Source organism: Panulirus ornatus, chromosome 30 (assembly GCF_036320965.1).
Source record: "Panulirus ornatus isolate Po-2019 chromosome 30, ASM3632096v1, whole genome shotgun sequence".
NCBI lineage: Eukaryota > Metazoa > Arthropoda > Malacostraca > Decapoda > Palinuridae > Panulirus > Panulirus ornatus.
Window position 1 is genome coordinate 13,383,009 of NC_092253.1, and position 63,059 is coordinate 13,446,067.

The 63,059-nt window shown below is 40.7% G+C and overlaps 1 protein-coding gene across 1 annotated transcript; it reads right to left on the reverse strand.

Moving 5' to 3' along the window:
• Window positions 1-4,031: 4,031 nt before the first annotated feature.
• On the reverse strand, window positions 4,032-58,905 carry LOC139758281 (uncharacterized). The gene is given in 8 exon segments (XM_071679491.1): window positions 4,032-4,112; window positions 4,247-4,376; window positions 15,692-15,791; window positions 32,966-33,044; window positions 33,046-33,147; window positions 47,849-48,066; window positions 56,256-56,556; window positions 58,864-58,905. Coding segments are annotated over 8 exon segments (1,053 nt in total).
• Window positions 58,906-63,059: the final 4,154 nt, after the last annotated feature.

The following is a 63,059-nucleotide window of genomic DNA, read 5'->3' on the forward strand; positions in this document are numbered from 1 at the left end:
TAGCCCACGCCTCGCAACCATACAACATTGTTGGAACCACTATTCCTTCAAACATACCCATTTTTGCTTTCCGAGATAATGTTCTCGACTTCCACACATTCTTCAAGGCTCCCAGAATTTTCGCCCCCTCCCCCACCCTATGATCCACTTCCGCTTCCATGGTTCCATCCGCTGCCAGATCCACTCCCAGATATCTAAAACACTTCACTTCCTCCAGTTTTTCTCCATTCAAACTCACCTCCCAAATGACTTGACCCTCAACCCTACTGTACCTAATAACCTTGCTCTTATTCACATTTACTCTTAACTTTCTTCTTCCACACACTTTACCAAACTCAGTCACCAGCTTCTGCAGTTTCTCACATGAATCAGCCACCAGCGCTGTATCATCAGCGAACAACAACTGACTCACTTCCCAAGCTCTCTCATCCCCAACAGACTTCATACTTGCCCCTCTTTCCAAAACTCTTGCATTTACCTCCCTAACAACCCCATCCATAAACAAATTAAACAACCATGGAGACATCACACACCCCTGCCGCAAACCTACATTCACTGAGAACCAATCACTTTCCTCTCTTCCTACACGTACACATGCCTTACATCCTCGATAAAAACTTTTCACTGCTTCTAACAACTTTCCTCCCACACCATATATTCTTAATACCTTCCACAGAGCATCTCTATCAACTATATCATATGCCTTCTCCAGATCCATAAATGGTACATACAAATCCATTTGCTTTTCTAAGTATTTCTCATATACATTCTTCAAAGCAAACACCTGATCCACACATCCTCTACCACTTCTGAAACCACACTGCTCTTCCCCAATCTGATGCTCTGTATATATATATATATATATATATATATATATATATATATATATATATATATATATATATATATATATATATATATATATATATTATTTTCCTTTGTCGCTGTCTCCCGCGTTAGCGAGGTAGCGCAAGGAAACAGACGAAAGAATGGCCTAACCCGCCCACATACACATGTATATACATACACGTCCACACACGCAAATATACATACCTATACATCTCAATGTACACATATATATATACACACACAGACATATACATATATACACATGTACATAATTCATACTGTCTGCCTTTATTTGTTCCCATCGCCACCTCGCAACACATGGAATAACATCCCCCTCCCCCCTCATGTGTGCGAGGTAGCGCTAGGAAAAGACACCAAAGGCCCCATTCGTTCACACTCAGTCTCTAGCTGTCATGTAATAATGCACCGAAACCACAGCACCCTTTCCACATCCAGGACCCACACAGCTTTCTATGGTTTACCCCAGACGCTTCACATGCCCTGGTTCAATCCATTGACAGCACGTCGACCCCGGTATACCACATCGTTCCAATTCACTCTATTCCTTGCACGCCTTTCACCCTCCTGCATGTTCAGGCCCCGATCACTCCAAATCTTTTTCACTCCATCTTTCCACCTCCAATTTGGTCTCCCACTTCTCCTCGTTCCCTCCACGTCTGACACATATATCCTCCTAGTCAATCTTTCCTCACTCATTCTCTCCATGTGACCAAACCATTTCAAAACACCCTCTTCTGCTCTCTCAACCACACTCTTTTTATTTCCACACATCTCTCTTACCCTTACATTACTTACTCGATCAAACCACCTTACACCATATATTGTCCTCAAACATCTCATTTCCAGCACATCCACCCTCCTGCGCACAACTCTATCCATAGCCCACGCCTCGCAACCATACAACATTGCTGGAACAACTATTCCTTCAAATATACCTATTTTTGCTTTCCGAGATAATGTTCTCGACTTCCAAACATTCTCCAAGGCTCCCAGAATTTTCGCCCCCTCCCCCACCCTATGATTCACTTCTGCTTCCATGGTTCCATCTGCTGCCAGCTACACTCCCAGATATCTAAAACACTTTACTTCCTCCAGTTTTTCTCCATTCAAACTTACCTCCCAGTTGACCTGACCCTCAACCCTTCTGTACCTAATAATCTTGCTCTTATTCACATTCACTCTTAACTTTCTTCTTTCACACACTTTACCACACTCAGTCACCAGCTTCTGCAGTTTCTTACATGAATCAGCCACCAGCGCTGTATCATCAGCGAACAACAACTGACTCACTTCCCAAGCTCTCTCATCCACAACAGACTGCATACTTGCCACTCTTTCCAAAACTCTTGCATTCACCTCCCTAACAACCCATCCATAAACAAATTAAACAACCATGGAGACATCACACACCCCTGCCGCAAACCCACATTCACTGAGAACCAATCACTTTCCTCTCTTCCTACACGTACACATGCCTTACATCCTCGATAAAAACTTTTCACTGCTTCTAACAACTTGCCTCCCACACCATATATTCTTAAAACCTTCCACAAAGCATCTCTATCAACTCTTATCATATGCCTTCTCCAGATCCATAAATGCTACATACAAATCCATTTGTTTTTCTAAGTATTTCTCACATACATTCTTCAAAGCAAACACCTGATCCACACATCCTCTACCACTTCTGAAACCACACTGCTCTTCCCCAATCTGATGCTCTGTACACGCCTTCACCCTCTCAATCAATACCCTCCCATATAATTTACCTGGAATACTCAACAAACCTATACCTCTGTAATTTGAGCACTCACTCACATCCCCTTTGCCTTTGTACAATCGCACTATGCAAGCATTCCGCCAATCCTCAGGCACCTCACCATGAGTCATACATACATTAAATAACCTTACCAACCAGTCAACAACACAGTTACCTCCTTTTTTAATAAATTCCACTGCAATACCATCCAAACCTGCTGCCTTGCCGGCTTTCATCTTCCGTAAAGCTTTTACTACCTCTTCTCTATTTATCAAATCCTTTTCCCTAACCCTCTCACTTTGCACACCACCTCGACCAAAACACCCTATATCTGCCACTCTATCATCAAACACATTCAACAAACCTTCAAAATACTCACTCCATCTCCTTCTCACATCACCACTACTTGTTATATATATATATATATATATATATATATATATATATATATATATATATATATATATATATATATATATATATATATTTATTTTATTTTTTTTTTACCGCTGTCTCCCGCGTTTGCGAGGTAGCGCAAGGAAACAGACGAAAGAAATGGCCCAACCCACCCCCATACACATGTATATACATACGTCCACACACGCAAATATACATACCTACACAGTTTTCCATGGTTTACCCCAGACGCTTTACATGCCCTGATTCAATCCACTGACAGCACGTCAACCCCGGTATACCACATCGATCCAATTCACTCTATTCCTTGCCTTCCTTTCACCCTCCTGCATGTTCAGGCCCCGATCACACAAAATCTTTTTCACTCCATCTTTCCACCTCCAATTTGGTCTCCCACTTCTCCTCGTTCCCTCCACCTCCGACACATATACCCTCTTGGTCAATCTTTCCTCACTCATTCTCTACATGTGCCCAAACCATTTCAAAACACCCTCTTCTGCTCTCTAAACCACGCTCTTTTTATTTCCACACATCTCTCTTACCCTTACGTTCCTTACTCGATCAAACCACCTCACACCACACATTGTCCTCAAACATCTCATTTCCAGCACATCCATCCTCCTGCGCACAACTCTATCCATAGCCCACGCCTCGCAACCATACAACATATATATATATATATATATATATATATATATATATATATATATATATATATATATATATATATATATATATTTGTGTGTCTGTGTATGTGTGTGTGTGTGTGTATGTGTTTTTTTCGTTTACAGTAGGCATCAAATAACTCCACAATAACTACATTTAAAACTGCATCGCAATAATGTACTGAGATGGATACGTAACGCAACATTGTAATGCTAGCATATGAACTTTGTCAAATATATATCCCGTATTTTCGTTTAGCTCTCATATATTGAGAAGTTACTGTGTTCATCAATACGTTCTCTCTGGGTTTAGAGAATTATCATGCAGAGAAAAACTTTATTTCCAGACAGAGCAGAAGTACACCAGCAAAATGTCCACACACGAGGATCATGAACATTCCCTGGAATTGAAAAGGGTTTGTTACGTTCGTTGCAAATATTATTAAGTATTGCATGATTGATATTGCATCTGTCTACTGGGTGTGCGTACACTTTCATAATAGCAATGGCTTAGGCATCAAGCTGCTTTTTTTACCCAAAGATTTGCTGCAGACAGGGAAGTCATGACAGTCATTTTCTTCGGTGGATGACGACAGTACGTTGAGTTTGGTATAACTCCCTGCAACCAATACCGGAGAAGCCCGGCCTCCACTACTGCCATGCTCCTGTGTAGGGATTCGCTAATCAGCTTTATCTTAGATTTTACTATATGATCCTATAGACCTATCACATATCATTAAATAAAAATGTTTAAGGTGAATCAAATCAAAATTCCAGAAAGTAGTTCTGTGTCTTTCCAATGCTAGATGTTCTTATTAAGCCTGGCTGCTTCCATATGGACCTTACAAAATGGTCATGTTTGATGGTGAAGCAATAAGTGTGATTTCCAAATTATGTCTAAATGATCAGGACAGTGACGTTTTAAATCTACCTATTCTTCAGAACATTCCAGATAGATTCAGTGCTGAGGAGCCGATGTAGAATTTCCTAGAAGTTTCCAGTGATATATATATATAGTAGTGCAAATCTAAGTGCTTTAAGCCGACTAGTTTAGTTTAGATCTAGCTGCCTAAGTGGATACATGTACATTTTTCTGAGATGGGATCTAGGGTCCAGCAGACTCATTTCGCTACGTCTGCGGCCAATCTATCAAAACATGAGCGAAAAAGTGCTCTGGCAGCATCAGATAAGATGTGCGATGCCTACAAGGAATATTTCCGCATGCCTAACGGGGATCAAAACAACTACTGGGCACCTCATCTCACCTGCGAGAACAAAAAAAAAAAAAAAAAAAAGTGTTGTTCGTTTGGATGATGGAATTTTATGTCAGAGCATTTTTTAGATTTTTAGAAATTAGAAATTTTCCATCTTTTTTATTTTCAATATAACTGAAAAGACTCATCATATATGAAAATGATGAGAGAATCTCTTACACATTAGTCATGGGTGAAACATATCTATAAACAAATATATAAAGATTTTTTTGATAGTTCCAATTTTATATTCTTTCTCTATAGGATGGTACAAAGAGGACATGAAAGTCACGAATCTCGTGCCACACAGCCCTGAGCTCCCCATACCCACTCCTCCGGGAAGAGAGCAGCAGTCACCAGGACAGACCAGCAAGTCAGAGGGTGAGGCAAAAGACCTTAACGTCTTAATCTGAGATCTTGGTCTCACAAAGTTCAATGCCGAGCTTTTGAAGTTTAGACTCAAGCAGTGGAACTTGTTGGATGAAAAATGTACAAAATACAGATCAGCGGAAGCTTCACCTAGGTTTTTCCATCTTCTTCACCCGTCAAGATGGGCTCTGCCTCTGCCACAATGTAACCAGTCTGTTCGAGGCAATCAGAATCGTCTGTAACTCGAACGAGTGGCACCTCTTTATGACAGCTCATCCAGGAGCCTCAAAGCCATGCTGCTCCATAACGGAAACAAGTACACGTCTCTTCCCCTGGCTCATTCGGTTCACCTCAGTGAAGAATACAACAGTGTCAAGCCCATGCCAGACGCCTTGAAGTACGATGAGTACAGCTGAGAAGTCATCGGAGACTTCAAAATGGTATCATTCCTGGTGGGTCTCCACGGCGGTTTTACCAAGTTTCCCTTCTAGCTTTGCCTTTCGGACAGCAGGGACACCGAGGCGCACTACCATAGACAGGACTGGCCACAGCGGACCGTATTCTCTGTGGGGAAGAACAACGTCAAGTGGAAGGTGTTGATGCCACCACTGCCAATAAAATCTGTCTGCAGTCTTTAAGTACCTTCAAGACTTCTTCCCTAAGCTGTCGTAGGCAAAGGTGAAAGCCGGTGTCTTCGTCGGACCACAGATAAAGAAAATCCTGAAATGCAAGACATTCCCTAAGAAGCTCACTAGGAAGGAGAAAGCAACTTGTCACAGCTTTGTCGCAGTGGTTCCGGGATTCTAGTGCAATCACAAGCCCGATAATTATGTGGAGCTGGTTGAGACTATGGTGAAGAACTACGGCAAAATGAGCTGCAGGATGTCCCTCCTTGATGCCTCGCCTTGATAAATTCAAAAACATGGAAGCGTATTCAGATGAGCATGGCGAACGCTTCCACCAGGATATACTGGAATTTGAGCGCCGCTACCAAGGAACATATAACGGGAACATGATGGGATTCAGAATCTGACTCGTGAAAGTGATTTATAGTACAATCGTAAATTTTGAAGAACTACTCTTTTCTAAATCTTTGGTAGTCATATATATATATATATATATATATATATATATATATATATATATATATATATATATATATATATATATATATATATATATATTCTTTCTTTTTTCTTTCGTACTATTCGCCATTTCCCGGATTAGCGAGGTAGCGTTAAGAACAGAGGACTGGGCCTTTGAGGAAATATGCTCACCTGGCCCCCTTCTCTGTTCCTTCTTTTGGAAAATTAAAAATGAAATGAGAGGGGAGGATTTCCAGTGCCCCGCTCCGTCCCCTTCTAGTCGCCTTCTACGACACGCAGGGAATACGTGGGAAGTATTCTTTCTCCCCTATCCCCAGGGATAATATATATTATTTATATTTATTCATTTTGCTTTGTCGCTGTCTCCCGCGTTTGCGAAGTAGCGCAAGGAAACAGACGAAAGAAATGGCCCAACCCACCCCCATACACAATGTATACACACACACACGTCCACACACGCAAATATACATACCTATACATCTCAATGTACACATATATATACTTACACAGACACATACATATATACCCATGCACACAATTCACACTGTCTGCCCCCATTCACTCCAATCGCCACCTCGCCACACATGGAATACCATCCCCCTCCCCCTCATGTGTGCGAGGTAGCACTAGGAAAAGACAACAAAGGCCCCATTCGTTCACACTCAGTCTCTAGCTGCCACGCAATAATGGCCGAAACCACAGCTCCCTTTCCACATCCAGGCCCCACACAACTTTCCATGGTTTACCCCAGACGCTTCACATGCCTTGATTCAATCCACTGACAGCACGTCAACCCCGGTATACCACATCGATCCACTTCACTCTATTCCTTGCCCTCCTTTCACCCTCTTGCATGTTCCGGCCCCGATCATACAATATCTTTTTCACTCCATCTTTCCACCTCCAATTTGGTCTCCCACTTCTCCTCGTTCCCTCCACCTCCGACACATATATCCTCTTGGTCAATCTTTCCTCACTCATTCTCTCATGTGCCCAAACCATTTCAAAACACCCTCTTCTGCTCTCTCAACCACGCTCTTTTTATTTCCACACATCTCTTTTACCCTTACATTACTTACTCGATCAAGCCACCTCACACCACACATTGTCCTCAAACATCTCATTTCCAACACATCCACCCTCCTGAGCACAACTCTATCCATAGCCCACGCCTCGCAAACATACAACATTGTTGGGACCACTATTCCTTCAAACATACCCATTTTTGCTTTCCGAGATAATGTTCTCGACTTCCACACATTCTTCAAGGCTCCCAGGATTTTAGCCCCCTCCCCCACCCTATAATCCACTTCCGCTTCCATGGTTCCATCCGCTGCCAGATCCACTCCCAGATATCTAAAACACTTTACTTCCTCCAGTTTTTCTCCATTCAAACTTACCTCCCAATTGACTTGACCCTCAACCCTACTGTACCTAATTACCTTGCTCTTATTCACATTTACTCTCAGCTTTCTTCTTTCACACACTTAACCAAACTCAGTCAGCAACTTCTGCAGTTTCTCACATGAATCAGCCACCAGCGCTGTATCATCAGCGAACAACAATTGACTCACTTCCCAAGCTCTCTCATCCCCAACAGACTTCATACTTGCCCCTCTTTCCAAAACTCTTGCATTCACCTCCCTAACAACCCCATCCATAAACAAATTAAACAACCATGGAGACATCACACACCCCTGCCGCAAACCTACATTCACTGAGAACCAATCACTTTCCTCTCTTCCTACACGTACACATGCCTTACATCCTCGATAAAAACTTTTCACTGCTTCTAACAACTTGCCTCCCACACCATATATTTTTAATACCTTCCACAGAGCATCTCTATCAACTCTGTCATATGCCTGCTCCAGATCCATAAATGCTACATACAAATCCATTTGCTTTTCTAAGAATTTCTCACATACATTCCTCAAAGCAAACACCTGATCCACACATCCTCTACCACTTCTGAAACCACACTGCTCTTCCCCAATCTGATGCTCTGTACATGCCTTCACCCTCTCAATCAATACCCTCCCATATAATTTACCAGGAATACTCAACATACTTATACCTCTGTAATTTGAGCACTCACTCTTATCCCCTTTGCCTTTGTACAATGGCACTATGCACGCATTCCGCCAATCCTCAGGCACCTCACCATGAGTCATACATACATTAAATAACCTTACCAACCAGTCAACAATACAGTCACCCCCTTTTTAAATAAATTCCACTGCAATACCATCCAAACCTGCTGCCTTGACGGCTTTCATCTTCCGCAAAGCTTTTACTACCTCTTCTCTGTTTACCAAATCATTTTCCCTAACCCTCTCACTTTGCACACCACCTCGACCAAAACACCCTATATCTGCCACTGTATCATCAAACACATTCAACAAACCTTCAAAATACTCACTCTATCTCCCTCTCACATCACCACTACTTGTTATCACCTCCCCATTAGCGCCCTTCACTGAAGTTCCCATTTGCTCCCTTGTCTTACGCACTTTATTTGCCTTCTTCCAGAACATCTTTTTATTCTCCCTAAAATTTAATGATACTCTCTCACCCCAACTCTCATTTGCCCTCTTTTTCACCTCTTGCACCTTTCTCTTGACCTCCTGTCTCTTTCTTTTATACATCTCCCATTCAATTGCATTTTTTCCCTGCAAAAATCGTCCAAATGCCTCTCTCTTCTCTTTCACTAATAATCTTACTTCTTCATCCCACCACTCACTACCCTTTCTAATCAACCCACCTCCCACGCTTCTCATGCCAAAAGCATCTTTTGCGCAAGCCATCACTGATTCCCTAAATACATCCCATTCCTCCCCCACTCCCCTTACTTCCATTGTTCTCACCTTTTTCCATTCTGTACTCAGTCTCTCCTGGTACTTCCTCACACAAGTCTCCTTCCCAAGCTCACTTACTCTCACCACCCTCTTCACCCCAACATTCTCTCTTCTTTTCTGAAAACCCATACCAATCTTCACCTTAGCCTCCACAAGATAATGATCAGACATCCCTCCAGTTGCACCTCTCAGCACATTAACATCCAAAAGTCTCTCTCGCGCGCCTGTCAATTAACACGTAATCCAATAACGCTCTCTGGCCATCTCTCCTACATACATACGTATACGTATGTATAGCTCGCTTTTTAAACTAGGTATTCCCAATCACCAGTCCTTTTTCAGCACATAAATCTACAAGCTCTTCACTATTTCCATTTACAACACTGAACACCCCATGTATACCAATTATTCCCTCAACTGCCACATTACTCACCTTTGCATTCAAATCACCCATCACTATAACCCGGTCTTGTGCATCAAAACCACTAACACACTCATTCAGCTGCTCCCAAAACACTTGCCTCTCATGATCTTTCTTCTCATGCCCAGGTGCATATGCACCAATAATCACACATCTCTCTCCATCAACTTTCAGTTTACCCATATTAATCGAGAATTCACTTTCTTACATTCTATCACATACTCCCACAACTCCTTCCCTTGCTCTTGTCCTCTCACTAACCCCTGACTTTACTCCCAAGACATTCCCAAACCACTCTTCCCCTTTACACTTGAGCTTCGTTTCACTCAGAGCCAAAACATCCAGGTTCCTTTCCTCAAGCATACTACCTATCTCTCCTTTTTTCACATCTTGGTTACATCCACACACATTTAGACACCCCAAATATATATATATATATATATATATATATATATATATATATATATATATATATATATATATATATATATATATATATATATATATATTTTTTTTTTTCATACTATTCGCCATTTCCCGCGTTAGCGAGGTAGCGTTAAGAACAGAGGACTGGGCCTTAGAGGGAATATCCTCACCTGGCCCCCTTCTCTGTTCCTTCTTTTTGGAAAAAAAAAAAAAAAAAAAACGAGAGGGGAGGATTTCCAGCCTACCGCTCCCTTCCCTTTTAGTCGCCTACTACGACACGCAGGGAATACGTGGGAAGTATTCTTTCTCCCCTATCCCCAGGGATAATATATATATTTTTTTTTTTTTTCACACTATTCGCCACCTCCCGCGACAGCGAGGCAGCGCCAAGAACATATATATATATATATATATATATATATATATATATATATATATATATATATATATATATATATATATATATATATATATATATATATATATATTTTTTTTTTTTTTCTTTTTTTTTTGCTTTGTCGCTGGGGAGGCGAAGGCAAAGATTTGTAGAGGTTTTCAGAAAAGACAGAGAATGTTAGGGTGAAGAGAGTGGTGAGAGTAAGTGAGCCTGGGAAGGAGACTTGTGTGAGGAAGTACCAGGAGAGACTGAGTACAGAATGGAAAAAAGGCGGGAACAAAGGACATAAGGGGAGTGGAGGAGGAATGGGATATATTTAGGGAAGCAGTGATGGCTTGCGCAAAAGATGCTTGTGGCATGAGAAGCGTGGGAGGTGGGCAGATTAGAAAGGGTAGTGAGTGGTGGGATGAATAAGTAAGATTATTAGTGAAAGAGAAGAGAGAGGCATTGGACAATTTTTTCAGGGAAATAATGCAAATGAGTGGGAGATGTATAAAAGAAAGAGGCAGGAGGTCAAGAAAAAGGTGCAAGAGGTGAAAAAGAGGGCAAATGAGAGTTGGGGTGAGAGAATATCATTAAATTTTAGGGAGAATAAAAAGATGTTCTGGTAGGAGGTAAATAACGTGTGTAAGACAAGGGAATAAATGGGAACTTCAGCGAAGGGGGCTAATGGGGAGGTGGTAACAGGTAGTGGTGATGTGAGAAGGAGATGGCGTGAATATTTTGAAGGGTTGTTGAATTTGTTTGATGATTGAGTGACAGATATAGTGTGTTTTGGTCGAGGTGGTGTGCAAAGTTAGAGGGTTAGGGAAAATGATTTGGTAAACAGAGAAGAGGTAGTAAAAGCTTTGCGGAAGATGAAAGCCGGCAAGGCAGCGGGTTCCTATGGTATTGCAGTGGAATTCATTAAAAAAGGGGATATCTGTATTGTTCACTAGTTGGTAAGGTTATTTAATGTATGCATGACTCATGGTGAGGCGCCTGAGGATTGTCGGAATGCTTGCATAGTGCCATTATACAAAGACAAAGGGGATACAAGTGTGTGCTCCGATTACAGAGGTATAAGTTTGTTGAGTATTCCTGGGAAATTGAATGGGAGGGTATTGATTGAGAGGGTGAAGGCATGTATAGAGCATCAGATTGGGGAAGAGCAGTGTGGTTTCAGAAGTGGTAGAGGATGTGTGGATCAGGTGTTTGCTTTGAAGAATGTATGTGAGAAATAATTAGAAAAAGCAAATGGATTTGTATGTAGAATTTATGGATCTGGAGAAGGCATATGATAGAGTTGATAGAGGTGCTCTGTGGAAGGTATTAAGAATATATGGTGTGGGAGGCAAGTTGTTAGAAGCAGTGAAAAGTTTTTATCGAGGATGTAAGACATGTTCACGTGTTGGAAGAGAGGAAAGTGATTGGTTCTCAGTGAATGTAGGTTTGCGGCAGGGGTGTGTGGTCTCCATGGTTGTTTATTTTGTTTATGGATGGGGTTGTTAGGGAGGTGAATGCAAGAGTTTTGGAAATAGGGGCAAGTATGCAGTCTGTTGTGGATGAGAGAGCTTGGGAAGTGAGTCAGTTGTTGTTCGTTGATAATACAACGCTGGTGGCTGATTTTTGTGAGAAACTGCACAAGCTGGTGATTGAGTTTGGTAAAGTGCGTGAAAGAAGAAAGCTGAGAGTAAATGTGAATAAGAGCAAGGTTATTAGGTACAGTAGGGTTGAGGGACAGGTCAATTGGGAGGTAAGTTTGAATGGAGAAAAACTGGAGGAAGTGAAGTGTTTTAGATATCTGGGAGTTGATTAGGCAGCGGATGGAACCATGGAAGCGGAAGTGAATCATATATATAACCGAATGTTATTCCAATTTCAGAGACGTCGGTAAACTCTGGGAACATACACATAATCGCCGAGTTAGCAGTACCCGGATACAAACTGTCTACAAAAGATCGCTTATACCGGGAAGGTGGTGGAGTCTTGATCTGCGTTGATTACAATTTAAGTGTCATTAAGATAAGCAATTAAGACTCTATATATTGACATGACCGACACGTTCCAAAGTAAACTACGTCTCAACGTTATTTACATACCTCTTAAGCCAAAAGAAGACGACGATAAGATGTTATATAATGAAATCAAAACTATAATAAACAGCGAAGAGGTTATAATAGGAGGAGACTTAACAGTCCAAATATAAACTGGAACGCTTTAACAGGTCACCGAGAGAGAACGGGATTAACAGAACTGACAAGACGCTTTTCTAGAGCAGATGATGAAATAAAAACTAGAGGTGAAAAGATTCTTGATATTGTCCTCACCAGTGACACAAACTTAATCAACTCTTGCGAAGGAGGCGAGAGTTTGTCAAACAGCGATCACAGTTTGATTAAACTAGAGATAAATTTAGGTTATGAAATAAATGATAAAAACTCTTGATCCCAGATTACAGGAGAACAAACTTTATAAACATCAAACAAGGAATTCGCAGTGCCAATAGAACAAACTTCTTGGCGTTTACACAGAATGTGGAATAATTCTAGAAACACACAACTCAAGATTGAAAATAAACATATTCCACAAATTATAAAGAGAAATTGCAATATTTCGAAACCATCATGGATGAATAGGAGAATAAGAAGACTAATTCGCCAAAAGAAGAAAACATGAAAAATTCAAATCAATGGGAACCGATGAAAATCGCCAGGAATTAATCAAAATCCAAAGAGAGTGTAAAATGGCCATGAGACAGAATAAACGCGACGAAGAAAAAAGAATCTCCTTGAAAGTTAAGAATGATCACAAGGAGTTCTTCAAATATATATGACAAAGGAAGAAGTAAATGAAGAAATTGGACCATTACGAAACGAATATGACACACTACGATGACACTAATATGACACTACTGACGACAAGGAAATGGCCAGCATACTAAAGAAGAAGCATCTCGAATACCGCAACCAACGAAAATGTTTCAAGGATCTGATGAAGATGAGTTGAAGGTTAGAGAAATAGAGAGCACTGAAGTACTCAAATGCTTGGACCAATTGAATTTTAATAATTCCAACGGGCCAGATAGCTCCAAGATTTTTTAAGTTCAGGAGAGAGCTGCTTTACCTCATAACAAAAATATTCAACAAATCTCTATCGGATAGTCATGTGTCCACTAAATGGAAACTGGCAAATGTTAATCCTATATATATAAAGTAAGGAGACAAAAAATGTGCCTTGAACTACCGCACAATTAGCCTTAAGTCAGTGTGAGGCAAAATGTTGGAAAAAATAATACGAGATAAAATTGTCACGTTTCTGAAACACAAAATTATATCGGACAACCAACACGGTTTCCGCTATAAAAAAGAAAATTTTGCCTGACATATTCCCTGGATTCTATATGTTATTCATAAGAATTGGGACGAAAAATTACCGTCTGATGTAGTATATTCAGATTTCCATAACGATTTCGATAAAGTACCTCACAAGAGACTTTCACATAAACTCAAAGCACACGGAATCTGTGAAGAGTTCTATGCATGGATCAGAGACTAGTTTGCCTGAAGAAAGCAGCACTTAGCATTAAACGGCGAAGCCTCAGACTGCTTAGACGTAACGAGTGGTGTGCCACAGGGGTCGATCCTAGGTCCAATTTTTTTATAATACAAATTAATGACCTATAACTCGGTCTCATATCTAAGATCTCCAAATTTGCTGACAATACTAAACTAGGAGGAATTGTAAACAGCCGGGACTGTGAAATGATTAAAAGAGTAGTAGCCAGACAGATGGCAAATGACGTATAATGAAGACGAGTGTAAAGTTATGCACTTTGGGGACAAGAATATACGTTATGACTACAAGCTATTCGTAAACTCTCTAACTAAAGTATATGAAGAAAATGACCTTGGAACTATCATTAGCAACAATTGGGAATACACTATCAGTGTCAAGCAGCAAGTAAAAAAGGTAACCAAATATCAGATTTCATACCCAGAAACATAGATTATAAGATCAGAAACAATTCTCACTTTATTATTCTCGAGTAAGACTACACCTTAAGTATGCAGTTCCGTTTTGGCCCGCAGACTATAAAAAATAAAAGACGAGGAAAAGTCATCGGAGACTTCAAAATGGTGCCATTCCTGATGGGTTTCTAAGGTTATTTTACCAATTTTCAGTCTTATCTTTGCCTATGGGACAGCAGAGACACCGCAGCTCACTAGCAAAGACGGGACTGGCCACAGCAGACCGATTTCTCTGTGGGGATGAACAACGTCAAGTGGGAGCTACTCCTAGACCCCCAGAAGGTTTTGGTGCCACCAATGCACGTAAGATTAAGCTTCATGAAGCTATTGTCACAATTACAGATAAGTACCTCAAGACTTCTTTCCTAAGCTGTCTGAGGCGAAGGTCAAAGCCTGTGTCTTCGTCGGACCACAGATAAAGAAGATCCTGGAGTGCAAGAAAGTAGCTTGGTACAGCTTTGTCGCAGTGGTTCGGGACTTCCTAGTAACCATAAAGCCGAAAACTATGCGGAGCTGATTGAGGCTATGGTGGAAAATTATTGAAAAATGGCATGCAGAATGTCCCTCAAAGTCCATATCCTTGACGCTCATCTTGATAAACTCAAGAACATTGGAACGTATTCGGAGGAACATGGGGAGCGTATCCACTGGACTTCAAACGTCGCTACTGAGAAACATAAAACGAGAACATGATGGGAGATTATATATGGGATCTGATTAACAGTACAATCGTAAATCTAGAAAAAGTGATACTCCCTTCTAAATCTTTTGTGATCACTTTTCTTTAACTTTAGTGTAAATACATGTTACTTTTGATTCATATGCAGTTGTTTTTCTGATTTTAAAAGAATAGAAATGTGCAAATCCACCTGTTATCCAACTGGATATAAGCAAATGTCAAAATATCACTCTCCTGGTCATGATAGCAAAGTTTGAAGGGAATAATGGCCGTTTTCTCTACTGTTTACGCCTTAACAATTAGGAAATAAACACTTGCTACTCAGGAACAAAAACTATGTTCCATAGCAGTATCATTAGTAATAGCAGTAGTAGTATTTATCATTCCTTTCAGAATTGTACCATATAATATCAATCATGAGCAAATGTTAATGAAAGCATAACTGAGTAATCTATAGATACCTTTTGTTTAGAGTATGTAGAAGTGGACTATTCTTTTGGACGATCAAGGTGAACTGGTAGGGTAGGAATGCATCTATGGACATGTAGAAATCACAGCGACCTATGATTGGAAAATTCTTTGACACTTGATAAGCTAACACAATGGTACATTTAGTTTTTCAGTCCTGATGCCTTTTTTCATCAGCATATTATGTATATATAAAGAAGAAAGCTGAGAGTAAGTGTGAAAGAGAGCAATGTTATTAGGTTCAGTAGGGTTGAGGGACAAGTCAATTGGGAGGCAGGTTAAAATGGAGAACTGGAGAATTAATTGCCTTAGATCTCTGTCGGTGGATTTAGCAGCGGATGGAACCATGAGAGTGGAAGTGCGTCACAGGGTGGGAAGGGTGCGAAAGTTCTGGGAGCGTTGAAGAATGTGTGGAAGGCGAGAACAATATCTCGGAGAGCAAAAATGGGTACGTTTGAAGGAATAGCGGTTGTGACAATGTTATATGGTTCCAAGGCTAGGGCTATAGATAGGGTTATGCGGAGGAAGGTGGATATGTTGGAAAAGAAATTTTTGAGAAAAATATGTGGTATGAGGTGGTTTGATCTAGTAGGTTATGAAAGGGTAGAGAATCGCAGAGTAAAAAAAAAAAAAGGGTGGTTGAGAGGGCAGAAGAGGGTGTATTCAAATGGTTTGGTCACATGGAGAGAATGGGTGAGGAAAGATTTACGCAGAGGATATATGTGTCAGAGGTGAAGGGAACGAGAAGTGGGAGAGCAAATTGGAGGTGGAAGGATATAGTGAAAAAGATTTTGAACAAACGGGCTTGAACATAGAGGAGAGTGAAAGGCTTGCAAGGAATAGAATGAATTGGAACAATGTGGTATACCAAGGTCGACGTGCTGCCAATGGATTGAACCAAGGCATGTGAAGCGTCTGGGGTAAACCATGGAAAGTTCTGTGGGGCCTGGATGTGGAAAGGGAGCTGCGGTTTCGGTGCATTCCACATTACAGCTAGAGAGTGTGTGAACAAATGTGGCATTTGTTATCTTTCCTAGTGCTACCTCGCACGCGCGCAGGGGGGAGGGGGGTGCTATTTCATGTGTCGCGGGATGTCGACGGAAATGGATGAAGGCAGCAAGTATGAATATGTGCATGTGCATAAATGTATATGTCTGTGTATGTAAATGTATGTATACGTTGAAATGTATAAGTATGTATGTGTGCGTATGTGGACGTGTTCTATATACATGTGTATGTGGGTGGATTGGGCCATTCGATCGTCTGTTCCCTTGCGCTACCTAGGTAACACGGGAGACAGCTGCAAAGCATAATAGATAAATAAATAAACAAATAAATAATATATATATATATATATATATATATATATATATATATATATATATATATATATATATATATATTGCTTTGTCGCTGTCTCCCGCGTTTGCGAGGTAGCGCAAGGAAACAGACGAAAAAAATGGCCCAACCCACCCCCATACACATGTATATACATACGTCCACACACGCAAATATACATACCTACACAGCTTTCCATGGCTTACCCCAGACGCTTCACATGTCCTGATTCAATCCACTGACAGCACGTCAACCCCGGTATACCACATCGATCCAATCACTCTATTCCTTGCCCTCCTTTCACCCTCCTGCATGTTCAGGCCCCGATCACACAAAATCTTTTTCACTCCATCTTTCCACCTCCAATTTGGTCTCCCACTTCTCCTCGTTCCCTCCACCTCTGACACATATATCCTCTTGGTCAATCTTTCCTCACTCATTCTCTCCATGTGCCCAAACCATTTCAAAACACCCTCTTCTGCTCTCTCAACCAAGCTCTTTTTATTTCCACACATCTCTCTTACCCTTACGTTACTTACTCGATCAAACCACCTCACACCACACATTGTCCTCAAACATCTCATTTCCAGCACATCCATCCTCCTGCGCACAACTCTATCCATAGCCTACGCCTCGGAACCATACAACATTGTTGGAACCACTATTCCTTCAAACATACCCATTTTTGCTTTCCGAGATAATGTTCTCGACTTCCACACATTCTTCAAGGCTCCCAGAATTTTCGCCCCCTCCCCCACCCTATGATCCACTTCCGCTTCCATGGTTCCATCCGCTGCCAGATCCACTCCCAGATATCTAAAACACTTTACTTCCTCCAGTTTTTCTCCATTCAAACTTACCTCCCAATTGACTTGACCCTCAACCCTACTGTACCTAATAACCTTGCTCTTATTCACATTTACTCTTAACTTTCTTCTTTCACACACTTTACCAAACTCAGTCACCAGCTTCTGCAGTTTCTCACATGAATCAGCCACCAGCGCTGTATCATCAGCGAACAACAACTGACTCACTTCCCAAGCTCTCTCATCCACAACAGACTCCATACTTGCCCCTCTTTCCAAAACTCTTGCATTCACCTCCCTAACAACCCCATCCATAAACAAATTAAACAACCATGGAGACATAACACACCCCTGCCGCAAACCTACATTCACTGAGAACCAATCACTTTCCTCTCTTCCTACACGTACACATGCCTTACATCCTCGATAAAAACTTTTCACTGCTTCTAACAACTTGCCTCCCACACCATAAATTCTTAATACTTTCCACAGAGCATCTCTATCAACTCTATCATATGCCTTCTCTAGATCCATATGTGCTACATACAAATCCATTTGCTTTTCTAAGTATTTCTCACATACATTCTTCAAAGCAAACACCTGATCCACACATCCTCTACCACTTCTGAAACCACACTGCTCTTCCCCAATCTGATGCTCTGTACATGCCTTCACCCTCTCAATCAATACCCTTCTATATAATTTACCAGGAATACTCAACAGACTTATACCTCTGTACTTTGAGCACTCACTCTTATCCCCTTTGCCTTTGTACAATGGCACTATGCACGCATTCCGCCAATCCTCAGGCACCTCACCATGAGTCATACATACATTAAATAACCTTACCAACCAGTCAATAATACAGTCACCCCCTTTTTTAATAAATTCCACTGCAATACCATCCAAACCTGCTGCCTTGCCGGCTTTCATCTTCCGCAAAGCTTTTACTACCTCTTCTCTGTTTACCAAATCATTTTCCCTAACCCTCTCACTTTGCACACCACCTCGACCAAAACACCCTATATCTGCCACTCTATCATCAAACACATTCAACAAACCTTCAAAATACTCACTCCATCTCCTTCTCACATCACCACTACTTGTTATCACCTCCCCATTTGCGCCCTTCACTGAAGTTCCCATTTGCTCCCTTGTCTTACGCACTCTATTTACCTCCTTCCAGAACATCTTTTCATTCTCCCTAAAATTTAATGATATATATATATATATATATATATATATATATATATATATATATATATATATATATATATATATATATATATATATATCAATGCAATATCAAAATCTTATTCTTACATTCTTCTTTTGCCATGAATGCTTTCGCCTTTGGTCGTCTCAGGGGATCTCATGATAGTAGTCATGTATATATATATATATATATATATATATATATATATATATATATATATATATATATATATATATATATATATATATATATATATATATATATATATGTGGAGGCACTTGACATGGGAGACGTGAATGGAAACTCTACTAAAGGACGTGGACGAGGTGCTGGGTGGAGAGCGCGCTGGAGGACGGGTTCGGCAAATGAGGAAGAAGACCGATTTCGACGATGAAGGCCTGCACTGTGGCTGAGAGATTGACTTGAGGAGGCAGAAGTGATATTGTGACAGTGATTGTGTCAGCGTCGCGTCGCCTCGCCGCAGTGTATCGAGACAGACTTCCCCAGAACTTTTAAAGGGGAAGTTAATGTTTATAGTTGTGTTAATGGAGTGATAGTTTTCATGCATGGTGTTTTTGACAAGAAAATAGTGAAGTTGGAGAAAAATGTAGCTTAGACATTGAAGCTTACTGACACAGTGGTGAAATTGATGAGAACTGCTATTGACGTTTGTGTGAATAAATTGTACATTTCCTTTTCCATAGCCAGAGGTTGAACCATTATGTGACATTCATTCATTTTTTTTTTCATTCATTTCAAGCTAAAAGTTTGTTTCTAAATTGTTCTTACATTTTTCATATGTATATATATGTATGTGTGTGTGTGTGTGTGTATGTGCATATGTGTGTGTGTGTGTGTGTGTGTGTATATGTATATATATATGTATATTATCCCTGGGGATAGGGGTGAAAGAATACTTCCCACGTATTCCTCGCGTGTCGTAGAAAGCGACTAGAGGGGACGGGAGCGGGGGGCCGGAAATCCTCCCCTCCTTGTATTAACTTTCTAAAATGGGAAACAGAAGAAGGAGTCACGCGGGGAGTGATCATCCTCCTCGAAGGCTCAGAGTGGGGTGCCTAAATGTGTGTGGATGTAACCAAGATGTGAAAAAAGGAGAGATAGGTAGTATGTTTGAGGAAAGGAACCTGGATGTTTTGGCTCTGAGTGAAACGAAGCTCAAGGGTAAAGGGGAAGAGTGGTTTGGAAATGTCTGGGGAGTGAAGTCAGGGGTTAGTGAGAGGACAAGAGCAAGGGAAGGAGTAGCAATACTCCTGAAACAGGAGTTGTGGGAGTATGTGATAGAATGTAAGAAAGTAAATTCTCGATTAATATGGGTAAAATTGAAAGTTGATGGAGAGAGGTGGGTGATTATTGGTGCATATGCACCTGGGCATGAGAAGAAAGATCATGAGAGGCAAGTGTTTTGGGAGCAGCTAAATGAGTGTGTTAGCGGTTTTGATGCACGAGACCGGGTTATAGTGATGGGTGATTTGAATGCAAAGGTGAGTAATGTGGCAGTTGAGGGAATAATTGGTATGCATGGGGTGTTCAGTGTTGTAAATGGAAATGGTGAAGAGCTTGTAGATTTATGTGCTGAAAAAGGACTGATGATTGGGAATACCTGGTTTAAAAAGCGAGATATACATAAGTATACTTATGTAAGTAGGAGAGATGGCCAGAGAGCGTTATTGGATTACGTGTTAATTGACAGGCGTGCGAAAGAGAGACTTTTGGATGTTAATGTGCTGAGAGGTGCAACTGGAGGGATGTCTGATCATTATCTTGTGGAGGCTAAGGTGAAGATTAGTATGGGTTTTCAGAAAAGAGGAGTGAATGTTGGGGTGAAGAAGGTGGTGAGAGTAAGTGAGCTTGGGAAGGAGACCTGTGTGGGGAAGTACCAGGAGAGACTGTGTACAGAATGGAAAAAGGTGAGAACAATGGAAGTAAGGGGAGTCGGGGAGGAATGGGATGTATTTAGGGAATCAGTGATGGATTGCGCAAAAGATGCTTGTGGCATGAGAAGAGTGGGAGGTGGGCTGTTTAGAAAGGGTAGTGTGTGGTGGGATGAAGAAGTAAGAGTATTAGTGAAAGAGAAGAGAGAGGCATTTGGACGATTTTTGCAGGGAAAAAATGCAATTGAGTGGGAGAAGTATAAAAGAAAGAGACAGGAGGTCAAGAGAAAGGTGCAAGAGGTGAAAAAAAGGGCAAATGAGAGTTGGGGTGAGAGACTATCAGTAAATTTTAGGGAGAATAAAAAGATGTTCTGGAAGGAGGTAAATAGGGTGCGTAAGACAAGGGAGCAAATGGGAACTTCAGTGAAGGGCGTAAATGGGGAGGTGATAACAAGTAGCGGTGATGTGAGAAGGAGATGGAATGAGTATTTTGAAGGTTTGTTGAATGTGTCTGATGACAGAGTGGCAGATATAGGGTGTTTTGGTCGAGGTGGTGTGCAAAGTGAGAGGGTTAGGGAAAATGATTTGGTAAACAGAGAAGAGGTAGTAAAAGCTTTGCGGAAGATGAAAGCCGGCAAGGCAGCAGGTTTGGATGGTATTGCAGTGGAATTTATTAAGAAAGGGGGTGACTGTATTGTTGACTGGTTGGTAAGGTTATTTAATGTATGTATGACTCATGGTGAGGTGCCTGAGGATTGGCGGAATGCGTGCATAGTGCCATTGTACAAAGGCAAAGGGGATAAGAGTGAGTGCTCAAATTACAGAGGTATAAGTTTGTTGAGTATTCCTGGTAAATTATATGGGAGGGTATTGATTGAGAGGGTGAAGGCATGTACAGAGCATCAGATTGGGGAAGAGCAGTGCGGTTTCAGAAGTGGTAGAGGATGTGTGGATCAGGTGTTTGCTTTGAAGAATGTATGTGAGAAATACTTAGAAAAGCAAAGGGATTTGTATGTAGCATTTATGGATCTGGAGAAGGCATATGATAGAGTTGATAGAGATGCTCTGTGGAAGGTATTAAGAATATATGGTGTGGGAGACAAGTTGTTAGAAGCAGTGAAAAGTTTTTATCGAGGATGTAAGGCATGTGTACGTGTAGGAAGAGAGGAAAGTGATTGGTTCTCAGTGAATGTAGGTTTGCGGCAGGGGTGTGTGATGTCTCCATGGTTGTTTAATTTGTTTATGGATGGGGTTGTAAAGGAGGTAAATGCAAGAGTCCTGGAAAGAGGGGCAAGTATGAAGTCTGTTGGGGATGAGAGAGCTTGGGAAGTGAGTCAATTGTTGTTCGCTGATGATACAGCGCTGGTGGCTGATTCATGTGAGAAACTGCAGAAGCTGGTGACTGAGTTTGGTAAAGTGTGTGGAAGAAGAAAGTTGAGAGTAAATGTGAATAAGAGCAAGGTTATTAGGTACAGTAGGGGTGAGGGTCAAGTCAATTGGGAGGTGAGTTTGAATGGAGAAAAACTGGAGGAAGTGAAGTGTTTTAGATATCTGGGAGTGGATCTGTCAGCGGATGGAACCATGGAAGCGGAAGTGGATCATAGGGTGGGGGAGGGGGCGAAAATTTTGGGAGCCTTGAAAAATGTGTGGAAGTCGAGAACATTATCTCGGAAAGCAAAAATGGGTATGTTTGAGGGAATAGTGGTACCAACAATGCTGTATGGTTGCGAGGCGTGGGCTATGGATAGAGATGTGCGCAGGAGGATGGATGTGCTGGAAATGAGATGTTTGAGGACAATGTGTGGTGTGAGGTGGTTTGAGCGAGTAAGTAACGTAAGGGTAAGAGAGATGTGTGGAAATAAAAAGAGCGTGGTTGAGAGAGCAGAAGAGGGTGTTTTGAAATGGTTTGGGCACATGGAGAGAATGAGTGAGGAGAGATTGACCAAGAGGATATATGTGTCGGAGGTGGAGGGAACGAGGAGAAGAGGGAGACCAAATTGGAGGTGGAAAGATGGAGTGAAAAAGATTTTGTGTGATCGGGGCCTGAACATGCAGGAGGGTGAAAGGAGGGCAAGAAATAGAGTGAATTGGAGTCATGTGGTATACAGGGGTTGACGTGCTGTCAGTGGATTGAAGCAAGGCATGTGAAGCGTCTGGGGTAAACCATGGAAAGCTGTGTAGGTATGTATATTTGCGTGTGTGGACGTGTGTATGTACATGTGTATGGGGGGGGGGGCCATTTCTTTCGTCTGTTTCCTTGCGCTACCTCGCAAACGCGGGAGACAGCGACAAAGTATAAAAAAAAAAAAAAAAAAAAATATATATATATATATATATATATTACGTACATGTTATTAGTTCCACTAGAAATTATGATTCATATTTAGGGCAATGCGCAACTAAAAGTATTTGTGGAGTCAACGGCAACGGTGTGGGGAGTGGGTTCACTATAAGACCGAAGCCGGAACCCTTGAAGACGGACGGAGCTTCATCGAGGACACTCATTATTTGTTACTTCAATCAACTGGTAAAAAATATCACTGATGTTACTAAACTGATATTTGCTCTATCCATGATAAAAACAGATTGTGGCCCTGATACTCAAAATATTCCTTTTAGGCTCTCTATCCTCTCGCCCTATAACCTCTTCAACGAGCTAGCCTCAGACCAGCACTCACCTCACAGTTAGGTAGCCTCACACGAGCACTCACCTCACAGTTAGCCTCACACGAGCATTCACCTCCCAGATTGTCTTCCCTAATCGCCCCCACCCTTCTGTATTAACCATATTGAGGATACCTCAATCACAAAAGTGGCGCGTTCAAGTAACGTGTTGAAAATGCCGTGTTTGATAAAGCGGCGATCTGTCGCCCCATAGTTGAAATCAATGATAATATAATCACCCTTTCTGGAGGTGAGGGCATTTTCAAGGTAGTGTAAATGACGGCACTCATAGGTTAAGAGTTGCTTGATCCTTCCTCCAAAGAGCTGATGGACACGTTATTCTTTTATACTGGATGATTTTGATACATTTACATGGTCACGATTTACACTTTCGCTGCGTGGGGTTTCCCTTACGTCGAGTATGATCGTGTAGTAACAGAGTAGAATAGTCTGGTGTTAGCTAGCATAAAATAATAAAGTTACGCGCAGTGCCGCTCTTTCTTGCTACATCCTTTCTAACTTTAAAAGCCAGGTCTATAAACACTTCAGGAAAACTAATCAACTTTCCCTTTTCCCTCTATTTTCGCCGTTTTGTCCTGAATTTACTTTCTTTTTTCCTCACATCTGGGCAGGATTGTTCGTGCTGTGTCAAAAAGTGATGTATGCTCGGTAAAGTTACTGAGATGTCAATCATTGCATTTTGCACACAAAGTGTCCTTTTCAGCAAAAAGTGAATTCCTTAAGCATTAGGCTGCTAAAAGTGCCACACACGGTTTATAGTATGCTCTGCCTCACCTGTATCACCAATTTCACTCGTATGAAACACCATAGAAATATTTACAATCGTAGCTCCAACTGGATAGGGTATTCTTAGGGTTTTGATGAAAACGGCAAACCGTTTAATATATTGATATGCTTAACGGCAGACAATTTTACTGATAACCAAGAATAATCCGTCTACAATAAGGAGTATCCATGGAAAAAGGATATGAGGTTATCAGCAGAGGAGAATATTCAATTATATAATGCTTTGAGTGACGACTTCTTCTCTATCCAGCCTATTTCTCGTAAATCTTATGTTTTTCATCCAGAGTTAGGCTCTAAGTAGTAATCAACACTCGCGTTTCTTCATGAATGGAGGGGGAGCCTTTGTGTCATAGTGTACAAGTGCTCGATGTATCGCAGTCCAGGTCACTCCCATATATTCATATACTGGGGAGGGTTCTGTGTATGGATACTCTATGTAATGGATGTGAAGTATATATATATATATATATATATATATATATATATATATATATATATATATATATATATATATATATATATATATATATATATTTTTTTTTTTTTTTTCATACTATTCGCCATTTCCCGCATTAGCGAGGTAGCGCTAAGAACAGAGGACTGGGCCTATGAGGGAATATCCTCACCTGGCCCCCTTCTCTGTTCCTTCTTTTGGAAAAAAAAAAAAAAAAAAAAAAAAAAAAACGAGAGGGGAGGATTTCCAGCCCCCCGCTCCCTTCCCTTTTAGTCGCCTTCTACGACACGCAGGGAATACGTGGGAAGTATTCTTTCTCCCCTATCCCCATATATATATTGCTTTGTCGCTGTCTCCCGCGTTAGCGAGGTAGCGCAAGGAAACAGACAAAAGAATGGCCCAGCCCACCCACATACACATGTATGTACATACACGTCCATACACGCACGTATACATGCCTATACATTTCAATGAATACATATATATAAAAACACAGACGTATACATGTATAAACATGTACATGATTCACACTTGCTGCCTTCATTCATTCCCGTCGCCACCCCGCCACTCATGAAATGACAACGGCCTCCCTCCGCACGCGCGCGAGGTAGTGCTAGGAAAAGACAATAAAGGCCACATTCGTTCACACTCAGTCTCTACCTGTCATGTATAATGCACAGAAACCACAGCCCCCTTTCTATGTTCAAGCCCCCAAAACGTTTTCATGGTTTACCCCAGACGATTCACATGCCCTGGATCAATCCATTGACAGCACGTCGACCCTGATTTACCACATCGTTCCAATTCTTTCTATTCCTTGCACGCCTTGCACCCTCCTGCATATTCAGGCCCCGATTGCTAAAAATATTTTTCGCTCCATCCTTCCACCTCCAATTTAGTCTCCCACTTCTCCTCGTTCCCTCCACCTCTGACACATATATCCTCTTTGTCAACCTTTCCTCACTCATTCTCTCCATGTGACCAAACCATTTCATGCACCCTCTTCTGGTCTCTCAACTACACTCTTTTTATTAGCACACAGCTTTCTTCTTTCACACACTTTACCAAACTCAGCCACCAGCTTCTGCAGTTTCTCACCCGAATCAGCCACCAGCGCTGTATCATCAGCGAGCAAAAACTGATTCACTTACCAGCCCTCTCATCCACAACTGCATACTTGCCCCGCTCTCCAAAATTCTTGCATTAACCTCCCTAACAACCCCATCCATAAACAAGTTAAACAACCATGCACACAAACCGACACTTACTAGGAACCAATCACTTTCATCTCTTCCTATTCGAACACATGCCTTACATCCTCGATAAAAACTTTTCACTGCTTATAGCTACTTGCCTCCCACACCATATACTCTTAATACCCTCCACAGAGCATCGTTATCAACTTTATCATATGCCTTCTCCAGATCCATAAGTGCTACGTACAAATCCACTTGTTTTTCAGCGTATTTCTCACAAGCATTCTTTAAATCGAACATCTGATCTACACACGCTCTACCACTTCTGAAACCACACTACTCTTCCCCAATCTGATGCTCTGTCCATGCATTCACTCTCTCAATCAATATCCTCCCATATAATTTCCTAGGAATACTCAAAAACCTTATACCTCTATAATTTGAACACTCACCCTTATCCCTTTGCCTCTGTACAATGGCACTATGCATGCATTCCGCCAATCCTCAGGCACTTCACCAGGAGCCATATTTATATTGAATATCCTCACCAACCAGTCAACAACACAGTCGCCAAATTTTGATAAATTCCACTGCAATACCATCGAAACCCACCGCCTTGCCGGCTTTCATCTTCCACAAAGCTTTCACTACCTCTTCTCTGTTTACCAAATCATTCTCCCTGACAATCTCACTTCGCACACCACATCCACCAAAACCTCCTATGTCTGCCACTCTATCATATAACACATTCAACAAACCATCAAAATACACACTACATCTCCTTTTCACAACCACCAGTACTTCTTATTACCTCCCCATTATCCCCCTTCACCGATGTTCCCATTTGTTCTCTTGTCTTACGCACTTTATCTACTCTCTTCCAAAAATATTTTTATTCTCCCTAAAATTTGATGACACTCTCTCAACCCAACTCTCATTTGCCCTCTTTTTCACCTCTTGCTCCTTTCTCTTGACCTCCTACCTCTTTCCTTTGTACATCTTCGATCATTTGCACTATTTCCCTGCAAAAATCGGCCAAATGACTCTCTCTTCTCTTTCACTAATAATCTTACCTCTTCATCCTACCACTCACTACTCTCTCTAATCTGCCCACCTCCCACGCTTCTCATGCCACAAGCATCTTTTGTGCAAACCATCACTGCTTCCCTAAATACATCTCATTTTTCTCTCACTCCCCTTACGTCCTTTGCTCTTACCTTTTTCCATTCTGCACTTAGTCTCTCCTGGTACTTCCTCACACAAGTCTCCTTCCAAAGCTCACTTACTCTCACCACTCTCTTCATACCAACATTTTCTCTTCTTTTATGAGAACCTCTACAAATCTTCACCTTCGCCTCCACAAAACAATATCAGACATCCCTTCCAGTTGCACCTCTCAGCACATTATGATCGCCCCTAATAGGGAAATGACTATCCGAAAACTATGTACTCAAACACACTTCGTCTCACGTTGGTAAACAACAGGATCTACATCGGTCATTTCCCATCGGGCTCACACAGCCAGCAGATATCATTTTACCAAACCTAACTGTGCAACGCAGATGTATATGAATATGCACTTTGTTCGTTGTTCGGCTAGTGTTAGACAAAAAAAGCCAGAATCGATTACTCTCAGTCTCTAGCTGTCATGTGTAATGCGCCGAAACCACTGCTCCCTTCTCCATATCCAGGGCCCACAAACCTTTCCATGGTCTACCCCAGACGCTTCAATTCATTCACATCTCTCTTAACCTTTCATTACTTACTCCATCAAACCACCTCACACAACATATTGTCCTCAAACATTTCATTTCCAACAAATCTAACCTCCTCCGGACAATCATATCTGTAGTTCATGCCTCGCAAACATATAACATTGTTGGAACTACTATTCCTTCAGACATACCTATTTTTCCTCTCCAAGATAAGGTTGTCACCTTCCATACATTCATGTGTATGGGGGTGGGTTGGGCCATTTCTTTCGTCTGTTTCCTTGCGCTACCTCGCAAACGCTTGAGACAGCGACAAAGCAAAACAAATGAATAAAAAAAAAAAAAAAAAAAAAAAATATATATATATATATATATATATATATATATATATATATATATATATATATATACATACTATTATACTTTGTCGCAAGAAAATAGACGAAAGAATGGCCCAACCCACCTACATACACATGTATATACATACACATCCACACACGCATATATACTTACCGATACATCTCAACGTATACATATGTATACACACACAGACATATACATATATACACACGTACATAATTCATACTTCCTGTCTTTATTCATTCCCATCGCCACTCCACCACATATGAAATGAAACCCCCTTCCCTCGCATGTGCGCGAGGTAGCGCTAGGAAAAGACAACAATGGCCACATTCGTTCACACTCAGTCTCCCACTGTCACGTATAATGCACCAAAACCACAGCTCCCTTTCCACATCTAGGTCCCACAAAATTTCCATGGATTACCCCAGACGCTTCTCATACCCTGGTTCAATCCATTGACAGCATTTTGACCCCGATATACCACATCGTTCCAATTCACTCTATTCCTTGCACGCCTTTCACCCTCCTGCATGATCAGGCCCCGATCACTCAAAATATTTTTCACTCCATCTTTCCACCTCAAATCTTATCTCCCACTTCTCTTCGTCCCCTCCACCTCTGACACATATATCCTCTTTGTCAATCTTTCCGCACTCATTCTCTCCATGTGACTAAACCATTTGAAAACACACTCTTCTGCTCTCTTAACCATACTCTCTTTATTACCGCACATCTCTCTTACCATTACTTACTTTCATTACTTACTCGATCAAACCACCTCACATCAGATATTGTCCTCAAACATCTCATATCCAGCACATCCACCCTCCTCCGCACAACTCTATCTATAGCCCATGCCTTGCATCCATACAACATTGATGAAACCACTATTCCTTTAAACATACCCATTTTTGCTTTCCAAGATAACGCTCTCGACTTCCACACATTTTTCAACGCTCCCAGAACTTTCGCCCCCTCCCACACCCTATGATTCATTCCCGCTTCCATGGCTCCATCCGCTGCCAAATCCACTCCCAGATATCTAGAATACTTCACTTCCTCCAGTTTTTCTCAATTCAAACTTACCTCCCAATTGTCTTGTCCCTCAACCCTACTGTACCTAATAACCTTGCTCTTATTCACATTTACTCTCAGCTTTCTTCTTTCTCACACTTTACCAAAATCAATCACCAGCTTCTGCAGTTTCTTGCCCAAATCAGCCATCAGCGCTGTATCATCAGCGGGGAACATCTGACTCACTTCCCAAGCTCTCTCATCCACAACAGACTGCATACTCTTTTCAAAACTCTTGCATTCACCTCCCTAACAACCCCATCCATAAAAAAATCAAACAACCATGGAGACATCACGCACCCATGCCGCAAACCAACATTCACTGAGAACCAATCACTTTCCTCTCTTCCTACACGTACACATGCTTTACATCCTCGATAAAAACTTTTCACTGCTTCTAACAACTTACCTCCCGCACCATATATTCTTAATACCTCCACAGAGCATCTCTATCAACTCTATCATACGCCTTCTCCAGATCTATAAATGCTACATACAAATCCATTTGCTTTTCTAAGTATTTCTCACACATTCTTCAAAGCAAACACCTGATCCACACATCCTCTACCACTTCTGAAACCACACTGCCCTGCCCCAATCTGATGCTCGGTACATACCTTCACCCTCTCAATCAATACCCTCCTATATGATTTCCCAGTGATACTCAACAGACCTATACCTCTGTAATTTGAGCACTCACTCTTATCCCCTTCGCCTTTGTACAATGGCACTATGCAAGCATTCCGTCAGTCCTCATTCACCTCCCCATGAGTCATACATACATTAGATAACCTTGCCAACCAGTCAACAATACGGTCACCCCCTTTTTTAATAAGTTCCACTGCAATACCATCCATACCCGCAGTGCCGGCTTGTGCAAAAGATGCTTGTGGCATGAGAAGCATGGGAGGTGGGCAGATTAGAAAGGGTAGTGAGTGGTGGGATGAAGAAGTAAGATTATTAGTGAAAGAGAAAGAGAGGGCATCTGGACGATCTTTGCAGGGAAATAATGCAAATGACTGAGAGATGTATAAAAGAAAGAGGCAGTAGGTCAAAAAAAAGGTGTAAGAGGCGAAAAACAGAGTGAATGAGAGTTGTGGTGAGAGAGTATCATTAAATTTTAGGGAAAATAAAAAGATGCTTTGGAAGGAGGTAAGTAAAGTGCCTAAGACAAGGAAACAAATGGGAGCATCAGTGAAGGGGGCTAATGGGGAGGTGATAACAAGTAGTGGTGATGTGAGAAGGAGATGGAGTGAGTATTTTGATGGTTCGTTGAATGTGTTTGATGATAGAGTGGCAGGCATAGGGTGTTTTGGTCGATGTAGTGTGCAAAGTGAGAGGGTTAGGGAGAATGATTTGGTAAACAAATAAGAGGTAGTAAAAGCTTTGCGGAAGATGAAATTCCACCGGGAAAATGAAACAGGTGCACTTTCGTGTGATAGTCACATCCTCAGGGGAGAAACATGAAAGATATATAAGTCGGTTGATGTACAAAGAAGAGACGTAGCTAGGACGCTATTTGATTGTCCAAGACAGACATGGATCGTATTATAAACTACTGATTTGTTCAAGAAGGGGAATTGTTTACAAAATATATCAATAACAGAACTATCCAATTTCTATAGACCTTCCCTAATATTTAAGTTATAATTCTTTCTGTACTTGATAATAGAAGATTCAATGATATTTCTCGTGGTACTGGAGGTAGGGTTAATAAATGAGGTGGCATTTCTCTAGTCACTGCAATGATCATAGTTTTCAACGTGATTAAAGAAAATATTTGATTTTTGTCCAATTCTTATATTATATTTTGGTTGTTAACGTCTAAAAGAAAGATCCTTACCAGTCTGCCAAAAATAAAACTTATCCTAATTTCTATAAGGCACTTTATAGAAACGTCCACGAGAATTTTCTGGTGATTTCCTGATTATGATATTCTTTATAGTGTTATTGTCGCTGAATGCAACATTACAATAAAGGATTTCAGCAACATGGAAAGTATATTTCATTATCATTAAAACGGAGAACAAAAAGAGTCTTGGTGTCAATGGGAAGTCTATGTTCAACTCGATAATGCTATTTCTATGCTAACTTAAGGAATTTATCATTGAAAAATCGAGGGTACTTTAGCTTAGATCCAATTGAGTATATCTTCTAAAACTCATTTTTTATAATATGCTTATATGTATATGTATATGTATATATATATATATATATATATATATATATATATATATATATATATATATATATATATATATATATATATATGTGTTGGGGAGGAATGAGATGTATTTAAGGAAGCAGTGATGGCTTGCGCAAAAGATGCTTGTGGCATGAGAAACTTGAGAGGTGGGCAGATTAGAAAGTGTAGTGAGTGGTGGGATGAAGAGGTAAGATTATTAGTGAAAGAGAAGAGAGAGGCATTTGGACGATTTTTGCAGGTAAATGATGCAAATGAATGGGAGATGTAAAAAAGAAAGAGGCAGGAGGTCAAGAGAAAGGTGCAAAATGTGAAAAAAGGGCAAATGATAGTAGGAGTGAGAGAGTGTCATTAGATTTTAGGGAGAAGAAAAAGATGTTTTGGAAGGAGGTAAATAAAGTGCGTGAAACAAGGGAACAAGCGGGAACTTCAGTGAAGGGGGCTAGTGGGGAGGTGATAGCAAGTAGTGGTGATGTGAGAAGGAGATGGAGTGAGTATTTTGAAGGTTTGTTGAATGTGTTTGATGATAGAGTGGCAGATGTAGGGTCTTTTGGTCGAGGTGGTGTGCAAAGTGAGAGGGTTAGGGAAAATGATTTGGTAAACAGTGCGAGAAAGAAGAAAGCTGAGAGTAAATGTGATTAAGAGCAAGGCTATTAGGTACAGTAGGGTTGAGGGACAAGTCAATTGGGAGGTAAGTTTGAAGGGAGAAAAACTTTAGGAAGTGAAGTGTTTTAGATATCTGGTAGTGGATTTGGAAGCGGATGGACCATGGAAGCGGAAGTGAATCATAGGGTGGGGGAGGGGGTGAAAATTTTGGTAGCATTGAAGAATGTGTGGAAGTCGAAAGTATCATCTCGGAAAGCAAAAATGTGTATGTTTGAAGGAATAGTGGTGCGGGCTATGGATAGAGTTGTGCGCAGGAGGGTGGATGTGCTGGAAATGAGATGTTTGGGGACAATATTTGGTGTGAGGTGGTTTCATCGAGTAATAATAGGGTAAGGGGGATGTGTGGTAATAGAGTGAATTGGAACGATGTGGTATACCGGAGTCGACGTGCTGTCAATGGATTGAACCAGGGCATGTGACGCGTCTGGGGTAAACCATGGAAAGTTCTGTGGAGCCTGGATGTGGAAAGGGAGCTGTGGCTTCGGTGCATTATTACATGACAGCTAGAGCTTGAGGGTGAACGAATATAGCCTTCGTTGTCTTTTCCTTGCGCTACCTCGCGCATATGAGGGGGGGAGGGTGTTGTTATCTTATGTGTGGTGGGGTGGCGATGGGAATGAATAAAGGTAGACAGTATGAATTTTGTACAAGTGTATATATGTATATGTCTGTGTGTGTATACATATATATACGTGAGATGTATAAGAATGTATATTTGCGTGTGTGGACGTGTATGTATATACATATATATATACACATATATATATATATTTCTCTCTTGTGTGTGTTTTGTTATAAAACGCATCACTGTTTCCTGCACGTCTATTATGCCCAATGTTGGTGCGCATTAGTAAGAGGCATAAGGCATTTTCAAACCTGTTCGTGAGAAGTCCTCAGCGACCAGATTTCTTTGTGTGCCAGAAATATCGACCAGAATATGGTCACCCCTTCTCACCTAGGAGGTCGACACTCTCCTGGAACTGAGCTTGCGTGTGAAACTTGACTCGTCCTTTACTCTGTAAGTCGGCAATCTCGCGGAATATTCCATATTTGACGGTCTGAAAATTTTAAAGAGCTCTCTTAGACACCTTATTATTCAAGCTAAAGATGTTATGTTCGATTAAGATAATATAGAAAATGACTTGCTGTATATATATATATATATATATATATATATATATATATATATATATATATATATATATATATATATATATATATATAAACAGAGAAGAGGTAGTAAAAGCTTTGCGGAAGATGAAAGCCGGCAAGGCAGCAGGTTTGGATGGTATTGCAGTGGAATTTATTAAAAAAGGGGGTGACTGTATTGTTGACTGGTTGGTAAGGTTATTTAATGTATGTATGACTCATGGTGAGGTGCCTGAGGATTGGCGGAATGCGTGCATAGTGCCATTGTACAAAGGCAAAGGGGATAAGAGTGAGTGCTCAAATTACAGAGGTATAAGTTTGTTGAGTATTCCTGGTAAATTATATGGGAGGGTATTGATTGAGAGGGTGAAGGCATGTACAGAGCATCAGATTGGGGAAGAGCAGTGCGGTTTCAGAAGTGGTAGAGGATGTGTGGATCAGGTGTTTGCTTTGAAGAATGTATGTGAGAAATACTTAGAAAAGCAAATGGATTTGTATGTAGCATTTATGGATCTGGAGAAGGCATATGATAGAGTTGATAGAGATGCTCTGTGGAAGGTATTAAGAATATATGGTGTGGGAGGCAAGTTGTTAGAAGCAGTGAAAAGTTTTTATCGAGGATGTAATGCATGTGTACGTGTAGGAAGAGAGGAAAGTGATTGGTTCTCAGTGAATGTAGGTTTGCGGCAGGGGTGTGTGATGTCTCCATGGTTGTTTAATTTGTTTATGGATGGGGTTGTTAGAGAGGTAAATGCAAGAGTCCTGGAAAGAGGGGCAAGTATGAAGTCTGTTGGGGATGAGAGAGCTTGGGAAGTGATCCATTGTTGATACGCTGGTGATACAGCGCGGTGCTGATTCATGAAAACTGAGAAGCTGGTGACTGATTATGGTAAAGTGTGTGGAAAAGAAGTTAGAGTAAATGTGAATAAGAGCAAGGTTTATTAGGTACAGTAGGTGAGGGTTCAGTCAATTGGAGGTGAGTTTGAATGGAAAAACTGAGAAGTAAGTGTTTAGATATCTGGATGGATCTGTCAGCGATGGAACCATGATACGGAATGATCATAGTGTGGGAGGTGCGAAAATTTTTGGGCCTTGATAACATTGTGAAGTCGAGAACATTATCCGAATAGCAAAAATGGTATTTTGAAGGAATAGTGGTTCCAACAATGTTGATGTTGCAGGCGTGGCAATGATAAGATTGCGCAGGATGGATGTGCTGGAATGAGATTTTAGGACAATGTGTGGTTGAGGGGTTATCGAGTAAGTACGAAGTAAAGATTGAAATAAAAAACGTGTGAACAAGGTTTTGAAGTTGGGCACAGAAAATGGTAGAAATTGACCAGAGAATTGCGATGGGACAAAAGAACAAGAGTGAAATGAGTGAAAAAGATTGTGTATCGGCCGACATCAGTGAAGACAAGATAAGTGAATGAGCATTGGATACGGGTTGACGTGCCGTCAGTGATGATCAGCATGAACCTGGAAACTGAACTGGTAGTATGTATTGGTGTTGACTGTATATGAGGGGGGGGGTGCCATTCTTTGTCTGTTTCTCCTCTCGCAACGCGAGACAGCACAAAATAAAAAAAAAAAAAAAAAAAAAAAAATTTTATACTTTGTCGCTGTCTCCCGCGTTTGCGAGGTAGCGCAAGGAAACAGACGAAAGAAATGGCCCAACCCCCCCCCCCATACACATGTATATACATACGTCCACACACGCAAATATACATACCTACACAGCTTTCCATGGTTTACCCCAGACGCTTCACATGCCTTGATTCAATCCACTGACAGCACGTCAACCCCGGTATACCACATCGCTCCAATTCACTCTATTCCTTGCCCTCCTTTCACCCTCCTGCATGTTCAGGCCCCGATCACACAAAATCTTTTTCACTCCATCTTTCCACCTCCAATTTGGTCTCCCTCTTCTCCTCGTTCCCTCCACCTCCGACACATATATCCTCTTGGTCAATCTCTCCTCACTCATTCTCTCCATGTGCCCAAACCATTTCAAAACACCCTCTTCTGCTCTCTCAACCACGCTCTTTTTATTTCCACACATCTCTCTTACCCTTACGTTACTCACTCGATCAAACCACCTCACACCACACATTGTCTTCAAACATCTCATTTCCAGCACATCCATCCTCCTGCGCACAACTCTATCCATAGCCCACGCCTCGCAACCATACAACATTGTTGGAACCACTATTCCTTCAAACATACCCATTTTTGCTTTCCGAGATAATGTTCTCGACTTCCACACATTCTTCAAGGCCCCCAGAATTTACGCCCCCTCCCCCACCCTATGATCCACTTCCGCTTCCATGGTTCCATCCGCTGCCAGATCCACTCCCAGATATCTAAAACACTTCACTTCCTCCAGTTTTTCTCCATTCAAACTCACCTCCCAATTGACTTGACCCTCAACCCTACTGTACCTAATAACCTTGCTCTTATTCACATTTACTCTTAACTTTCTTCTTCCACACACTTTACCAAACTCAGTCACCAGCTTCTGCAGTTTCTTACATGAATCAGCCACCAGCGCTGTATCATCAGCGAACAACAACTGACTCACTTCCCAAGCTCTCTCATCCCCAACAGACTTCATACTTGCCCCTCTTTCAAAAACTCTTGCATTTACCTCCCTAACAACCCCATCCATAAACAAATTAAACAACCATGGAGACATCACACACCCCTGCCGCAAACCTACATTCACTGAAAACCAATCACTTTCCTCTCTTCCTACACGTACACATGCCTTACATCCTCGATAAAAACTTTTCACTGCTTCTAACAACTTGCCTCCCACACCATATATTCTTAACACCTTCCACAGAGCATCTCTATCAACTCTATCATATGCCTTCTCCAGATCCATAAATGCTACATACAAATCCATTTGCTTTTCTAAGTATTTCTCACATACATTCTTCAAAGCAAACACCTGATCCACACATCCTCTACCACTTCTGAAACCACACTGCTCTTCCCCAATCTGATGCTCTTTACATGACTTCACCCTCTCAATCAATACCCTCCCATATAATTTACCAGGAATACTCAACAAACTTATACCTCTGTAATTTGAGCACTCACGCTTATCCCCTTTGCCTTTGTACAATGGCACTATGCACGCATTCCGCCAATCCTCAGGCACCTCACCATGAGTCATACATACATTAAATAACCTTACCAACCAGTCAACAATACAGTCACCCCCTTTTTTAATAAATTCCACTGCAATACCATCCAAACCTGCTGCCTTGCCGGCTTTCATCTTCCGCAAAGCTTTTACTACCTCTTCTCTGTTTACCAAATCATTTTCCCTAACCCTCTCACTTTGCACACCACCTCGACCAAAACACCCTATATCTGCCACTCTGTCATCAAACACATTCAACAAACCTTCAAAATACTCACTCCATCTCCTTCTCACATCACCACTACTTGTTATCACCTCCCCATTTGCGCCCTTCACTGAAGTTCCCATTTGCTCCCTTGTCTTACGCACTTTATTTACCTCCTTCCAGAACATCTTTTTATTCTCCCTAAAATTTAATGATACTCTCTCACCCCAACTCTCATTTGCCCTTTTTTTCATTTCTTGCACCTTTCTCTTGACCTCCTGTCTCTTTCTTTTATACATCTCCCACTCAATTGCATTTTTTCCCTGCAAAAATCGTCCAAATGCCTCTCTCTTCTCTTTCACTAATACTCTTACTTCTTCATCCCACCACTCACTACCCTTTCTAATCAACCCACCTCCCACTCTTCTCATGCCACAAGCATCTTTTGCGCAATCTATCACTGATTCCCTAAATACATCCCATTCCTCCCCCACGCCCCTTGCTTCCATTGTTCTCACCTTTTTCCATTCTGTACTCAGTCTCTCCTGGTACTTCCTCACACAGGTCTCCTTCTCAAGCTCACTTACTCTCACCACCCTCTTCACCCCACCATTCACTCTTCTTTTCTGAAAACCCATACAAATCTTCACCTTAGCCTCCACAAGATAATGATCAGACATCCCTCCAGTTGCACCTCTCAGCACATTAACATCCAAAAGTCTCTCTTTCGCACGCCTGTCAATTAACACGTAATCCAATAACGCTCTCTGGCCATCTCTCCTACTTAACGTAAGTATACTTATATATATATATATGTATATATATATATATATATATATATATATATATATATATATATATATATATATATATATATATATATATATATATATATTATCCCTGGGGATAGGGGATTAAGAATACTTCCGACGTATTCCCTGCGTGTCGTAGAAGGCGACTAAAAGGGGAGGGAGCGGGGGGCTGGAAATCCTCCCCTCTCATTTTTTTTTTTTTTTAATTTTCCAAAAGAAGGAACAGAGGGGGCCAGGTGAGGATATTCCAAAAAAGGCCCAGTCCTCTGTTCTTATCGCTACCTCGCTAACGCGGGAGATGGCAAATAGTTTAAAAAAAATAAAGAAAAAAAAGAACATATATATATATATATATATATATATATATATATATATATATATATATATATATATATATATATATATATATATATATATATATATAATTCTTTTTCTTTCAAACTATTCAACATTTCCCGCGTTAGCAAGGTAGCGTTAAAGAACAGAGGACTGCGAATCTGAGGGAATATCCTCACCTGGCCCCCTTCTCTGTTCCCTCCTTTGGAAAATTTAAAAAAAAAACAAGAGGGGAGGATTTCCAGACCCCCCGCTCCAAATATATATATATATACCTATACATCTCAATGTACACATATATATACACACACAGACATATACATATATACACATCTACACAATTCATACTGTCTGCCTTTATTTGTTCCCATCGCCACCTCGCCACACATAGAATAACAACCCCCTCCCCCCTCATGTGTGCGAGGTAGCGCTAGGAAAAACACCAAAGGCCCCATTCGTTCACACTCAGTCTCTAGCTGTCATGTAATAATGCACCGAAACAACAGCTCCCTTTCCATATCCAGGCCCCACACACTTTGCATGGTTTACCCCAGACGCTTCACATGCCCTGGTTCAATCCATTGACAGCACGTCAACCCCGATATACGACATCGTTCCAATTCACTCTATTCCTTGCACGCCTTTCACCCTCCTGCATGCTCAGGCCCCGATTACTCAAAATCTTTTTCACTCCATCTTTCCACCTCCAGTTTGGTCTCCCACTTCTCCTCGTTCCCTCCACCTCTGACACATATATCCTCTTTGTCAATCTTTCCTCACTCATTCTCTTCATGTGACCAAACCATTTCAAAACACCCTCTTCTGCTCTCTCAACCACACTCTTTTCATTTCCACACATCTCTCTCACCCTTACATTACCTACTTGATCAAACCACCTCACACCACATATTGTCCTCAAACATCTCATTTCCAGCACATCCACCCTCCTGCGCACAACTCTATCCATAGCCCACGCCTCGCAACCATACAACATTGTTGGAACCACTATTCCTTCAAACATACCCATTTTTGCTTTCCGAGATAATGTTCTCGACTTCCACATATTCTTCAAGGCTCCCAGAATTTTCGCCCCCTCCCCCACCCTATGATTCACTTCCGTTTCCATGGTTCCATCCGCTGCCAGATCCACTCCCAGATATCTAAAACACTTCACTTCCTCCAGTTTTTCTCCATTCAAACTTACCTCCCAATTGACTTGACCCTAAACCCTACTGTACCTAATAACCTTGCTCTTATTCACATTTACTCTTAACTTTCTTCTTTCACACACTTTACCAAACTCAGTCACCAGCTTCTGCAGTTTCTTACATGAATCAGCCACCAGCGCTGAATCATCAGCGAACAACAACTGACTCACTTCCCAAGATCTCTCATCCACAACAGACTTCATACTTGCCCCTCTTTCCAAAACTCTTGCATTCACCTCCCTAACAACCCCATCCATACACAAATTAAACAACCATGGAGACATCACACACCCCTGCCGCAAACCTACATTCACTGAGAACGAATCACTTTCCTCTCTTTCTACACGTGCACATGCCTTACATCCTCGAAAAAACTTTTCACTGCTTCTAACAACTTGCCTCCCACACCATATATTCTTAATACCTTCCACAGAGCATCTCTATCCACTCTATCATATGCCTTCTCCAGATCCATAAATGCTCCATACAAATCCATTTGCTTTTCTAAGTATTTCTCACATACATTCTTCAAAGCAAACACCTGATCCACACATCCTCTACCACTTCTGAAACCACACTGCTCTTCCCCAATCTGATGCTCTGTGCATATATATATATATATATATATATATATATATATATATATATATATATATATATATATATATATATATATATATATATATATATAAATGATTTGCTAAACAGAGAAGAGATAGTAAAAGCTTAGCGGAAGATGAAAGCCGGCAAGGCAGCAGGTTTGGATGGTATTGCAGTGGAATTTATCAAAAAAGGGGGTGACTGTATAGTTGACTGGTTGGTAAGGTTATTTAATGTATGTATGATTCCTGGTGAGGTGCCTGAGGATTGGTGGAATGCGTGCATAGTGCCATTGTCCAAAGGCAAAGGGGATAAGAGTGAGTGCTCAAATTACAGAGGTATAAGTTTGTTGAGTATTCCTGGTAAATTGTATGGGAGGGCATTGATTGAGAGGGTGAAGGCATGTACAGAGCATCAGATTGGGTAATAGCAGTGTGGTTTCAGAAGTGGTAGAGGATGTGTGGATCAGGTGTTTGCTTTGAAGAATGTATGTGAGAAATACTTAGAAAAGCAAATGGATTTGTATGTAGCATTTATGGATCTGGAGAAGGCATATGATAGAGTGGATAGAGATGATCTGTGGAAGGTATTAAGAATATATGGTGTGGGAGGCAAGTTGTTAGAAGCAGTGAAAAGTTTTTATCGAGGATGTAAGGCATGTGCACGTGAAGAAAGAGAGGAAAGTGATTGGTTCTCAGTGAATGTAGGTTTGCGGCAGGGGTGTGTGATGTCTCGATGGTTGTTTAATTTGAGTGTGGATTTGGTTGTTAGGGAGGTGAATGCAAGAGTTTTGGAAAGAGGGGCAAGTATGAAGTCTATTGGGGAAGAGGAAGCCTGGGAAGTGAGTCAGTTGTTGTTCGCTGATGGTACAGCGCTGTTGGCTGATTCATGTGAGAAACTGCAGAAGCTGGTGACTAAGTTTGGTAAAGTGTGTGAAAGAAGAAAGTTAAGAGTAAATGTGAATAAGAGCAAGGTTATTAAGTACAGTAGGGGTCAGGGTCAAGTCAGTTGGGAGGTAAGTTTGAATGGAGAAAAACTGAAGGAAGGAAAGTGTTTTAGATATCTGGAAGTGGATCTGGCAGCCGATGGAGTCATGTAAGCGGAAGTGAATCATAGGGTGGGGGAGGGGGCGAAAGGTCTGGGAGTGGTGAAAAATGTTTGGAAGTCGAGAACGTTATCTTGGAACGGAAAAATGGATATGTTTGGAGGAATGTTGGTTCCAAAAATGTTATACGGTTGCAAGTCGTGGGCTATAGATAGAGCTGTGCGGAGGAGGGTAGATGTGCTGGAAATAATGTTTGAGGACGGTACGTGGTGAAAGGTGGTTTCATTGAGTAAGTAATGAAAGGGTAAGAGAGATGGGTGGTAATAAAAAGAGTGTGGTTCAGAGAGCAGAAGAGGGTTTTTTGAAATAGTTTGGTCACATGGAGAGAATGAGTAGAGAAAGATTGACAAAGAGGATATATGTGTCAGAGTCGGAAGGAACGAGGAGAAGTGGGAGACCAAATAGCAAGTGGAAAGATGGAGTGAAAAAGATTTTGAGTGAACGGAGCCTGAACATGCATGAGGGAGAAAGGCGTGGGTTAGCGAGGTGGCGCAAGGAAACAGAAAAAAAGAATGGCCCAACCCTCCCACATACACATACACATACATATGTACATAATTTACACTCTCTGCCCTATATATATATATATATATATATATATATATATATATATATATATATATATATATATATATATATACATATATATATATATATATATATATATATATATATATATATATATATATATATTCCCTGCGTATTCCCTGCGTGTCGTAGAAGGCGACTAAAAGGGGAGGGAGCGGGGGGCTGGAAATCCTCCCCTCTCGGTTTTTTTTTTTAATTTTCCAAAAGAAGGAACAGAGAATTGGGCCAGGTGAGGGTATTCCCTCAAAGGCCCAGTCCTCTGCTCTTAACGCTACCTCGCTAATGCGGGAAATGGCGAATAGTTTGAAAGAAAAGAATATATATATATATATATATATATATATATATATATATATATATATATATATATATACATATACATATATATATATATATATATATATATATATATATATATATATATATATATATATATATATATATATATATATATATATTTCTTTCATACTATTCGCCATTTCCCGCATTAGCGAGGTAGCGTTAAGAACAGAGGACTGGGCCTTTTAGGGAATATCCTCACCAGGCCCCCTTCTCTGTTCCTTCTTTTGGAAAATAAAAAAGAAAAAAAAATTGAGAGGGGAGGATTTCCAGCCCCCCGCTCCCTTCCCTTTTAGTCGCCTTCTACGACACGCAGGGAATACGTGGGAAGTATTCTTTCTCCCCTATCCCCAGGGATAAAATATATATGTATATATATATATATATATATATATATATATATATATATATATATATATATATATATATATATATATATATATATATATATATATATATATATATATATATATATATTCCTATATATTCCTGCCCTATATATACATATATATTCACTCCATCTTTCCACTTCCAATTTGGTTTCCCATTTCTCGTTCCCTCCACCTCTGACACATATATCCTCTCGGTCAATCTTTACTCACTCATTCTCTCCATGTGCCCAAACCATTTCAAAACACCCGCTTCTGCTCTCTCAACCACACTCTTTTTATTTCCACACATCTCTCTTACCCGTACATTACTTACTCGATCAAACCACCTCACACCACGTATTGTTCTCAAACATCTCATTTCCAGCACATCCACCCTCCTGCGCACAACTCTATCCATAGCCCATGCCTCGCAGCCATACAACATTGTTGGAACCACTATTCCCTCAAACATACCCATTTTTGCTTTCCGAGATAATGTTGTCGACTTCCAAACATTCTTTAAGGCTCCCAGAATTTTCGCCACCTCCCCCACCCTATGATTCACTTCCGCTTCCATGGTTCCATCCGCTGCCAGATCCACTCCCAGATATCTAAAACACTTTACTTCCTCCAGTTTTTCTCCATTCAAACTTACCTCCGAATTGACTTGACCCTCAACCCTACTGTACCTAATATCCTTGCTCTTATTCACACTCACTCTTAACTTTCTTCTTTCACACACTTTACTAAACTCAGTCACCAGCTTCTGCAGTTTCTCACATGAATCAGCCACCAGCGCTATATCACCAGCGAACAGCAGCTGACTCACTTCCCAAGATCTCTTATCCAGAACAGACTGAATACTTGCCCCTTTTTCCAAAACTCTTGCATTCACCTCCCTAACAATCCCATCTGTAAACAAATTAAACAACCATGGAGACATCACACATCCCTGCCGCAAACCTACATTCACTGAAAAGAAATCACCTTCTTCTCTTCCTACACGTACACATGCCTCACATCCTCGATATAAACTATTCACCGCTTCTAACAACTTGCCTCCCACACCATATATTCTTAAAACCTTCCACAGAGCATCTCTATCAACTCTATCATATGCTTTCTCCAGATCCATAAATGCTACATACAAATCCATTTGCTTTTCTAAGTATTTCTCACATACATTCTTCAAAGCAAACACCTGATCCACACATCCCCTACCACTTCTGAAACCACACTGCTCTTCCCCAGTCTGATGCTCTGTACATGCCTTCACCCTCTTAATCAATACCCTCCCATATAATTTACCAGGGATACTCAACAAACTTATACCTCTGTAATTTGAGCACTCACTCTTATCCCCTTTGCCTTTGTACAATGGCACTATGAAAGCATTCCGCCAATCCTCAGGCACCTCACCATGAGTCATACATACATTAAATAACCTTACCAACCAGTCAATAATACAGTCACCCACTTTTTTAATAAATTCCACTGCAATACCATCCAAACCTGCTGCATTGCCGGCTTTCATCATCCGTAAAGCTTTTACTATCTCCTCCCTGTTTACCAAATCATTTTCCCTAACCCTCTCTCTTTGCACACCACCTCGACCAAAACACCCTATATCTGCCGCTCTATCATAAAACACATTCAACAAACCTTCAAAATACTCACTCCATATCCTTCACACATCACCACTACTTGTTATCACCTCCCCATTTGCCCCCTTCAGTGAAGTTCCCATTTGCTCCCTTATCTTACGCACTTTATTTACCTCCTTCCAGAACATCTTTTTATTCTCCCTAAAATTTAATGATAGTCTCCCACCCCAACTCTCATTTGCCCTCTTTTTTACCTCTTGCACCTTTCTCTTGACCTCCTGTCTCTTTCTTTTATACATTTCCCACTCATTTGCATTTTTTCCCTGAAAAATTCGTCCAAATGCCTCTCTCTTCTCTTTCACTAATAATCTTACTTCTTCATCCCACCACTCACTACCCTTTCTAATCAACCCACCTCCCACGCTTCTCATGCCACAAGCATCTTTTGCGCAAGCAATCACTGCTTCCCTAAATACATCCCATTCCTCCCCCACTCCCCTTACCTCCTTTGCTCTCACCTTTTTCCATTTTGTACCCAGTCCCTCCTGGTACTTCCTCACACAAGTCTCCTTCCCAAGCTCACTTACTCTCACCACTCTCTTCACCCAAATATTCTCTCTTCTTTTCTGAAAACCCCTACAAATCTTCACCTTCGCGTCCACAAGATAATGATCGGACATCCCTCCAGTTGCACCTCTCAGCACATTAACACCCAAAAGTCTCTCTTTCGCGCGCCTATCAATTAACACGTAATCCAATATCGCTCTCTGGCCATCTCTCCTACTTACATGCGTATCCTTACGTATATCTCGCTTTAAACCAGGTATTCCCAATTACCTGTCCTTTTTCAGCACATAAATCTAAAAGCTCTTCACCACTTCCATTTACAACACTGAACACCCCATGTATTCCAATTATTCCCTCAACTGCCACATTACTCACCTTTGCATTCAAATCACCCATCACTATAGCCCGGTCTTGTGCATCAAAACCACTAACATATTCATTCAGTTGCTCCCAAAACACTTGCCTCTCATGATCTTTCTTCTCATGCCCAGGTGCATATGCACCAATAATCACCCATCTCTATCCATCAACTTTCAATTCTACCCATATCAATCTAGAATTTCCTTTCTTACACTCTATCACATACTCCCACAACTCCTGTTTCAGGAGTAGTTCTACTCCTTCCCTTGCTCTTGTCCTCTCACTAACCCTTGGCTTTACTCCCAAGACATTCCCAAACCACTCTTCCCCTTCACCCTTGAGCTTCGTTTAACTCAGAGCCAAAACATCCAGGTTCCTTTCCTCAAACATACTACCTATCTCTCCTTTTTTTCACATCTTGGTTACATCCACACACATTTAGACACCATAATCTGAGCCTTCGAGAAGGATGAGCACTCCCTGCGTGACTCCTTCTTCTGTTTCCCATTTTAGAAAGTTAAAATACAAGGAGGGGAGGATTTCTGGACCCCCGCTCCCGTCCTCTTCTACGACACGTGAGGAATACGTGGGAAGTATTCTTTCTACCCTATCCCCAGATATATATATGTATATATATATATATATATATATATATATATATATATATATATATATATATATATATATATATATATATATATATATATACATATATATATATATATTTTTTTTTTTTTTTTGCTTTGTCGCTGTCTCCCGCGTATGCGAGGTAGCGCAAGGAAACAGACGAAAGAAATGGCCCAACCCACCCCCATACACATGTATATACATACGTCCACACACGCAAATATACATACCTATACAGCTTTCCATGGTTTACCCCAGACGCTTCACATGCCTTGATTCAATCCACTGACAGCACGTCAACCCCGGTATACCACATCGCTCCAATTCACTCTATTCCTTGCACGCCTTTCACCCTCCTGCATGTTCAGGCCCCGAACACACAAAATCTTTTTCACTCCATCTTTCCACCTCCAATTTGGTCTCCCTCTTCTCCTCGTTCCCTCCACCTCCGACACATATATTCCCTTGGTCAATCTTTCCTCACTCATACTCTCCATGTGTCCGAACCATTTCAAAACACCCTCTTCTGCTCTCTCAACCACGCTCTTTTTATTTCCACACATCTCTCTTACCCTTACGTTACTTACTCGATCAAACCACCTCACACCACACATTGTCCTCAAACATCTCATTTCCAGCACATCCATCCTCCTGCGCACAACTCTATCCATAGCCCACGCCTCGAAACCATACAACATTGTTGGAACCACTATTCCTTCAAACATACCCATTTTTGCTTTCCGAGATAATGTTCTCGACTTCTACACATTCTTCAAGGCTCCCAGAATTTTCGCCCCCTCCCCCACCCTATGATCCACTTCCGCTTCCATGGTTCCATCCGCTGCCAGATCCACTCCCAGATATCTAAAACACTTCACTTCCTCCAGTTTTTCTCTATTCAAACTCACCTCCCAATTGACTTGACCCTCAACCCTACTGTACTTAATAACCTTGCTCTTATTCACATTTACTCTTAACTTTCTTCTTTCACACACTTTACCAAACTCAGTCACCAGCTTCTGCAGTTTCTCACATGAATCAGCCACCAGCGCTGTATCATCAGCGAACAACAACTGACTCACTTCCCAAGCTCTCTCATCCCCAACAGACTTCATACTTGCCCCTCTTTCCAAAACTCTTGCATTCACCTCCCTAACAACCCCATCTATAAACAAATTAAATAACCATGGAGACATCACACACCCCTGCTGCAAACCTACATTCACTGAGAACCAATCACTTTCCTCTCTTCCTACACGTACACATGCCTTACATTCTCGATAAAAACTTTTCACTGCTTCTAACAACTTGCCTCCCACACCATATATTCTTAATACCTTCCACAGAGCATCTCTTTCAACTCTATCATATGCCTTCTCCAGATGCTACATACAAATCCATTTGCTTTTCTAAGTATTTCTCACATACATATATGCAAATGAGTGGGAGATGTATAAAACAGGCAGGAGGTCAAGAGAAGGTTGCTAGAGGTGAAAAAGAAGGCAAATGAGAGTTGGGTGAGAGAATATCATCAATGTTTAGGGATGATAAAAAGATGTTTTGGAAGGAGGTAAATAAAGTGCGTACGGCAAGGGAACAATGGGAACTTCAGTGAAGGGGGCAAGTGGGGAGGTGATAACAAGTTGTGGTGATGTGAGACGGAGATGGAGTGAGTATTTTGGTTAGTTGAATGTCTTCGATGATAAAGTGGCAGATATAGGGTGTTTTGGTCGAGGTGGTGTGAAAAGTGAGAGGGTTTGGGAAAATGATTTGGTAAGCAGAGAAGAGGTAGTAAAAGCTTTGCGGATGATGAAAGCCGGCAAGGCAGCGGGTTTGGATGGTTTTGCAGTGGAATTTGGTAAAAAAGGGGGTGACTGTATTATTGACTGGTTGGTAAGGTTATTCAGTGTATGTATGACTCATTGTGAGATCCCTGAGGATTGGCGGAATGCTTGCATTGTGCAATCGTGCAAAGGCAAAGGGGATAAAAGTGAGTGCTCAAATTACTGAGGTATAAGTTTGTTGCCTCCAGTTGCACCTCTCAGCACATTAACATCCAAAAGTCTCTCTTTCGCGCGCCTGTCAATTTACACGTAATCCAATAACGCTCTCTGGCCATCTCTCCTACTTACATATATATACTTATGTATATCTCGCTTTTTAAACCAGGTATTCCCAATCACCAGTCCTTTTTCAGCACATAAATCTACAAGTTCTTTACCATTTCCATTTACAACACTGAACACCCCATGTATACCAATTATTCCCTCAACTGCCACATTACTCACCTTTGCATTCAAATCACCCATCACTATAACCCGGTCTTGTGCATCAAAACCACTAACACACTTGCCTCTCATGATATTTCTTCTCATGCCCAGGTGCATATGCACCAATAATCACCCATCTCTCTCCATTAACTTTCAGTTTTACCCATATCAATCGAGAATTTACTTTCTTACATTCTATCACATACTCCCACAACTCCTGTTTCAGGAGTAGTGCTACTCCTTCCCTTGCTCTTGTCCTCTCACTAACTCCTGACTTTACTCCCAAGACATTCCCAAACCACTCTTCCCCTTTACCCTTGAGCTTCGTTTCACTCAGAGCCAAAACATCCATGTTCATTTCCTCAAACATACTACCTATACAACATAAAAATTTCCTTGTTCGAATCCTTCCAACTGGAACGCATTATGTGTTCTACGAAATATTGTGACAAAAGAAAACTTACTCGAAGATACTGCTCATTCATTGAGTGCTTTTGCCATATAGTGATTATAGAGGAGTCATCTAATATGTCCTGAAGGGTCTGGTAAGGTTGTGGGATATGTCTCACGGCCAAGAGGGACATGAGGTTGCCGGCGTAGCTCCGTGTTAACACGAGTGTCGTCATCATCCACACCCCTAACACCAGCCTCTCCCACCACCAGGGCGTCCTCACAAATATGTCTGGAAATCGAATTGTTAATTGTGCAAACTCCGTCCACTACTTTCAATGCTTCACTGACTCTTTTGCAAGCAACCTCCGCATAGATCTCGCTGAGGATATCACGCCAGCTTTGCATGTCAAGAACGGTAAGGGAATCATTGAAAATTAAAGATCTAGCTAGAAGTAGGTATCTCTTCACTACGTTGAAGTTGACAAAAGGTGCTGCATGTTAACTCAAAAGTAGTTTGTCATTTGAGTAATTGGTCAGTGCTCATTTGCAAATCATTTTTTTCCAATTTCATCATAATAGGCAAGAATCTCATTTGTAGCTATGTTCTTATTGCAAGCAACCGTATTGGTATCTAGATCACTCCACTTCATACGGGTTTTGTTCCTTTCCAACCTACACAAACAAACATGTTTTCACTACCCTGCTAAAGTTCATAATCTTACCCTAACTCAAATTTAGTCTCGACATCCTCGTATCACAACTCTCTTAACCTCAGAAACCAGTTTTTGTAGTTTCTCACAGGAGTCGGCCACAAGAGCTTTGACATTTAACAACTGAAACTGACTGTACTACCCAAGCCTATTAAAAAGCTCTTCCTGTCTCAGAAACTTTGGAATTTACCACATAACCCCATCTATAAACATTAAGCAACCACAACTTTGACGCAGATCCTCTTAACTTGGAACTACTCACCCTCTTCTCCCTTATGAAATTCTTTACTGCAACTATTACAGTACGGTAGTTCTTCTCCTACACCATATATATTGTAGGAACTTCCACAAGGCGTTTTTATCAACCATGTCATCTGCAATCTCCAAATCAATAAATGCTACATATACGTCCCTCTCTTTTTTTCAAGTGCTTTTCACACAAATCTGCCACAGCAGAAACTTATTCTACGCATCCACTACCACCTCTGGAGCCACAATAATCCTTCCCACTCAGATGTTCTGTGCATGCCACCACCTTCTCCATCACCCTCACGAATACAGCTTACAAGGTACACTGAATAAACTTATCTCTCTCTCTCTCTCTCTCTCTCTCTCTCTCTCTCTCTCTCTCTCTCTCTCTCTCTCTCTCTCTCTCTCTCTCTCTCTCTCTCTCTCTCTCTCTCTCTCTCTCACAAACAAATTAAATTCATCACGCCACTTACTACACTGTTTCAAACATATACATCCTTCCTGTATATCACACACTTAACTCACACGTATAAGCAATGCTTTTCTTAACACCTCTCATTCCCAGCCCACTACCCTAGTTTTCTTTACTCTCATCTTATGCCATTCTTTACTCATTCCCTCTTTGTATCTCTGCACATAAGCCTTGGTTAAAACCATCTCACACTCACTGACCTCTTCCTACCCAAGTCACTTCCTCTTTTTCTAAATCCTAAAGAAATCTTCTCACTTCCCTCCAGCATGAAACGATAAGATATCCCATGAGCTGCCCCTCCCAGCATATCACCCAAAAAGTATCACGTTTTCATGCCTGTCACTTGACCTTCAATCCCACTCGCCTATGAATATCTATGAGTGCATCTTTTTTAAAGCCAGGTATTCCGAATCACAAATCCTCTGTCAGAGCACAACTCGACGAGCTTCTCATCATTTTTGTTTACTTTGAGTAAACATGCCTCCCAAATATCCTTCAACAGACACATCACCCAAATTTTCACTCAATTCGTTCTCCACTAATGCCCAGTTCCTTGTATCAGAGCTGCTTTCGCAATCTTGCAGCTCCTTAGATATTCACATTTCTTCGTTACTTCTATTGCAACTGGATGCATGAACGCTGATAGTCGCCTACCTCTTATAGTCAAAACATAAGAATTGAAACAACAACAGACAGCTGGATCCTTTCGAGACTGTTTGAGATAATGGAATAAGAGGAGGGTGGTATACAGACATATGAAATGAGATATAAGTAAACTTTACATTAGACCAAGGAGGCGCATATAATGTCATTCGTGGATTTGAACGGACGTATTTATCAAGTCCATATTTAAACATATCTATGGTGCTGTTTTCAACCACTCTAATTGGTCAGTCATTAAGCTGACAATTCCAGTGAGCAAGTAGTTCGCTCATTCGAAGTAATGAGCTAATGAACTATTTCTCATCCGTTGTTACTAGTGAAATCAAACAAATGTAGCCTTAAGAAGATACTTAAATCAAGATTATCAAAGCTTTTAATACTTTTCAATAGGTATGATAAGTTAAAGTTATCTAGTCAATTTGCTTTTCTAAGTATTTCTCACATACATTCTTTAAAGCAAACACATGATCCACACATCGTCTACCACTTCTGAAACCACACTGCTCTTCCCCAGTCTGATACTCTGTACATGCCTTGAACCTCTCAATCAATACCCTCCCATATAATGTCCCAGGAATACTTAACAAACTTACACCTCTGTAATTTGAGCACTCACCTGTCTCGCCTTTGCCTTTGTACAATGGCACTATGCAAGCATTCCACCAATCCTCAGGCACCTCACCATGAGTCCTACATACATTAAATGACCTTACCAACCAGTCTACAACGCAGTCACCCCTTTTCTAATAAATTCCTCTGCAATGCCATCCAAACCCACTGCCTTGCCAGGCTTTCATCTTCCACAAAGCTTTTCCTAACTCTTTTCTATTTGCCAAGTCATTCAAGACTGTGCATTTCAATTCAATGGAGATTATTATTCTCAAAAACTTGGTATGGCAATGGGTAACCCTCTTTCACCTGTACTAAGTTAATCTTGTTATGGAATTTTTTGAAACAAAATATCTAAAGAATATATTACCTCTAATACAATTTGGTTTAGGTATGCAGATGATGTTCTTTGTGTTTGGCCAACAAATGAAAATTTACAAATATTTCTCCCCTTACTTAACAATGCAGTACCTTCCATCAAATTTACTGTAGAAAATGAAAATAATGGTATGTTACCATTTTTAGACTGCATGATCCATAGGTAAGGAAACAAGTTTAAGTTTAGCATATACAGAAAACCCCCCAATGTATGTTCATATATCCACAATTACTCATCTCAACATGACACAGTTAAATTATCATCATTTCAATCTATGTTCCTAAGGGCATTACGTATTTGCAGTCCAGAGTTTATTGATGATGAGTTTGAGAAGATATATTCTATTGGATCTAAGTTAAAGTACCCTAGATCTTTCATTGATGAATCCCTTAAGTTAGCAAAGAAATCATTTTATTGATTTGAGCCCTAACCTTCCATCGACACCAAGAATCTTTTAGTTCTCCCTTTTAATGATAATTCTACTTTGCTTCCCATGTTGCTTAGATCCTTTAATGTAAATATAGCCTTTAGCAATAATAATACTATGAAGAATATCTTAATCAGGAATTCACCAGAAAATTCTCTTGGATGCATCTATAAAGTGCTATGTGGAAATTGTGATTAATTTTATGTTGGTCAGACTGGTAAGGATCTTTCTGTTAGACTTAAGCAACATGAATATTGTATAAGTACGGGACAAGAATCAAATGCCTTGTTTAATCATGTTAAAAACTATGATCATTGCATTGACTGGTGTAATGCCATCTCAGTTATTAACTCTATTTCTATTACCAAGAGAAATATCATTGAATCTTTCATTATAAAATACACAAAGAATATAATCTTAGTATTAGTGAGTCTGTACAAATTAGATAACCTTATTGTTGATAAATTTGTAAAATGATAAGTTTATGAACGCTCGTTGCATGTTTTGGAGAATTACACGTTTACCGAATGTCGTCCTATTTTCGTCTCTTCGATGTATATCAACTGATTTATATTTCTCTCTTTTGTCTCCCTTGATGATGCTACTATTACACGAAAGTGCACTTGGCAACTTAACGTGTTTCATTTTCCCCGTAGACTCATAAGAATATCTTCATCACGCGCAATATATATATATATATATATATATATATATATATATATATATATATATATATATATTTACACTATTCGCCATTTCCCGCGTTAGCAAGGTAGCGTTAAGAACAGAGGACTGGACCTTTGAGGGAATATCCTCACCTGGCCCCCTTCTCTGTTCCCTCTTTTGGAAAAAAAAAAAAAAAAACTGAGAGGAGAGGATTTCCAGCCCCCCGCTCCCTTGCCTTTTAGTCGCCTTCTACGACACGCAGGGAATACGTAGAAGGCGACTAAAAGGGAAGGGAGCGGGGGGCTGGAAATCCTCCCCTCTCAGTTTTTTTTTATTTTCCAAAAGAAGGAACAGAGAAGGGGGAGAGGTGAGGATATTCGAAGAGACGAAGTTAGGACGCCATTTGGTAAACAAATGGCGTCCTAGCTTCGTCTCTTCGATGTATATCAACAGACTGTTATATTTCTCTCTTGTGTCTCCCCTGATGATGTGATTATTACACGAAAGTGCACTTGGGAACTTTTCGTGTTTCATTTTCCCCGTGGACTCATAGGATTATCTTGATCACGCGCAAAACTGTGATCCTTTCCAACAAAAAAAAAATAAATATATATATATATATATATATATATATATATATATATATATATATATATATATATATATATATACCACCATAACCACCCAATCCAAGAACAAATTATACAACTCTGGGAACATCCCTGCCGCAGACCGACATTCACTGTGAATCAATCACTCTTCTCTCTTTCTACTCGTACACGTGCCCTACATCCGTGATAAAAACTTTTCCCCGCTTCTAGCAACTTAGCCTCCCACGCCATATACTCTTAAGACGTTCCATAAAGCTTCTCTACCAACTCTGTCATATGTCTTTCCCAGATCCATAATTTTTTTTTTTTTTTTTTGCTTTGTCGCTGTCTCCCGCGTTTGCGAGGTAGCGCAAGTAAACAGACGAAAGAAATGGCCCAACCCACCCCCATACACATGTATATACATACACGTCCACACACGCAAATATACATACCTACACAGCTTTCCATGGTTTACCCCAGACGCTTCACATGCCCTGATTCAATCCACTGACAGCAGGTCAACCCCGGTATACCACATCGATCCAGTTCACCCTATTCCTTGCCCTCCTTTCACCCTCCTGCATGTTCAGGCCCCGATCACACAAAATCTTTTTCACTCCATCTTTCCACCTCCAATTTGGTCTCCCACTTCTCCTCGTTCCCTCCACCTCCGACACATATATCCTCTTGGACAATCTTTCCTCACTCATTCTCTCCATATGCCCAAACCATTTAAAAACACCCTCTTCTGCTCTCTCAACCACGCTCTTTTTATTTCCACACATCTCTCTTACCCTTACGTTACTTACTCGATCAAACCACCTCACACCACACATTGTCCTCAAACATCTCATTTCCAGCACATCCATCCTCCTCCGTACAACTCTATCCATCGCCCATGCCTCGCAACCATACAACATTGTTGGAACCACCATTCCTTCAAACATACCCATTTTTGCTTTCCGAGATAATGTTCTCGACTTCCACACATTCTTCAAGGCTCCCAGGATTTTCGCCCCCTCCCCCACTCTATGATCTACTTCCGCTTCCATGGTTCCATCAGCTGCCAGATCCACTCCCAGATATCTAAAACACTTTACTTCCTCCAGTTTTTCTCCATTCAAACTTACCTCCCAATTGACTTGACCCTCAACCCTACTGTACCTAATAACCTTGCTCTTATTCACATTTACTCTTAACTTTCTTCTTTCACACACTTTACCAAACTCAGTCACCAGCTTCTGCAGTTTCTCACATGAATCAGCCACCAGCGCTGTATCATCAGCGAACAACAACTGACTCACTTCCCAAGCTCTCTCATCCCCAACAGACTTCATACTTGCCCCTCTTTCCAAAACTCTTGCATTCACCTCCCTAACAACCCCATCCATAAACAAATTAAACAACCATGGAGACATCACACACCCCTGCCGCAAACCTACATTCACTGAGAACCAATCACTTTCCTCTCTTCCTAAAGGTGCACATGCCTTACATCCTCGATAAAAACTTTTCACTGCTTCTAACAACTTGCCTCCCACACCATATATTCTTAATACCTTCCACAGATCATCTCTATCAACTCTATCATATGCCTTCTCCAGATCCATAAATGCTACATACAAATCCATTTGCTTTTCTAAGTATTTCTCACATACATTCTTCAAAGCAAACACCTGATCCACACATCCTCTACCACTTCTCAAACCACACTGCTCTTCCCCAATCTGATGCTCTGCACATGCCTTCACCCTCTCAATCAATACCCTCCCATATAATTTACCAGGAATACTCAACAAACTTATACCTCTGTAATTTGAGCACTCACTCTTATCCCCTTTGCCTTTGTACAATGGCACTATGCACGCATTCCGCCAATCCTCAGGCACCTCACCATGAGTCATACATACATTAAATAACCTTACCAACCAGTCAATAATACAGTCACCCCCTTTTTTAATAAATTCCACTGCAATACCATCCAAACCTGCTGCCTTGCCGGCTTTCATCTTCCGCAAAGCTTTTACTACCTCTTCTCTGTTTACCAAATCATTTTCCCTAACCCTCCCACTTTGCACACCACCTCGACCAAAACACCCTATATCTGCGACTCTATCATCAAACACATTCAACAAACCTTCAAAATACTCACTCCATCTCCTTCTCACATCACCACTACTTGTTATCACCTCCCCATTTGCGCCCTTCACTGAAGTTCCCATTTATTTATATTGGGAAGGATCACAATTTTGCACGTGATCAAGATATTCCTATGAGTCGACGGGGAAAATGAAACACGAAAAGTTCCCAAGGAAACAGACGAAAGAAATGGCCCAAAGCACCCCCATACACAATGTATATACATACACGTCCACACACGCAAACATACATACCTATGCATCTCAATGTACACATATATATACACACACAGAAACATACATATATACCCATGCACACAATTCACACCGTCTGCCTTTATTCATTCCCATCGCCACCTCGCCACACATGGAATAGCATCCCCCTCCCCCCTCATGTATGCGAAGTAACACTAGGAAAAGACAACAAAGGCCCCATTCGTTCACACTCAGTCTCTAGCTGTCATGCAATAATGCTCGAAACCACAGCTCCCTTTCCACATCCAGGCCCCACACAACTTTCCATTGTTTAACCCAGACGCTTCACATGCCCTGATTCAATCCACTGACAGCACGTCAACCCCGGTATACCACATCGATCCAATTCACTCTATTCCTTGCCCTCCTTTCACCCTCCTGCATGTTCAGGTCCCGATCTCACAAAATCTTTTTCACTCCATCTTTCCACCTCCAATTTGGTCTCCCACTTCTCCTCGTTCCCTCCACCTCCGACACATATATCCTCTTGGTCAATCTTTCCTCACTCATTCTCTTCATGTGCCCAAACCATTTCAAAACACCCTCTTCTGCTCTCTCAACCACGCTCTTTTTATTTCCACACATCTCTCTTACCCTTACATTACTTACTCGATCAAACCACCTCACACCACACATTGTCCTCAAACATCTTATTTCCAGCACATCCACCCTCCTGCGCACAACTCTCTCTCTCTCTCTCTCTCTCTCTCTCTCTCTCTCTCTCTCTCTCTCTCTCTCTCTCTCTCTCTCTCTCTCTCTCTCTCTCTCTCCTCTCTCTCTCTCTCTCTCTCTCTCTCTCTCTCTCTCTCTCTCTATATATATATATATATATATATATATATATATATATATATATATATATATATATATATATAGAAAAAGTGTATATAAACGCGCACTTTCATAGGACATACAAACCTCCAACAGCCAGGATCGAACCTGGGACCGTTGTATGACAGGCGGGAGCGCTACCACTAAGATATGATCGCACCTAATAGAGAAATGACTATTGAATTACTATGTACTCGAACAACCTTCGTCTTACGTTTGGTGAGCAATGGGGTGTAAACCGGTCATTTTCCATCAGGCTCACACAGCCAGCAGATAGCATTTTGCCGAACCTAACTCTACAACACAGATGTATATGAATGCGGACAAAGTGCACTTTTATAAAGAGAGAGAGAGAGAGAGAGAGAGAGAGAGAGAGAGAGAGAGAGAGAGAGAGAGAGAGAGAGAGAGAGAGAGAGAGAGAGAGAGAGAGAGAGAGAACTAATCCTCTGATAAAATGAGATTCAAGAAATGCGATCGGAGAGTTACCTTGTTGTAATAGTATGCGAATGAACCTAAATATTTCAGCAAACCACCATGCTTTACTTCGCGCTTGAAGTTGGATGTAGTAAGACAGTAGAAATGATATCGCAGGCACCACCAGTAGCACCATAAGGATGACCACCCACACCAGAGGCGTCAGGGGTAGCAGAAAGCCCCACGGGTCCACCTCTGGCCGTCCTCGAGCTCCCAGAATCCTTACGTCATCTGTCCACACTGGCCAGCAGAAGTCAATCACCTCACCTCGAGCCGTAGACATAACGAAGGGACCCGTAGCGAAGTCTGCTACCTGCGTATATATAAAAAGAAAATATAAAGTAAAAAATCGCTGCTTATGCATTTTCATTAAGGTTAGGGAAAGATGTATTAGGGAAATGGTAGCTGATATAGCATCTGTAAAAGATGACTGCTTGAAAGTGCAGAGGGGATACGAAAGAGGAATTATCTCGATCGTAGTATCATATTCTAACATTACATGGACATGGGCAGTTCACTGCAACAGCACATCTTTCAGTCTTGAGCTTTTTAGTCTATAAGTATAAATACTATTGACTTTTGTTGTGATTGACGAGGCAAGTACAAACCGTGACCCAATCGCAGTATATGTTGGGTAAAAGAAAAAAGTAGGAAAAGATAAAGAGAAAAAAAATATAGGAGGGGAAGACGAAATTAGAAGAGAATTCAAACTAACAGTCAAGCGCCTCCCGTGGATCTAAGCCTTGATGGTAAGGTCACATGCAGACAACTCAGGAGAGCAGCGGTCAAAATAATATATCTAGGATAGTGCCGAACAAAAATGGAAGGTTGCGGTGAGGTGATGTCAGGAGAATGAATGAAACAAACTGCTTTTGATTCCACTGTCACATACAGGGAGATTGAAATGAAGCCGCCCCGGTTCTGTGAGCAGTACTTCATACAAAGGCGAATAAAAAAAGAAATACTCTAGACTGGGAGAAGATGCTCAGAAGAAGAATTACGGCACATAAACAGCATCCCCAGCTTTTAAGTAGATTTTTTTGTGATACTGATTATTCAAAATTTCCAAGAAAAGATGAGGGACAGTTTCATCTTCTTGCAGGGATCAATTGTTGTTTTTGCGAATTGAAAAGAAGGAAACGAGTGGCACTTAGAATAAGATATGGAAGAAATCTACCCAGATAATTGGTTTTTCATTCCGAGATGGTATGTAGGTCCAAGATGAGAAGGGGAATATTGGAAATATATTCAGTATGAAAAATAGCGATCATTAGAACTAAAGTGAAAAGGAAAGCTAGTTCAAGTGATTCAGGTAGAATAAAGGGCGTAATTATGAATTTGATTGAATGATGAGAAATCTGTATAGAGAGAAGAAAGAGAGAATGGGCGACACCATGAGGAGCACCACTGTTGATAGGATAATAGGGAGAAGTTGAACCATTCATTAACTACAGAAACAGAACGACCGGAGAGGAAGCTAAGCATTTAGGAACAGAGAGGTAGGATATCCAGAGAAAGAAAGTCTAAAACGTGAGGACATGTGCCACATACTCTGTCAAATGCTTTGGTATGTCAAGGGCCACAATAAGAGTTTCACCATAATCCTTGAAAGGGGAGAATCAGACGTGAGTCACATAAGAGATCACCAGTGAATCTTGCACTACGAAAGCTATACCGGTGATCCAAAAGACAGGAATGGGATTCTAAGTACTTCAAAACGAGTAAGAAGAGTTTTAAAGACTTTCCAGAAAGTATATCCGAGAACAATAGGCCAGTACTTGGAAGGCTGAGCACGGTCTCTTTTCTTAAGTATGTACTACACCAAGGCATAGTTTCAAAAGGGAGAAAAATATGATCTCTTAAGTAGAGCTGATAAAGGCTAGCAATGATCAAAGTAAAATCAAAGGCATAGGACAGGTTTTCATCCTACCCATACGCCTTGCCCACTTGGAGCTGAGAAATTACTCGAATGTTTGTATACAAAGAAACTATAGGAAGTGGCAGAAGTTCAGTGAGAGGAAAATGGGAACAGGACTCGATCCAGAATCGTACAAAGCTAAACTAGAAGAAAATATGGTTCTATAAAGATCGGCTTCATCTAATGGGGAGTTTGCAATAAATAGTTGAAGTCAGAAGAAGAAAGGCTAAGTTACAGAAGTTGTCAAAGAAGCTTGTAATCAAGGACCAGACACATTTGTCAATAGAAAAAATCATATCAGCACACTTTATCTTTATGAAATTGTGCTCGACCTTATGAAGAATAGCTTTGCAGTAATTTTGAGCCGAAGTGAATGCGGAATGGATTTCAGGGGGAAGGGAAAAGTTTCATGACCCAATGTACTCTCATTTCAATGCGACAGTCGCTAAAGCAGGGGCGATTAAACCATGATCAAGAGAAGAAAGCTTGGTAAAGGAAGAAATATAGGACTACGTCTCGGCCACGGTAAACTTTTCTCTGCGGCTAGCACAGCAAGGAGCATCCTGGTCAGCGAAACAGTGCTCATCCCAAATGACTTACCAAATATTTTAGGAGTGAGCTGGAAGAGACTCACCAGACGTTTTACACGTAAGTTTGAAGTGACTCACTAGACATTTTAGGAGTAAGTTAGGAGTGACTCACCTGACTTTTAGGAGCAATTTTGGAGTGACTCACCAGACACATAAGGAGCAATTTTTAAGAGTTAGTCGGGAGTGATTCACCAGATTATTTAAGTGTGAGCGGGATGAGACTCACCAAAATACTTAGGAGTGCGTCAGTAGTAACTCAATTGACTTTTAGGAGTAATTTAGGAACGACTCACCAGACTTTTTAGGTATAAGTTAGGAGTGTTTGTTGGAAATGTTTCAGTTCATTATCTAGCTGCAGGTGGGGAATGACACACTTAACTTTAGAGAATACTTTGGAAGTGACTCACCAGACTTTGTAAGAATAAAAGAAAAAATTTCGACGTGTTTTTTTTTTTTTCCAACATTAATAATCAGTTCAGATATTAGCCAAAATAATGATATTCCCTTGCTCATAATATAGCCATTACTATTACAAAGGAGACTTCACTGGTTAAGTATGTGATGAACCTACAGTAAAATATTGCATACATTCTCTATAAAAGTAGTTTGAAAAATAATATGTATCATTATTGTTATCATTATCATTATTATACGTGATAGCCGTTTCTGACACTCTATCACTACTACCACAATTCCTGTTTCATTACCACTCTTTCCTAAGCTCTTGTCCTCTCACTAACCCCTGACTTTAGTCCCAAGAAATTCACAAACCACGTTTCCCCTTTACCCTTGAGCTTCCTTTCACTCGGAGCGAAGACATCCAGGTTTCTTTCTTAAACATACAACCTCTCCTTTTTTCTCATCTCGGTTGCATCCAAACACATTCAGATGAGTACTTTCCGCTTGACGCCTTCTTTTTTTCGCCTTTTTAGAAATCTGAATACAAAAGACCTTGTGATTGGGTTACCTGGCTTGAAAAGAGATATATATATATATACGTATGTGAGTAGAAGAGATGTTGCAAAGGACATGGCTGCATTACGTGCTAATTAATAGGCGTGTAAAAGAGACTTATGGATGTTAATGTGCTGAGAAGGGCAGCTAGAGGGATATCTAATTACTGTGTTGTGGAGATTTGTAGAGGTTACCAGAAAAGAAGGGAGAAAGGTAGAGAGAAGAGAGTGATACGAGGATTTGTGTGAGGAAGTAACATGAGATATTGAGTGTAGAATGGCAAAAAGGTAAGACCATATGAAGTAAGGGGAGTACGGGAGAAATATGCATATATATACAAATATATATATATATATATATATTATATATATATATATATATATATATATATATATATATATATATATATATATACATATATATATATATATATATATATATATATATATATATATATATATATATATATGTATATATATATATATATATATATATATATATATATATATATATATATATATATATATATATATGTATATATATATATATATATATATATTTATTATTATTATTTTGCTTTGTCGCTGTCTCCCGCGTTTGCGAGGTAGCGCAAGGAAACAGACGAAAGAAATGGCCCAACCCACCCCCATACACATGTATATACACACACGTCCACACACGCAAATATACATGCCTATACATCTCAATGTACACATATATATACACACACAGACACATACATATATACCCATGCACACAATTCACACTGTCTGCCTTTATTCATTCCCATCGCCACCTCGCCACACATGGAATACCATCCCCTTCTCCCCTCATGTGTGCGGGGTAGGGCTAGGAAAAGACAACAAAGGCCTCATTCGTTCACACTCAGTCTCTAGCTGTCATGCAATAATGCCCGAAACCACAGCTCCCTTTCCACATCCAGGCCCCACACAGCTTTCCATGGTTTACCTCAGACGCTTCACATGCCCTGATTCAATCCATTGACAGCACGTCAACCCCGGTATACCACATCGATCCAATTCACTCTATTCCTTGCACGCCTTTCACCCTCCTGCATGTTCAGGCCCCGATCACTCAAAATCTTTTTCACTCCATCTTTCCACCTCCAATTTGGTCTCCCACTTCTCCTCGTTCCCTCCACCTCCGACACATATACCCTCTTGGTCAATCTTTCCTCACTCACTCTCTCCATGTGCCCAAACCATTTCAAAACACCCTCTTCTGCTCTCTCAACCACACTCTTTTTATTTCCACACATCTCTCTTACCCTTACGTTACTTACTCGATCAAACCACCTCACACCACACATTGTCCTCAAACATCTCATTTCCAGCACATCCATCCTCCTGCGCACAACTCTATCCATAGCCCACGCCTCGCAACCATACAACATTGTTGGAACCACTATTCCTTCAAACATACCCATTTTTGCTTTCCGAGATAATGTTCTCGACTTCCACACATTCTTCAAGGCTCCCAGGATTTTCGCCCCCTCCCCCACCCTATGATTCACTTCCGCTTCCATGGTTCCATCCGCTGCCAGATCCACTCCCAGATATCTAAAACACTTTTTTCCAGTTTTTCTCCATTCAAACTTACCTCCCAATTGACTTGACCCTCAACCCTACTGTACCTAATAACCTTGCTCTTATTCACATTTACTCTTAACTTTCTTCTTTCACACACTTTACCAAAATCAGTCACCAGCTTCTGCAGTTTCTCACATGAATCAGCCACCAGCGCTGTATCATCAGCGAACAACAACTGACTCACTTCCCAAGCTCTCTCATCCACAACAGACTTCATTCTTGCCCCTCTTTCCAAAACTCTTGCATTCACCTCCCTAACAACCCCATCCATAAACAAATTAAACAACCATGGAGACATCACACACCCCTGCCGCAAACCTACATTCACTGAGAACCAATCACTTTACTCTCTTCCTACACGTACACATGCCTTACATTCTCGATAAAAACTTTTCACTGCTTCTAACAACTTGCCACCCACACCATATATTCTTAATACCTTCCACAGAGCATCTCTATCAACTCTATCATATGCCTTCTCCAGATCCATAAATGCGACATACAAATCCATATATATATATATATATATATATATATATATATATATATATATATATATATATAAAAAAAAAAAAATATATATATATATATATATATATATATATATATATATATATATATATATATATATGAATTGATAGATAGATAGATAGATGGACATATGATTTAGCGTAGTATTCAAAACCGCATAACTAAAAATCTAGGTACTGAGATTTTTTTGTCTATTTTTTTATATACTATTCGAAGATAGCTTTTTCTCCAGTAGTGTCCCATCCAAGGCGAACAATTATCCCCTAAATTGTTCATACCGCCTAGACTAATGGACTAATGGTTTTGAAGGCAATATGCAAGACAAAGACCAAGAAATGGTATGTTTGGATCCTTAACTTTGTATCTAGTTTGCGGACAACGTAAATTTTTTCAAGGCTCTTCATCTGGTTCCATAGAAAAGATTGCCATAAAACTAAATATTTTCTGTCAGGAGTTCAGACACCTCAACTTGATCAAGGGATTTCTATTCTTTTTATTCATACGTCACTCTAAGAGAACATATCATATTTCAAATAAAAAGGTCTCATTTTCGTAAATGTAATCGCCATTACATAAAAAGGCTTCACGACTTTTGCAGAAGCTCTAAGGTTCATTTGAAATTTACTTATGTTTTGCCACGGTGTATCTACGAGCTTATTCATGGAAGTCATATATAGATGGTGAGTCAAATTGCAATCTGAATAACAGTAACCAGATGAAAAGAGGCTTAGTGGCTTAAGTGCATATGTAAACGTGTTGACACGTTTAGCAACTTTCACGACGTCACTAAGAAAACCATGGGCTATATATGAAAAGGCTGCTGTAAAAGACAGTTTTTCAAGCATTAAGAAAATTCCGCTGCATATTAGCATAAAGAACGCTCGACCTACACTTCAAGAATTTTTACAAGAGATTCCTATTCTTTGATAATCAATATGTCGAAGTTGAGCATACTTTTTAAAAGCATTAAATCTTTTGCATCATTTTCACAAATATATTTTTTCAAGAAACTTTCAGAATGCTTTTATTTGAAAAGAAAAGTAAGAGTCCCTCAGAACGATATGACTTGTTTACTAATTTTCATTACCTTGTTTACTAATTTTCATTACTAATTTTCATTACAAATACTATTACATTAATATCTTTCGTCACCAGTTTAATTTCTTCGTAATATCTAGGTTACAGTTAAGGAAGAAAGGACTTCTACAACCAA